Source organism: Haemaphysalis longicornis, unplaced genomic scaffold (genome assembly GCF_048455015.1).
Source record: "Haemaphysalis longicornis isolate Haplotype H1 unplaced genomic scaffold, Haemaphysalis longicornis Haplotype H1 scaffold_240, whole genome shotgun sequence".
Taxonomy (NCBI): Eukaryota; Metazoa; Arthropoda; class Arachnida; order Ixodida; family Ixodidae; genus Haemaphysalis; species Haemaphysalis longicornis.
This window is the reverse complement of record NW_027526308.1, coordinates 253,229-325,166: the sequence shown is the minus strand read 5'-3', so window position 1 is coordinate 325,166 and position 71,938 is coordinate 253,229. Positions and strand designations below refer to the sequence as shown.

The window sequence follows — 71,938 nt, the reverse complement described above, 5'->3', positions numbered from 1 at the left end:
GGGCACAAATAGGGGGTAGGACAGCTAGATATCTGTTCATCTTTTGCCGGCTTGCTTGGGTGTGACAACTGTATCTAGTTGTCAATTCCAATTTGTTGTGGTCAGTTTTTCTCAACTAAATTGTAGCTTTTTTAAAGATTATGGAAGGTTTTGTGGGCCTAAAGGGTTGCCGCATCGCATGTTTGGCCTATGTAGCGTTGAAAGCGGATATTTTGCTTCAAAGTGGAATGTTGGCCTAGCATCATGGTCCTGTGGTTGCTGCTCACTTTCATTCATGCCATTATTTTTTATATTATCACTTAAAATTAAAAGTTAACCAATCTGCTGTCATTTTAATTTTGTCACCTGCTTTATACTTTCTTTTTTTTTCAACTGTCTGTAAGGAGTGACAATTCGTCTTTTTATGATACCAAGGCATCGGACTGTGCTAGTTGGTACATGTTTGAATGGATGAAAAACCAGCGGAAAACACAGGGTAAGGAAGAGAACGACAGGATAAGCTTGTCCCGTTGTTCTCTTTTAACTGAGTCCTGTGTTTACCGCTGGTTTTTCATCCATTCAATTTTCATGAATTTGTTCAACAGTGATTAGTTTAAGTGCTCAAGCAATTTTTGGCTTGAAGTTTCCCTGTAGCATTTATATAAGTGCTCTCTGCTCTTTTTTTACCCAAGACCCCATTACCAGCCTTAATGAGATTGTCTTTTGTAGACATGAAGTTGAAATAAATATTTGTTTGCATTGCTTTGCATATTTTGAAAGAATTGCTTGCTCACTTTTTTTCAACCCTGTTTCTTAATCCTGCTTAAAGCATTTTTCCATGTTTATTTTTTTTCAGAACCAGGAAGGGTGCTCATCCTCGGTTCTTGCTGAAGCACCAGTATCTGTACTTCACACGTGAGCTTTGAACACGCAGTAATTATGGTATGAAACATTTTACCAGTATTAGCTTGCTTTGTAGATGTCAAAGCTCTCGACAGTGTAGTACATTGTCTGGTGTAGTGCACAATCTCTCTATAACAGCACCCGCTGGGTGCTGTTGTAGAGAATAATTTTGTGGCTATATAACTTGAGATTATTCTAAAATGTACATCAAATACTAGTAAGAATAGCTCTCTAAATTGGTGGCCATTTTCCTGGTGGAGGCAGAAAGTGAAAATGCCCATGTGTGGAGATTTAAGTCCACAATAAATATCCCAAAGTTGCCAAAGCTAATCCAGAGCCCTCCTCGCGGTGCACTTAATATCCCATGTGCAGCTTTGTGTAAAAACAGCCAGAAATGTATGATCAATTTAAATTGATTTTAATGTTTCTAAATGCAAGTATTCTAAGTTTAAGCTGCCTTATTTAGTAAAATATTTTCGAACAATTGCATAGCTACCAAAGGTTTACAGAAAAGCTTTCATTGGTTATGCACCTTCTCAGCGAAACAAAAATGTCATTAAGAAAAGCAGAAAAAACCTAAATATGGAAAGTAGCAACACTAAAGCTGCTAATAAAAAAGATGCTAAACGTTTTATCGATGATATTGCTGATTTTATTTCTAGTCAACTCTAAAAAGGGCTATAGACGGGTTTGATGGTTCCCATGACGCACCTCGTAATACTAGACGAAACTAATGGGCACTGGCTGTTGGCTTTTCATTTGCAACATCGAAAAATGACCCCACATCAACCAGCAGGGACATAATGCAAGGCACCATGCACAAGCTAGACTCATGATAAAGTACTGCTATAACAACAATGTCATCACATTTCAACCAGGGAACTCGTATGCTTTGTTCTGTGATGTTTACAGTTCTTGGTATTGCTTGTGGGGTCATTTTTCATGAAGCAAAAAGAATAATATAAAATAAAATAAGTGGCAGTGGCGACCCAACTTTTATGGGTAGAATAAAGCCACAGTACGTAGGGAAGTATACATATTGTATTTGGTCTGCCTTAATATTGAGCTTTTCTGCTCAGCTCAAGAATAAGGCACTAAACATTGCGAGTAGCTACCGTGATTGGAAGTTTGATGAAATGCTGAGAAGCCAAGGGTTTTAAGGTTCGAAGAACTTTTGTGCAGTTGATCTGTTGCGCGCCTACTTGTTTTCACTGCATAACACGTTTATGCTGTGCAGTGAAGCTCGAAGGATGTGCGCTGCAGTTTAGCAAAATGAACATAAAATTGAATTTTTAACACCGTTTCGAATAATCAACATCCTCTAATGGTACAACTTCTGTACTGCGATTTGGCTGTTATATTAGACTTTATAAATGGATGTTTCAAAAATCGGTGGGTAAAAAAGTTCAAGTAAATTATCAGCTGACATTGAGCTTTAATGGAATGTCTCATAGAACGGAGCTTGGAAAGCACGAATGTTTCATACCGTAATTGTGTGTCATACTGTGCCATATGTGGCTGCACACCTGCAGCGCCATTTGTGAACCGAGGATGATGCACCCTTTGTGTACCCCTTTAGGTGGGTGCTTTTGCAGGAAAAGCTCCTACCTATGATATTTTGGGCAGAAAAGGGTGCTCCTGCGGCGAAAGAATCCAAGCACCCTAAAGGGTGTGCTTGGATTCTGGCGGTACTTGTCCGTGCTAAGCGCATGATATGGTTTGGACATTCCAAGCTCTAGCCTGCCGAACGCAAAGTAATGCCTTGACTCCAACGCGAGTGCTTTTAATAACAACTTTGATGACACCACTGTTGAGAATCGGTTGAAACGGAGCAGGCGACGCACGTCGGTGTTATATTTTTCTTCGGCGTGCGGCCGCAGTGGCACGATCCGCGCGATCAGCCATGTTCGTGGCTATTTCAGTGTTGCCAAACGAAGAAATTGACAGCTAAACTTTTCAATGAATACCGGCTATAGGATGGGTCAAAGATAAATGTTCTTTATAGTTCAGACTGCTGTGTCCACCTCATTGCATTCGGAGGGAAGGAAGTTCATAATTGCTTGTATCTTAATATTTGGTATGTGCTTGGCTGTAAAGTTTTAAGGGAAGTTGCCAAAATGTTTATTAATAGACACCTCAATCATAGTTTATGGTTGTGAATTAGTTTTAGTCTCAGGATTCATGCACAGAATTTTGCAAACATTCTTGTTTCTTTTTTTGTGTTGCAACATTTACTGTCGATTGTAAAAGTTTGTTCGGAAAACGTGGTTTCATTCGGCTTGAGTCTCAAGATTTTTGACACAAAAGAAATTTTGCAATTTATGGTCAATAGAACTTATAAATGTGATTGTCTGCCTTTTAAAAACGTTGTGACGACAAATACCAATACAAGTTCTCTACGGGTGCACATCACATGGGATATTGTTTTTGGAAGCTACCACCAGAAAACATGATTGCAATTGTAGTGGGGGTCCAGTTCTGTCTAGTTGTATCACTTGAATGCTAATGTGTAGTGAGCACACTGATAACGGTTTTCAGTGGTCCCTCTAGTGCACCAATGTTGTGATCGTCACGTGCATGAAATTGTGAAGTTCTATTATTTCTTCTTTTTTGGTTCAGGCTACTACGTTTTTTTTTGTGTGTCATGTCAAGTTAACCGATATTTCAAGATATCCGAGTTTGATGCCACGAGGGATCACTGTATATATAACTTAAAATTGTGGCATTAGTCATAAATTGTTGCATTTCATTTACTTACAGAGCCTCCAGACATACACCTGTCGCCATGAATTGCATTAGGACACCTTGGTGATAGGTCGCAAGCCTCCAAGGCTATGGTGATGACATGCGCGACACCATGGTACTGCGCATGCCATCACCTTTAAATAACGGTGTGAGGATGCTCAACACCCTTTATTTAGGGTGTTGAGCGTCCTCACCACCCTTTAAGGGTGTTGAGCATCCTCAACACCTTTTTTTTGTTCTTACACCCTTTTTTCGTCCGTACACCCTTTTTTTGCGAAAACACCTTTTAAAGGTGTTAGCCATGGGGCAAGGTTTTTACACCCTTTTCGGCCAAAAAGGGTGTAAAAAGTTTAGTGTGAATCGGTTAGCTGGGTAGTGCCTACTCCGAATGCCCCGATGACGGTGAACCCAGTTGGCTCCACGGGACTCTGCTAAGAGAGTCTGTCCTGGTCGCTCGCAAAAGATGCCTCTCCCACTCCCGCGGCCATGATGACATATATCGAGGTCTGAATCCCGCGGCTTGCGAGTGAACGGAGCCACTGTCTCCCCGCAAGCAATAGTCCTGTTGCCTGCCAGGCAATAAAGCCTCACTTTGGACTGCCGGAGTCTGTCTACCGCAAGTGAGTACCCGAACGCGTGCGTGAGTCCTCGGATTCCGCAGAGGCTAGCTTATGGCGCGTAGCACTTTCTCTAGCGAAGCTAGCAGGGGTCCTCGCTATCCCGTACGTTAGCCCACAAGCCTTGAACTCTGCAAGCGTGGCCAGCAGCGACACGCCGTTGCAATATTGGTCACATCCCTTTCCAGTTCAAGATCCAGTTCATCCCTTTGTGGTCAAGATTAGATAGTGGATGGTGCTTACTGATCTGAAGAGGCAAAGTGGGTGGGGAAATTACAAAGTTGACGGTGCGTGCATTAGAAAAGCTCATAATGGCATTGACTCACGCATTACGAACAACGAATGACCAAAACGGTTTGTCGCGAACCGATCACCGTTATTTTTGTCTCATTTCAAGCGGCGTTCTGCAGCTGCCTGCTCTAATAATGACAGTTTGGGTTCGGGTTCAGTTTAGTACAGCCTCCGCGATCGGCTACCGGCGGCGCGCCGCCGGCAGCCGATCGCGGAGGCCGTGAGTTTAGCAAGGTTGAAGTCTGGGCTATTTAGTTCCACATGACTTAAGGTACGGCGCAGCAAGAACACACACAAGGACAAGAAAGGGACATACGAAGCGCTGATTTCCAACTGACGGTTTATTAATAAAGAAAACATTTATAATCATGCCGGATAAGGTAAAACAGCAGCTTCAAAGCAGATAAACAAAGATTAAAAACGCAAAGGTAACAACGCAGTACACTCATTCTATCCGCCGTTGCCGTCCAGCGCCAACACGTGCATCTTTAAGCAAGTGAGTTCATTCTCGGTTAGAAGCAAGTGTTGGCGCTTGAAACAGATAAGGAATTTGGAAAGACTTGGAAAGGAATTTCGAAAGGAATTTGGAAATTCCTTATCTCGTTCAATGACCCACCACATCCTCCGCTTTGCTTTCCGGGGTTTTTTTGACTGCTAATCCTTATTTCTGTCTTAATTCAAGGAGCCGCTCATTTACTATTACCATTCGCTACATGCATAGCGAGGGCCTCTGTTCTGCCAGTGTTGGTGCCAAAGGTTGCTTCAGGGGGTTCAACGCTGATCGACCACTTTCGACATGTCGTAGACACTCGAGGCACGGCCCGGGGGTTGAAAAGAAGGTCCCCTTCACCCCAGTTTGTCCGAGTGGCACTGCCGACCACCCCCAAGTGCAGGAAACAAAAATGCCTTAACATAAGTACCCCAGAAAGTGGAGGAGAAAATAGCCCCGCCGGTAGCGTAGTGGTCATTGCACCAGACGCGTATTCTGGGAGTCGTTGTTCGGATACCACCCGGCGGGCATTTTTTCTCCATTTTTTTCTGTCTTTCAAAATTCCTTATCTGTTTCAATGACCTACCACATCCTCCACTTTGCTTTCCTAGGTTTACGAGTGGCAATACTCACCGCGCATTCCTTGCCGTCTTCGGCATCGGATACGCACCCAGGAAAAGTGAGGTCATCGAGCATTCCCTGTAATCAGCGGAACACGTACTGTGAGATTCAGAGTGGAACGCAGCCGTGTTTTCTCATTCAACGTAGTCGCGGTGTTCCCTACCAGGCATGAGAAAAGTAGAAACACAGGCCCGCTGCCTAGCTTCATCGCAAGTCGCTCAGTTGTCTTTCTCCAGTGTCAAACTATACGGGGGTTTGCTACAATGCAGGACATGCCCAAGTACTGTAGCGAGGTTGTTTGAAATGGTTGTTTGAAATTTGCGTATTGCAAATTAAAAACAATTACGCCCACGTCCCCTCGCGGGAACCCTGGTGTGATGCGACGCTGAAGGGGGTTCAAGCGCAAGCGGAGAGCAACCGTCGACCGAAAGGCCGCCGGAGAGCGGCACACCGGTTATATGCGCAGCGCGCCCGAAGGAGAGGAGACCACGGAGAGAGAGAGAGAGTACTACACATGCGCAGCACCGCGCGCAGCGCCGCCCACTGGCGGAGTGAGAGCGCGCTGGGCCGCACACGCTCTCACCAGGGCACGCGCCGGCGCCAGTGCATCTGCCGCGGCTATGACGCAACACAATACAACACAATCCATTTTAATCCAATCCAAGTCAAGCCAATCCAAGCCAATCCTATCCAATGCCCCTAGTGAGAGAGAGTTCGCTATCAGAGAGGAGAGCGGGAGAGTGGCTGCGGACAACAACGGACGCACGCGGACAACAACGGACGCACGCAGGAAGGACAGGGCCGCCGACAAGAGATGCTCTGAGCGTCGCATCTAAAATGCATGTTCAAAGGAAAGTTTTGCCCGAAGAAACACCAAAAGCGCTCGTGGTTGAGCCTGCACCTCGTGGAGCGATTCAAAGTCGAACAGTACCGAAAGGTTCTAAAAGATGGTAAGCAAGCAGAGCAATTGGGGAAAACTGAATATACTTGCTCACTGAAATTCAGGCTGCTCGCCCAGATTGCACGATACGCCTGCTCCACGAACATATAAGGGTCAGCGCGAGCGTGAAATTTACGAAACTTACCTAATTCACAAGGCAGGCGGCGACTGTGTTAGTAAGGCTTCTGTTGAATTACGACGTAAAGAAATGCGCTATCGGTATTCATAAAAATTTGGTTGTTCCCTCTTCCATAGGAACCGGTAAAACCCTAATGTGAAATGTGCGTTCACAGGAGCACTTGAATATTTATTGTGCATCGACATGAACTTGCACGTCGCTGTTTATATTTAGTAGGTATGAAGTTTTTCTGGCGATGTCTTTTCTGTGACGGATATGTCGTCAGTTAGGTCTTGGTGGACCCCTACATAAAACACTTTCGTGTTTAAAAAAAACAAGCTGCACCGTCCAGGATTGCCTCTCCTTGCCTCGCGCCTCTGGCAACGTGTTATATCGCTGCGCTGTATCAGCATTGCTATCTTTTTGGTCAATTCACGTGTATAGATTATGTGTTTTCTGTCTATTGTTGGATGTACTTCCTTTGTATCTTCCTTCTCGGCTTCCTTCCTTCCTTTGGTATGTTTCGCCAACGCCGCCTGTATAAACATTGCCTAACGCGTGAGCGAAAAATGGCCGAGCAGCCACTCTCCTGTTGCTCTCTCCTACCCTCCCCCGCTCCGTAGCCTTCCAGCGTGCTTTCGTGTCCGCCAGCCAGCGCCGCTTCTCGGAAACTATGCAAAATTGTGGAAAGTTTGTTTAGCTTTCCGGAGGCGGCGCTCTTACGCCTTCTTGTTTTCCACCATGCCTGTCTGTCTTGGTCTGTCACCGATAAAACTTCCTTTGTCGCGAAGCAAAATCCCTTGCGCTGCCGCAGGCTGATGCCGGCTTTGCGCGCTTATCTACTCGGATCACAGGCCCTGAGATTTTCTGAGTGGGGCATCCCACCTCTATCCCCTCCGCATTTACGTATTGTTTTGACCCCGCTGTTCGCACTCCGCATCGCTACGCACTTCTAAAATTGAGGACTGTACTGTAGAAGCGCCCGGACAGCGTGGCGGGATCCCAGCTGCTTATCGTTTTGTTTCCTATAAATTTCTGAAGTTTACAAGCACGTGATATTATTGGAAAGTAATCGTAGAAGTGAGCGCCCGAACAAAAAACTTGCACGCAATTTTTTCTTCTATGTATACTCCAGAAAGAAAAATACCAGTAAAATAATGGCTGCCCCATCCGAAAATATCGTTTTTCTGTTAGCTATACATCTACCCGACAATCAGTATGTTCTTACACTATTTCAGTCCGCCTCGGTCTTTATCTTTGGAAAAATGCAGCAAGTATGAAGCGAGCGACACGTTGAACGAGATCCCCAGTGCGCTACAGAACTAGCGCCCCGTCGCGGCTAAGATGTAAGCGAAACGGCCCTTGAAGCCCAACAAGCAAGCTGACAGACACACGTCGTATAAGTGGGTGCAGCGTTCGCGACTCGCGAGCGCTGACGTAAGGCGAGATGTCCGCCGGCACGCGCCACATAGCGGATCAGTGCCTGAACTAAGCGTCCCTACCCTTCCCATTGAAAAGCGCGCGACGCGTCAGGCAATGTTAATACAGGCGGCGTTGGTTTCGCAAGCCGCGGAATAAACCAACCAGTTGCTAGTCAGCGCCGTGTGTCGTCGGTTCTTGTCCCGTCTTTTTGCGCTGTCTTCAGTTTCAGTTGGTATGCACCAACTAGCCCAAACCACCGTCCTAACGCAGTGGATATACTTGAGCGAGCATCCACCGGGTTTATCCTGCGAGGAGCGAGCCGGGAGGAGGAGGAGTAGAGCGTGAGAGGTGGGTACGGAGAGAGAAAAGAGGCACTTACGCGTGTCAGGGGCGGCAAAAGAAAGAATCGTCTTTGTACGACATCTGCAGCAAAGTGAGCAGATGCGCGGCCACGCCTGTGTTCAGGGGTTAAGCGGCAGCGGCGGTCACCGTTTACAGCAAAACAGATGGTTAAAATATGGTGGAATAAAATCACGGGACGACAACAGGGTCGGAATATGTGAGCTAGCGGCATCAAGGAATGCACTCGCAAATGAAGCAGCCTGGAGCCTGGTAAAGGCCGAGAGAGAGAGAGAGAGAATAAACTTTCTTTATTGAGGAAAAATCAAATAAAATGTAGTCTTCGGGGTGGCTTCCCTAGTCCAGGACGCCTTGAGCTCGGGCCACGTCCACAACCCTCTCGACCAGCTGACGCTGATCCTCGATGGTGGACCTGGCCAAGGCTCTCTCCCAAAGCTCATAGGTGCGATAGAGATTTCGGCGGGGAAGCGGGGCTTGGTCGCAGCCTCCTACAATATGATAGAGTGTTCCGGGGGCCAAGCAGAAGCGGTACTGCACCGAGAAACACGTAGGAGCCAAAATGTGACTTCTGGTGGATGGGGGAAAGTGTTCGATTAAAGGGCACGGAGGAGTCGCTCCAGCTTTCTGGGGAGTTGTTTGTGCGCTGGGGGGGTAATGCTGTCGCTCTAGGCGGTCGAGTTGCACTGAACCGCGTTTCCGACCACCGGACATGCCATGCTACTAAAGCAGCCGCTACCTATGCGGCTTTATTAGGTAAAAGGCTTACATGTCTCGTCGTTCAGCCGAACGTCAAATTCTTTGAGCGGAAATCGGTGGTTAACACCGACGATTGCACCCCAAATATTGTGGATTTCACCAGCGAATTAACTGCAGTTATAGCCGATAAAAGCATGACTGGATATGAAATGAGGACCGATTGTATAATGAAGGGTGACAAAGTGGATGAAAAGTGATCAATGTAAATTACAAAGAATCAAAGTGAACTAGCGGGAACCACAGTGAATTAGATCCGAAAGAATAACAAGGGATACATTTGAATGGCGATGGATCGCAGTCAATTAAGGGAAATAACGCCACTTAAAAGGAAACAGTCTGAGTGAAGACTAACGAGAGCAAATTAAAATATAATTAAGTGGAATAAAATATATCAATGTGCATTCAGAGGAAACAAATTGAATTAAACTGGATTAGGAGTATTCAAAGTGAACTCGAGTGATTATCGAAGTCGTTTAAATGAATGACGAAGCGATTGAAGTGGATGACTCAGTTAATCAGCCTAGATGACTAAGCGGCGCAAAAAGAGAATGGAAAAAAGGTAGAGGACGACAACGTAAATGATGTGCCTTCTTTTATTCCATCGCCACTCACAATTTCGCCCTAAAGTCGTCTTAGATATTGCGTAAGAGACCCTGAGAATTTTTTTTTCCATTTCTTTAACGCTATCATAGCGCTGGCCGAAACATAGCGGATTCGCCGCCGCTACAGGACTTCTGCCGAAGATTCAAGCTGCGAAACAGGTGAAAAAAGCTTCCACTCTATTCAAGCTATGTACAAACACAGGGCCGTGGGTTATGGAAGGTCCGTGTCAAAACTTGAAGGTTCATTGGTCGTCCGCATGGCGCTGTAACCGGATCGTTGATCTCGGCCTAACGGTGGGAGAAGGCAACAACGAGGCAGGGATGGTTGATAAAGCATGAACCATTATTTTCTGTGGGCTGTCAGGGTGAGTATTTTCTGGTTGAGGAAAACAAGTAGCTTTCTGTGTTTTAACTATGCCAACTTATTTTTACGAGAACGTCCTCAAAAATGCGAGTACTTAGATTGTGTCAAGGTACGAATACCTTAAAATAAGTACTGACACGAAATTTTCGTTCTACGTTTTTTTCGTTGCTATGGGTGCCCATTAGCCCAATAATCATAGAATGGCACATTAGACGGTCGATCGCAGCGTAAACAATCATTTACGGCGTCGCTTATTCGTGTCAGTTTCAGTTTCGCCAGAACGAACGCCGAGCAACCGCCAAGACAGAGGTAGCACCTGACGTCACAATTCTTGTCGCACCGCTGTCTGCCTGGACGCGCGAACGAGCGAGCGAGCGAGCGCACGCGCTCGCCCAGGCTGGCCGAGGTCTACACCATCCCCGTTTGCCCGGGCAGCGCGATGTCAGTTCCAAAACCATGACGTGTACACACGGTGTAGCAGCGCGTGCCAACCGCGGCCAGCGCGTCGGCTACGTCACGGGAACCTCGACGTCGGTAGTTTGAAGCAGTAGCAGATGATGTCATGCTGGCCAGCTCAGGGCTTTACCATGCGGGCAGAGATTAAAATGGGTTTAAAATATTGTCACGGAACAGTTGGAACAGAACGGTTATACTGAACGGCTACTGTTGGAACTAGCTGGGAGATTTTGCATAGCATTTTACATAGTTATTTACATAGCATAGTTACATAGCATTTTACATAGCATTTTATCGAGTTATCTCAACTGTGAAATTTTGTGTCGCTACTCCTTTAAGGAATGAAGTCTGCGGCTTGCACTGGAGAATGATACACGCCCTCGACACTAAAAATAAAGTTGAGGCAATGCAGTGAGTGATAGTTTTTCATTCAACATTTTAGGCACACCCGCAAGGTGGGGCACAGGTACTCAGCAGCAGTTGCAGCTTTTTGCGCAGAAACTGCTTACTTTAAAGTAGAAGGTACCGACCGGAGCCCTTGCGGCGGCCCAAGAAAGAATAGCAGCAGGGCTAGAGGTGTTCTATAATCTCAGTTGACATCTGACGTCTGACTTCCCCTTTTACTCATAATCATCATCATCAGCAGCAGCAGCAGCATCATCATAGTCGTCAACAACAGCCTATTTATGTCCCCTGCGGGACAAAGGCCTCTCCCATTGACCTCCATCCACTCCTGTCTTCCGCAGCCCGAGTCCATTCTTTGCCTCCGGATTTTCTCCATAAAGTTAACGGCCCTCCTCTCTTTCTGCTCCCGTCTCTCGGTGTCCTTTCTTTTACTCTCGTCATCCACCTGTTGCCGATTCGTCTCCCTACACGGCCACCCCAAGTCCACTTCTTTTTCTTAATTTGAGCTACGATATCTTCTACTCGAGTTTTCTTCTTGGTCCACTATGCTCGTTTCCTGCACCTAAGAGTGCTGGGCCGAGCTTACTTCACTTCCCAGTTGTTTCGTAAGACGCCATATTTCTTCTCCACGCGTCATAACCGGCAGCGCACATTGGTTATATACTATTCCTTTCAAGGAGAGAGGAGGGAATTTGTTCTTTATAATTTGCGAGTGGTTCCCGAATGCACACCAGCCCATTGCTATTCTTCGCCGGATTTCTTTCTCGTGGTTGTGATCAGCCCTGACCGTCTGGCCTTCTTCTTCTACTTGTTCTAGCGTTTCTTTATCCATGCTGAGAAAGAGCGCATTCACCCTGTTTATTTGACATTGCTTCATATTTATCTATACTTGTTTAAGCCCTACGGCGCAGCTTTCCCATTGTAGTAGGCTTCAGTCATTTTTCTAACCGTTCTGCAGATTCATTGAGCAAGACCATATCCTCTGCAATCCTTAGCGTTTCCAGGAAGGATCTGTCGACTCGGTGAGCTGCGGCGTCCTACATTTACTGTCGGTGCGTAAGGCCCGGCCGGAACTGGGGAGCTGCGGTGACATCCGCCCGACCGGGTGCACAGTCGTGTTCTTTCTTACAGCAACTCTGATTCCCCAGTCCACGCACCGCTTATGATGATGGTAGGATGCCGGTTATGATGATGATGATAGTGTGGCTGATGGCAGATTACGTTGCCGTCACTACAAGTTCAACTATCCTCCAATTATTAGTAGCCCTGCGTTTTCCCAGTCAAGTTTCTTTTTAGGTGCGGAGTATATTTTAGGACAGCACAATGTCCGTCCACGTCCGTGCGCATAGAATTCACAATCGCAAAAAATCGCACAGGCACCGGCAGGATTCGAGCCTGTGTCTAGTAGACCAGACAGAGTTAGTGTCAGCCGTCTTACCCATTGGGCTGCGGCAGTGAGTTAGTAACCGAGAGTCAAACGGCTTATTCTCTCGACTGTAACAAATGTCCGTCCGCGTCCGTCCGCGTCCATCCGTGCGCACACCACCATCAAGCGAAAACCAAGCGAAATTCGATTTCAGCCGTGCAGTTTCATTTATGGACTAATGAAGGTGCAACTCACGGCTCAAATCGAATGACGGTCGGGGTGCAACTTATATGTCATTTTGAGCCCCCGCACTCCGCACCCTCGCCATCATCCACGGAGTGGAGATGCTGCCATTTTTTCAGTTGCACTTCCAGATATGCAGCGAACAATTTCGGTGAGATGGTATATCCCTGTTGTACTCCCTTCCGGATCTGGAACATTTCGCTTTGCTTGTGACGGATAATCCTGCCCGTACATCCGTCATGTCGTCCAGGAGTCTTATACGCAGGCATCCTGTATTTCTTAGTCGTTTAACGATTTCAACACTGCTGCGGTGTCTATTGAATCAAACGGTTGTTCGTAGTTTATAAATGGCATGCGAAGTGGTTTACTGTACTCTGCGAATTTTTCCATTACTTGATTGGTGACACGGACGTGAGTCACGTGATGCCTACCAGCGCATTCCTATTCTGTGCCGGTTTCCTTCCTCGCGGTTGGGATCAGCCCTGACCTACTACCCACGAGTGTTCTATTCTTCTACTTGTTCTAGCGCTTCGTTATCAATGCTGAAGAGTGCGCATTCAGTTGTTTATTTATCATTACTTTAGATTCATTTATATTTATATTTATCCCTACGGCGAAGCTCTCTGATTGTACTTCTTCAATCATTCTTTGAGAAACTAATATATTTAACTGGTATTTTGATCAAACGACCATTCGGCGCGTATTCAAGTGCCACAAATGTAGACATTACATCCGAGAAAAGTTGCATTTTATCTCTCACTCGTAATATTTCTAAAGTGTGTCGGTACTCTAAATAACAAGTGAATATTACAAAGATTTGACATAGAGATAAATTCTGTCACTTGGCCGAGTGAACTGTCAATGACTTCGAGGAAAACGACAAATGATGCTTACAATGTCACCTAGTGGAACCGTTTCTTCCTCTTCTGTAATATTTGTCCCCTCCAGGGAACGCTCAGCAGATTTGGGCATACACTGCAAAAAAGAAATAGTTACAACTCAAGCTGCTGAATCCTTTTTGATACTGAAGTTCGGGCGACCATTCTTACCTACTCCGACTTCGTACCCGGGAAACTTTCGTAACATTAGGGCGGAGTGCGATCCCGTGATTAAGCAATGAAATCTCATATATTGGGAATTCTGAACATATTACGCTGTGGCCATATGAACAATCGGCAAGGGGTTTCCAAATTTATCCAGCACACGCACACTGTATTCGGGCTACTAAGTTCCAGGGTGGAGTCCAAATATTCTATGCAAGTGTCTTTACTTGCAACAAGAGACAGCCACCCTGCGAGGATGCCAAATTGTGTAATTTTTCTTGGTTTAAAGAGTTGTTTTCATTCCAGTTGTATTATTCTTCTTGGTCGTAATGCCTCCCGTACTCACTTCTTAAGCTAGCTATTTTAAATGAACAATTATGCCTTCGCCGGCGAGAAATTAGGACCACCTGTAGATTCTCACAACAGAAGCACAAAAAAATATGGCGTGATATAATAATAACAACGCCAGTTATCAAAAGGTTTTAACAAAACAGCTGACAAGACTGTGCGAAAGCGGAATTTTATGTTCGGTTTTTTAAACGTAGACGACAAAAGTTCCCCGGTTGTTTTAAGTGGGCGAATAAGAGCATGTTTTCGCCTGCGGTAGCAGATACACCTTTTTAAAAGCAGAGCTGTTTAAGGCCAATCTTTTTTGTCTGTCACACCAAATAACCTAGAAGCCTAAAAAATGTGGTTAATGAGGTCCCGGCCATCTAACCCGGTACCTGTACGGCGTGACCCCGGAAACCTAACCACTAGGCCACCCAAGGGCACGAGGGGTACCGGTTAACAGCGGTGGAAACGATAACATGTGCAGCATATTGGATAAAAATTATTCCCGTTGTCGGATAGAGAGAAAGAGAGAGAAAAACTGTATTTAGTAGAATCTGGTTACTAAGGTTTGGTGACCGACAACTGCAGCTTGCCGGTGATCTCGGCCGCTCGTTCCGTTAGATTTCCTGCAGGTCTGAGCTTCCGAGCGCCTCCTGCAGTGCTCGCCAGTGCGTATTATAGGAAATGGGTCCTTGGGGCAGTTCCACATGAGATGAGTGATGGTGTCTTATGCACGACATGCAGTAATTTTGGGTGAGGGTGACACAGCAGGATAAATTAAATTCAGCCTGGCGCGACATCGTAGTGCATTAGTCTGCATGAGGCGCCATAGTCGCTCCTCGGCGTTAGTCAGTTCCGTGTGAGCAGTCGGGTATCGACGGCGGGTAAGGCAGTAATGCGCAGTAAATAAGGTGGAAGCTCAATAGGCTGTCGCGAGCCGACTGGGCTACATGGAGGAGGACAAGTCTTGGTCCTGCTTGGATGGTGAGCTCTCGAGCTGCTGTGTTAAACGCTCCATTTCCCCCCACCCTGTGTGGGCAGGAGTCCAGATCAGCTCCACCTGGGAGGTTAAAGGATTTTGAAGGAAAAGTTTGAGCGCCAAAGAAGAAACAGTCCCCTTGGAAAAGTTTTTTGGTGGCCGTTTTCCAATCAGAAATTCTAATTGCCGTGGTCGGCCGATGTGATGATCTAGCCAGTTCGATGGCCGCCTCTTCCGCCGATGCCGCATGGCGCGTACGTATGGTGAGAGAATTGATGGGGGGTGCCATGGGGTCATATATGGCCCCACGCTTCGTGAAGTCTCTAACTAGCAGCGTCTACATATATGTACCGTATCTGGCCTGATGGGGTACTTTTTGGTCAATGCCCGTGCACGCTGTACTCTTCGCTTCTGATTGTGCACTGGATGCATATTGCGCGGCAGTGGGCGCCCACGTGCAAGCCATTAATTTCTTGGTGAATGGGGACACGCACGTCACTTATTATTGGGGCTTTGATGCCTAGCCTGTTCATATTGTGCCGGCCAGTAGGTGCTTCCCACAGGCGAGACAAGTGGTTATGTGGGTGAGCTTTAATTAGCTCTTCCGCGGTATTATAGACGCCGAGCTGTTCCAGTCGGGCAGTGGAAGTACTTTGAGGTATCTGGAGAGCAGTTTATAAAGTTTGCGATGAAGACAATTGATTTTAGATAATTCACATGGAGAGGGATTAAGGTATGGCGAAGAGTAAGTAATGCGGCTAATTGCAAAAGCTTGGATTAGCTGTATTCGCTCGGCTTCTTTTAGCCCCTGGTTGCGAACAGTAATTCGGCGTATGAGGCCAATCGTTTGATTGACCTGGGAGGTGAGCTGGGCTATGTGCCGAGTGTTGGCTCGGCTATTATATATAGTGAGCCCTAGGATTTTTATGCTCTGTACTGACGGTACATTTGTGTGGCTCCTATAGATTTTTACTCAGGTGGTTGACTGAGCAGTTCGTTTCGCTGGAAGTACAAGAAGTTCGGACTTTTCTGGGGAGCATTTAAGGCGTCCCTCAGTGGCTTCTGTAACGACTATGTCAGCCCCCGTTTGAAGAACATCTTCTATCTGTGCGTCGCTGCCTCCCGATGTCCAAAAGATGATGTCGTTAGCATAAATAATATGCCGAAGATGAGGAATCGGAGCAAGCTGCTGAGGAAATATAGTTCAACAACGTGTGGGTAGGAGCGAGTTGGTAACCCATTAAAACTCCGTTAAGCGCAGTAAAGGAAACACAGGACTAGGGAGACAAGGACGAGTGATACAACCGAATTTTAATAAAAAACCATGGGATATATAAACAGAAAAGAAGAACAACGCGCTCATATGACTATGAAGTTTATCACGTCACTGCACAGCCCCCCCCCCCCCACGCACTCGCAAGGTACGCACGTGTGAAATGTGCGTATCCGTGAAAGAGAGCTTTTTCGAACTCAAAGATATGGACGTCGTACTGATACAGTCACCTATCCGCTGTATTTCCGCGACCTCAACAATCTCTAGCGGGCGCTGATCCGCGTCTCGAAAAACGACGGAACACGCATCGTACATAGGCTCGCACTTGCCGCACTTTTGCCAATTAATACCCAAATTCCTATTTTTGCCTTTCTGTACCTTGTTGCAATGTTCCCGTAGGCGAGTGTTGACTCGCCGTCCAGCCTGGCCGACGTATGCTTTTTTGCAAGTAAGCGACAACAGCGCACGTACTGGTTTTGGTGATTAATGAAGCACCTGTTCTTTTTTTTCTTTCCTGACAAGGCACGTGTGGCTGCAGAGCCTAGACCGTTTATTAGTGAAAGTTGTCATGTCGGCCCCTGATAAACTGTATAGGCTCTGCAGCCAAACTTGCCATGTCAGGAAAGGAAAAAAACCGCTTCCACTGCCTCGCCACCTATCTCAAACCGCTGTGCTGTCCCGAGGTTATTGATCATTACGTTAGTTTTCCGCATATTAATTTTCCAGCCCACGGCTCTACTCTGTCCAGTGCGGTAGGCATGCTTTGAAATGTAACGATAACGGCTCGTAAACCCCATTCCCACTCATGGAGGGCGCAGTGGTCTAGCAGGGCGGGGTTACTTCTCCCGCTCGGGGAGGGAGCCCCCTGCCGCTGACATTTAGCTGCTGATTCTTTCGCGTGAAGCATAAAATTTGCGCGGCGGCGGCGCTGCCGTTCTCGGGCGAGCGCCCGTTGACGTGAGAGCCGGCGCGGGAAAACCACAGCTCCGCTGTTTCCGCCGATTTCACAATGGCAGGAGTTAGGTTTTGTTTCAATTACTCTTTACATCGGCTGCCATTTTTCTACCGCCGGACAACAGCACCCACGACCACATCAACGGCAGATTTTCGCACACTTGGGCCCCTGAGTTTTCCTCCTTAATAAGCAGCGAGATAAATAATGGCGTCCCAGACTCCTCGAGGGCGGACTTAGTTCTAAAACACTTATTCATCGTTTCAGCTTTGTGACTTACACACTGAAATGTTCGGAAGCAGTAAGTTAACGCCGTGCTTTTGCACATTTCATTCTTCTGCATTTCTTCGACGCGGTTAATTTATTTTCTCCCTGTTTAGTTATATAGGGTGGGTAATTTCTCACTAGTAACTCCAGGCACCTTTCAGAAAGAGTAGAAATAGATGGCCTTACATCAACGCCAAATGGACAGTTGTCGAAAAACAGCTGCAGCGCTGAAAAAGAAGAAAGACAGTTAGCGGTTCGAGTGGCTTGGGGACAAACGCGGCAATATTAATTTGCGTGTAGTTCTCAATAAATGCTGTTGAAGTCGAGGCGAAGCTTTCAGAAAGGGAGACGTAATTATGGCACTTGAGTCCTGAAAATGCCTCTCCGTCGTCCTATCATACAGAGACCCGTGAAAGCGGGTTATTAATACAGTGATCTTCCTAACATATCTTTGGCCAGCGCATTTAATGTGCGTCGTTGTTCTGACATACGCAAATATAAAAAATGCTTTCGCAGCATCCAACAGCCGTTACTGACGTTGAATTGCACTCTAGCAGCCCCCTTGCGAAGAAAGGTTTCTGCATGTACCTACAGAGCGATTTCACTTAATCTCAGTGTTGAGGTGACGTCGGCCACAAGGTCATGATACATTACACCTGCGAGGTGCACCTGCAAGAGCCTTCATGCAAGCTTATTTCATTCACGTTTCACGCAAAATAACCCAATGCTCTAGATTTCGCATCGCATAACAATCACTAAAATGAAAATTTGGAGTCAGTGTTGATTCTTTTACATTTTTCGAGACCATCGGTGTAAGAAAAAACGAGAGGCTAGGTTGGTTTTTACGCTGTCACCTGTGTTGTATGTTTCTTCCGAAATATGGCAATATTACTGATAACCTTTCATCATTTAACAACATGGTTCCCGAAATACCTAGGAGGCACGGAATCACTCGAGCAGCTCTACTTGACTGCAGGAAACTCAAATCCTCTCAGTTGAAACTCCTCGATATTGAGTACTATGCTTCGAGCCATTGTTGTACGAGCAGCATAATGACCACTGACCTATTACAAAAGTTATGATTTTCAGCATCCTGATAAATTAAACAACTGCGCAAAATTTCACTTGCCCCTTACTTTACTCAGTTGAGGAATACGGAAAGCCCTCGCGGTACTGAGGGGCACTACTTTTTATCGCGCAAAACAGGTGCCACGTTTTATTTAGCTATATTGTCATGTTCCCGAAAAAGATTTATGGTCCCGAAGAAAGAAATTTTGTTTATTCCTTTCCGGGATATATCGCCATCTGCCCTTCTCGCATTCGAACTGCTTATCCGGTATCTGTGTCCTGCTTAGTGAGTTTTCCGTACGCCTGTGACATTGTTGTTTTTAGATAGATTCAGCCCTTCCTTTTTGTTACGTTCTTAAAGACAGGGCAATATCTTACTGTCCCGCAATTTATGTTGTAGCCTCCATCTTACTTTATTGCGCTTCAAACCATTCATTCTTTTCACTCTCGTTTTAAGTCTTTTCCAGCAATAACAGCCTGTTTTACCGGCAAGCACGTACTTTGCGCAGCTCTTTCGAGCTATTGTTAGTCAGAAACAGCTGTTCTGCTTAGTGCTAAGCCGTGCCATTTCGAGAACTCGTCGAACTTTTCTGGGGATGAACACGAGCCTGCCATAAATTTTGAGCGGGGAAGCGGTACTGAGCCGTTAGATAACATGCATACCTGTCTCGGAGAAGCATCGCACTTACGTGCACTCGAGTAATATTCCGCGCGTTCCAGAGTATCTAGTGTTTTGAAGCTAAACATTTAAATTTGGGGGTTATACATATACGTGTCGAAGCTACAGCTGGTGCGGTATTCTCGTGTTTTGTCCGTTTTGTGTCCGTTTAAAAAGTGTCCGTTTTGAGCAAGTCCTCATCGGCTAAAACCGAACACCCGGATGTGACGTCATGCAAGCACAGCGGAGCTATAGCAGCGGCTTCTCGGAGCCATTCGGTGCAGACATTTTGGAGCAGACGATTTGTCGTCGCATTGTTGCTGGTTCGCAGGCGGAACAATTAACACATAAAAGATAATTTAAAATAGGTTTAGTCCTGTAAAATGTGTTTACAAGAACAGTTGCGCAAAAGTTAACCCAAAGCCCGCCTACAACTGGAACTACGTCACAACAAAATGGGCGCAGAACGGACGTTTTAAAATACGGACAATTACGAGAATACCGCCACTGGGCTATGAGCGCCGTAGTGTAGGACTCCGTTTTAATTTTGAACACCTGGGCATCTTTACCGTGTGCCAAAATCTCGCCTCAAAGGCGTTTTTGCTTTTCCCCTACATCTGAAAAGCACCCACCGAGGCCGAGATCTTGTTTCAGCAGCTTTTAAAGATGAATCGGGCTGTATACTTACAACGAAGTCAAGCCAGCTCCCATCTCTATGTTTGAGCATGAGTTTTTGTGACACGTTGTCATGTTTGTAAACGTCCTGTTCGCCGCGAATATGTTCGTCGTTGCGCGGGCTCTCTTCCAAAAAAAACTTTTAATTGACAATGTTGTAAATGTGGATTCTGTTGTCGTCATCGGCGTTCGTGACTGCATGTCTGAGTTTATAGGAATGCAACTCCATCCTCCTACTCCGGGCGTTTGCTTGTCGCACCTCTCTCGGCGGAGCTCTTGGCGTTACACACCGAGCCGAACTTGGATGGTCACAATAATGATGATGATGATGGTTGATGGTTCATGGCGCAAGGCCAGCGAGGGCAAAGAGCGCCAGAAAAGAAGTTATATAATGAAGCGAAGTGATTACCATAAAAAGGTAGGTATAAAAACATGTAAATCGGACATTGTAAAATCAATTAAAGGTAATGGTGATGGCTGGTGTATAGGGCCAGATTTGATTATGCGTGATATGAGATAAGGTTTAAAAACTTAACATCTGACAAATAATCAAACACACGTTTCATAGAAACACTGGCATCGTCACCTAGAAACAGCGATGGGTGTAGTGGGATATGTTGTCTGTAGAGTTCTCTGAAGTGTTTGTGTCGCGTTGTGTGAAGTGCCTTGCATGTTATTAGTATGTGGACTACGGATAGGCCCTCCCCGCACCTGCTACACAGGGGTCTTGGAGATCCCGTGAGCAGGTGGGAGTGTGTTGCATGCGTGTGGCCTATCCGTAATCGAGCCAGGGTAACTTCGTTGTGTCTGTTGTGAGTATCAGTGGTGTATGCTCCCAAGAGTGGCTTTATAATGTGTAGTTTGTTGTCAGTCTGTTGATTCCAGTGCGCTTGCCATGTTGTGCGAAGGTGTTGTCTGATGTGTGATTTGAGGTCGGTGTAGGGTATTGTTGTTACGTCAACTGTTGTTGTGAGGGCAGCAGCGGCCGCCATTCCGTCTGCGGTCTCATTACCTGGAATTCCAGAGTGCCCTGGCACCCAGCACACGGTCACCTCAAGGTTTAACGCATGCACAGGCATAATAGTACTAATGAGAGCACTGACCACATGGTTTTTAGACTTCTGTGAGGATAATGCACGCACAACACTTAAAGAATCAGTATAAATTACAGATTTCGGAATTCGACTTAGAACAATATGTTTAACTACAAGAAGTATGCCATAGGCCTCTGCCGTAAAGATACTTGTATTTCTATTCATAGTTCTACAGACATTAAAGGTACCACCACCATGCGCAGCACAGGAAACAGTTGTGGCAGTTTTAGAAGCATCTGTGTAAAATTCAGCACACTTGTATTTGTGCTGAAGGGACAAGAAATGTTGCACGATCGCGCTTCTAGGCACTCTGTTTTTCTCGACACTTGTAAAAGATACATCGCATGATATCGGGCGAAGCTGCCACGGTACTAGAAGTTCAGTAGCAGAGGTTTTGATGGTGTCTGAGAACATGACATCAAGTTGTGACGCTTCTTCTCTTACTCTGAAAGCGAAGGGAGCAGAGACTGATGGGCGATTTGCAAGAAGTTGAGATATTGATGTATCATAAAAAACTGACGTAAAAGGATGGTGAGGCATTGATGAGATTTTAAAAGCATAAAGCAGGTCTGTGTAGGCTCGCTGACGTTCTAGGCTCCATTTGTTGCACTCTACATACAGACTTTCGACTGGACTAGTCCGAAAGGCACCACACGACAAGCGGAGCCCTAGATGAAGCACAGGGTCCAGCATTCTGAGATATGTTTTAGTGGCTGACCCATAGACAACGCTACCATAGTCCAGTCGTGAGCCTATCAAGCTGGTAAAAACACGTAAAAGAAGTTGTTTGTCAGCACCAAAAGAAATGTGCGACAGAACCTTCAGAATATTCATTGTTTTTAAGCATTTATGTTTTAGTTGTTTTATATGTGGGATAAACGTGAGCTTTTCGTCAAAGATTATACCTAAAAACTTGTGTTCTTTCTTGACAGGAATCGAGACACCATTGAGATGAATGTCTGGATCCGGCCGGATGCCACGCCTCTTGGAAAACAAGACACAAGTGCCCTTCCCTGGATTAAATTTAAAACCGTTGCTGTCTGCCCAACCAGCTAGCTTGTTAACACCAAGCTGGATTTGGCGCTCGCAGACAGACAGGTTACAAGACTTAAAGGATAATTGTACGTCGTCTACATAAACGGAGCAGGAAATCGACGTTGGCAACGCCTTCCTGAGGGAATTCATTTTTACAATAAAAAGGGTGCAACTTAAAACTCCACCTTGCGGCACGCCGTTTTCCTGCACATGAACCCTAGAAAGTGCCGTTCCAACTCGCACGCGAAATGTTCTTTCAGACAGGTAACTTGCAAGCGTGTTCATCATGTTACCCGACATGCCAAAGGACTTCAAGTCGCTAAGGATACCGTACCGCCAAGCAGTGTCGTACGCCTTTTCAAGATCAAAGAAGACCGTCATGCAGTACTGCTTGTGGAGGTAAGCATCTTTGATATATGACTCTAACGCAACGAGTTGATCGTTCGTAGATCGCCCCGCCCTGAAGCCCGCCTGGCAGCTCTCGAGAAGACCGTTGTACTCTAAGAAGTACACAAGTCTCCTGTTTATCATCTTCTCGAGGAGCTTGCACAGGCAGCTTGTCAGGGCAATGGGGCGATAACTGGCAGGAGAGGAAGGGTCCTTCCCTTCCTTCAGGACAGCCACTACTATGGCCTCCCTCCAAGAGCGAGGAATGTGCCCCGAAAGCCATATTTTATTGTATAGGTGTAAGAGTGTTTCAAGAGTGTCTGGGTGTAGGTGTTGTATCATGGTGTATGTGATTTTGTCTGCACCTGGAGCTGAAGGCTTACATGTGCTCAGAGCAACCTTCAGCTCATGAATTGAAAAAGGAGAATTGTAAGAAGTGTGCGACTTGTTGTTATCACGCAGGGACTTCTTTTCTACAGATGTTTTGTGTTTCATGAAAGTGTTTGTGTAGTGTGCTGAACTGGACACGTGTTCGAAGTGTTATGCAAGTGTGTTAGCCTGGTCTTCCAGTGTGTCCCCTGTTGTACTAACCAGGGGCAGGCTGTGTGTCTGTTGTCCTTTTAGTTTTCGTATTCGTGTCCAGACTTTATGTGTGTCAGTGTACGAGTTGATGGAAGTGAGGAAGGTGCGCCAACTCTCCCTTTTCGCCTCACGACGCACTCGCTTTCCAAAAGCCTTTGCCCGTTTAAAAGAAATGATGTTATCTGACGTGGGGTACCGGCGAAGGACACCCCACGCCTTGTTCTGGGCCTCTCGCGCCCGCCTGCAGTCCTCGTTCCACCAGGGCCTCCTTGGGCTGCGGGACCCACTGGAGGCCTGGGGAATGGACTTTTCGGCGGCGTCGAGGATGTGCGCCGTGACGAGTTGGGCGGCTTCCTCCACGTGTAGGTGTTTTATGGTTGTGTGGTGTAGTTTAGATGTTTCTGTGAATGTACTCCAGTTTGCTTTGGATTCATTAAACCTGTTATGGGAAGATGGACTGCTCGGGCCTATACCTATATACGTTAATGAAGTGGGGAAATGGTCACTACCATATGGGTCCGTGCCCACACCCCACTCAAGACATGGAAAGAGAACTGCGGAACCAATAGCCAAGTCAAGATGAGAGTATGTATTGTGTCCTAAGTTACGATATGTAGGCTGTTTTTTGTTGAAAAGGCATGCTCCGGAGGATGTAAGAAACTTCTCCAACAGGCGACCTCGGGCATCCGTTCTGGAGGAGCCCCAAAGAGAGTTGTGTGCATTAAGGTCGCCTGTTAGGATGTACGGTTCGGGTAGCTGGTCGACCAGCGCCTCGAAGTCAGAGCTCAAAAGTGTGACATCAGGAGGAATGTATATGGAGCATACCGTTATCAACCTATTAAAAATTATTGTGCGTATTGCTACAGCCTCAAGGACGGTGTTGAGAGCGACAGGGTGGCATGCTAGGGATTTCCGGGCTATTATGGCTACACCGCCCGAAGAGTGTGTGCAGCCATCCCTGTCCTTTCTGAAGACCATGTACCTATTTAAGAAATTTGTGTGCTTGGAATTCAAATGCGTCTCCTGAAGACACATCACACTTGGCTGATTAGCATGCAGTATTTCGTATACATCGTCAAGATTTTTAAGAAGGCCTCTACAGTTCCATTGAATTATGTTTTCTCTTCCCATTATTTAGTGTGAGAGCTACTGGAGTGTGTGTGTTTGTTTATGTGTCGTCTTTCGGGGCTGTGACTCTCGCCTTTTTTGGCTTGTCGGGAGGCTTTGGCGTCGGGACGCGTTCCTTGCGCTGCGTTGCAGGCAGGAACGGCCCGACATCCATCTCGTCGTCGGATGTCCGAGGGGTGCCCGACGGACCGGGCCCCCTGGACTTGGCCCCCCCTCGGGAGCCCTTCGTTTGAGCCGCCACCGCCGAGGGCGTCCGGGGCGCCAGAGGTGGCACAGGCGGTGCGGTGGCGGTGGGAACCGGTGCGGGGCCCGTGGTGTCCATCACCTCTGTACCCTCCAACGCACTGGAGGGCGGGGAGACAGAGGCGGGAGCGGCACCGGTCCCGACGGAAGAGGTTGCCACCACAACCGCTGCTGCCTCAGCAAGCGGCGTGGTGGCGGGTTGGGCTGCCAGAGGCAACCCAGGGGGGGGCGGGCGAGGGACCAGGTCAGACTCGCTGAACTGGGTCCCTGTGGAAACGAGACGCCACTCCGCCCCCCGGCGAGCCGCGTCGGCGTACCTCCCCAGGGGGAAAGAGGCGAACCTCTTTCGCGCCTCTGGGAAGGTGATGTTTTCAGTGACCTTGATGTTGATGATTTTCTTTTCTAGTTGAAATTTTTCGCACTTGCGGGAGTATGCCGCATGCGGCCCCCCGCAGTTTACACAAGTGAGAGTTTCGGCTGAGCAGTTCTCGCTCGGATGATCGTGCGCCGCGCACTTTGCACACGTCGTTCGGCCACGGCAAGAGTTCGTACCATGCCCGAACCGCTGGCACTTAAAACAGCGCCGCGGGTTCGGGATGTACGGACGAATGGAGCAACGGATAAAACCTGCATTTATGTATTGTGGAAGAATTGCGCGGTCGAAAGTCAAGATAATGTGTTTGGTGGGAATCTCCTTGTCGTCTCTGCGGATGGTGATGCGTCTCACAGCAGTGACGCCCTGATCCTTCAAGCCGGCAAGGAGATCCGCATCGGTTTCGTTCAGGAGGTCTGTCTCGGATATCACACCCTGCGAGCTGTTGAGGCTCCGATGGGGTGTGACCCGGATGTCAAGATCAGCCAGTCTAGTCTGAGCTAGAAGCTTTGCAGACTGCTGCTTGTCATTTATTTCAATTAAGAGTTCACCAGACCTTTGTTTTTTGCATTTATACGATTTTCCTACTATGGCTTCAAGATACTTGGCGATCAAGAAGACTGACTGAGATGCAAGAGGGTGGGTTGGATTGAGGGATTCCATCACAAGAAATCGAGAAAAATGGTCCGGTTCAGGAAAGGTTAACGACGGCAACGGAGGAAAGGATACTTCGGTGCGGCCCCTTTTCAGGGACCGATCACGGTTGGGGGGGGTTTTAGACAATACCACAAAGCATAGTATAAAAGCAGGGAGACGGGGGTACTTTCTTCCACAACCTTACCCTGATAGCTGAGGAGGTCCCGGAGCTCCCTGCCTGGTAAACAGACAGGGAGCCCATCCGCCGGAGCTTGACCTGGGCTCCGACGGCCACCGTTAGAGGTTTCTACCCTTCACCTTAAAAACACATCACCACGGTTGGATCCAGCTTATGTTTGGGGGCTCGGGGTCCGCGGTATCGCCAGTACCGTCACCAAGATTGCTCAAGGTGCCCCGTGCGGGGATGGTCACAATAAAGACGTGACATGCCCGGCAATTCAGTCCTAATGCTTTCGCAATAACTACTTTATAGGGAGTTCTCAGGTGACACATATTACTTCATTTCGTTGAGCTAGAAAACTTTTGAAAGTCTTGAGTGTTTTCCTTCATGTTCATGAGTAATTTATTTAGACGGAAACCAGTGTGATAACTTGACACGACTTCCTTTTATTCAGCCAAGAATTTCCAAAAGAACGTTTCGACATTTTGTTCTGGTTATAAACAAATTTCAAAAAATCGTAGATTTTATTTTATTGCCAAAACCAATCGGTAACCTTAAGGCACAACAGTCAGTCACAGCAAAGCACGTTCTCACAGAAGGTCTTCGTTATATGGCGATGCGAACGCGGGAATGTGCCACGTCGTAATAATCGAGTACAAGTAATTGGTCACGCGTAGTAAGCGTGAAATGCTGCTTGGTGTCGCCAACTTCTTTTTGAGCACCACGTGACTCAAAATACGCGTCGTTCTCTACCTTCTAAGCGTGACGCGGGTCGGGAAAACCCACACTCGCTTTTTTTTACGCGTGATGCAGGATTGTATGCGTTTGAACCGGAAAAATCGTGCTTAAAAAATCCCCGCGCCGCCGATCGCGTCTCTCTTCATCCCGCATATACATACCGGGATGCAATCCCGAATGGTGCCGTGCGACGGGTTGCTGCATGCGGGTGTGACTCACGCTTCCTCTGTTTCTGTTTTTCTTTTTTTAACGCGAATGCATTGAAAGGTGACGCTCGCTTCAGTGGTTTTGTCGGGAAAACGCAGTTACAGCCGTTGGAGGCATCGGTTGGAGGCGCTTTGTGCGTCGTGTCTGCTTGCCATTCATGTGTGTGCTGTGCGGAGTGCTCGCTTTCTTGCGGAAAAGAGTGGCGAAGAAGGAACAGCGTGATAAGCAACTTCACATCGACTGGCCCGTGTGGTGTGCCGCGTGGTAGGTGCGAGAACACCGAGTGTCGACTGCCGGGAATTATCGGGCGACACGGCGAACTTCACTTTTTTTTTCAGGTGGCGTTGTTGCAATGGGCAGTCAGCTGTCATCCGCGGTCACATGGAACATCCAGGTACGCAAATTATAAACTGACATCTTCGCTCATTGTGTATTTTAGAACTATTTTCGGAATAACGACGTTTTTAGTGTATTGTGTAAGTCTTCCTATTGACGTCGGAACATCGCATTAGTTCCAAGCCAAGTTCTCTTTGAAGCTTCTGTTTGACCCGGGCCATGCGGTCGAACGGGAAATATGGCCATAAAGAAGGAAGGAATGCGTTTCTTGTTGTCGTGGCGGTGAGCCGTTTCTTTCTTTCGCCATCCGGTTTCCGACGGTCTCGGCGCCTCCCGCTAGGCATCTTTGGCTCACGGGAGGTAAATTTCGCGGCCGCGCTCGCGGTTCTCGACGGTGGCCGTTCTTGGGCGAGGAGGCGCGACTCCTCCGGTGAAAGAGCCGCCTGCTCTCTCCGTCCTCCGCAGAGCGCCCAGAAAACAACGATAAATATTCTGTACCGCAATTCACACAGTCGACGTGCACATTACGAAGCGTTGAAAATCGTGTCCCATTCTACGGAGATGTGCGCATTTATGCTGCACATCGCCGCAGCAGTTTGTGTGTTGTATGACAGTTCGAACGCATCAGTCTACAGGGTGTTCCAGCTACCATGCACCAAGATATTTAAAAAGAGCAACGGTGTAACGCGAAGAAACCCTTGTGCGTAATGTTTCCAATACACTGGAGTAGCGGCCAGTAATTCCTTTGTGATGATATCTAATTAGCTAATTGTAAGTATTTTTTATAACTTCAGAAGTACTGTCCTAATCAGTATAGTGTCAATTAGGCACTTGTGGTACCCAGGAGAGACATCTGACAGCGGTATTTTAACCTACCGGCCCATTGCGTACTACTATATTCTGACTGGTAAGGAAAGCCCACGAAATATGAAAAATAACACGTGACTCCGCTTTACCCCGCTTCATAAATCAGTGCCCTCGAACAGGCTGCCTCTGAGTTAGCCGGAATGCAATAAACAAGAGAAAGAAAGAACAAATCGCGACCGAGTTTGTGCCTTCTGCCACATGCGCCCCGCGAAACTTGCTGTTGCTGCTCCTTTCATGTATACCATCATCACGGTGATGCGCTGTCTCTTTGGGCGCGTGACAGGCAAAGCAGGTGTTTCAATCAGCTTATTTTAAAGCGCTGGTTTACGACGCGGGCGGGCCGCACCTCCACTGTAGTGGGATCATTATGCACCAAGTTTTCTTCGAGTTAGGCCATAGCTGTTTTTAAAAATCCCGGTGCATGATAGCTGGGACCCAGTGTATAACAATTATATTGAAACACCTTTTATCTTTTCCAGGTTTCACCCGTGGACATCGTTTGCCGGGGCACTGTATGAGGCGACCACAAGCAGAACCCAGAGAAATCGTGAAGTTGCAACTGGACACGTCACTGGAAAAAGCTTTGGTGCTGTGTTTGTGTGTGTATTACACTGAGGACGTTAGGTATTAGTCTGCTTTTGGAAAGTTGCAAGGATTCCTTCAGGTAGCAATTAGGCATGATGACATCGACGAAATTCCATGGGCGCTCAGAATAGTACGTGATTTTCTGATGTAATTACACTTCGTCTAAGTTAAGGTCATAGCAACGCTCACGCGCTGCTTCAAAGAGGCATTAAGAGTTCATCTGAAGCCTATTTTATATATAGTTCCTGTCTTTATTTCTCGGATTTCTCTGTATGGAAGCATTCTTGTAAGTTATTGTGAATAAAGAAGTTTCAGTCAAATTTAAAATTTGTTTAAATTTCTTGTTTGTGTTGTCCCTCAGCTTTGATTCGAAATCTCGACCTTCGCAGCAATCCTCACACGCTTTTTTACTTCATTTATTCCCTTACGTGTAGATAATGACGCTGAAACAATGCACATCACAAGCTTAACTGTATGGGATTAGCTTGTTACACTTGTTCAGCATGTTTTACGGACGTTTGTCTTCCACAGCCTTCAATGGCGCTAGGTTTATGAACCGAAATTCAGAGGCAATCCTTAACCCCCTTATTCTGCTAACACTACTAAGTTTGGGGTCGTCTATGACGAAGAATTAACGCCGCAATCGCAATGCGAGTCTCGTCGATCCGTGACTGACGACCTTTTTATCGCTTAGTGAAGGTGAAAATAGGATTTGTACTTTCCCGAGGCGTCATTCTCCAGCTGTGTATTATACGCCCGTCTGACCATCAGGAATCTTTTAAAAAGAAAGCTAAAAGAAGATAAGGTTTCCCCTGCCGTATTTATGGGTTTGGTGGGTGCTCCGAGCTACACAGAGCATAAATACGGCACAGAAACTATTATCTGCAACACGAATTGTAGGCGGCCCAGTTGTTACATATATGTGAAATTATTAGCGCGAAAGAACGGGACAACAGAGGAGTAGACTAACACAGCGCTGCGTTAGTCTACTCCTCTCTTGTCCCGTTCTGTCGCGCTGTTATTTTCAGAAACTATTATCTTCTTTCAGCTTTTATTTAAACTATTCCTGGCGGTCAGAGAGGCGTATTATACACAGCTGGAGAATGCCACATCGGGTAAGTACAAATCATATATTTTCCCCTTCACTAAGCGGTAAGAAGGTCGCCACGGACAGACTGCAAGCGTGAGCGCTCAGCGTAATAGTTCACCACGCCTAAAACAAGTGTGCAAAAAATACATTTTACTCACGCTTCGTAAGCGTTACAAATCCCGCGAGTCACGCTTAGGAAGGGTGGTTTTTCAGCGTGAATCGTCGATCGCCGACACTCAAATCACCGACACTCACGCTTGATAAGCGTTAAAAAATTTAGAGTGTAGTTGCAGTAGTAGTAGTTAAGCCTTTATTTGGGAAGGGAGAGCAAAAGCCAAGTAGCGGTGGAAAAGGGTTATGAGGGAAGGGATGACACGGGTTGCTTCGATTTCAAGCACAACATTTTCTTTCATTTAGTGGCGGTTTGCAGTGCTTGAAAATACACGCCGAGAGAAAACGGTCGAGTAGGTGTAGTAATGCGTTGTGGTCTCTAAGGAAGGTTTGTTAAAGACAAGTACTCAGGCTTACATATTAACATGGTGATCACGTGATGCAGCACATTAGGGATTAGCAAAGTACATTCTGGCTAACTGAGCTCTTTGCTGGGCGATGCGAACGCGGGTATGTTCCAGGTCATAGCAACCAAGCAACGCAGAAACAGCGCGAAAGGGGCACAATGATGACAGTATTGAGAGGACATGTTCGGCAATTCGACGGTAATGTTCTCGCACTAACCAGTTCGTAAGGAGTTATGAGGTGCCCTATAGTTGTCTTTTTTATTTTGCTGAATTAGAAATCGTTAAGAAGAGCTGAAAGTTTTCAGTTATGTGTATGAGTAATGTTTGAGATGAAAACGAGCTTAACAACTTTGCGTGTCTAAGGAATATCGAGCGAGGAATTTCTGAAAGAACTTCAGAACTTTTTATGCTGGCTAGAAGCAAACTTTAGGGAATCGCATATTTCCAAAGGGTAACGTCACGGGCCAAATGTATATTCATGCGTTCGAGAAAACGAACGTCATCTATTCAGTACCGTTAACAGGAAAACGCCTGCAAATCCTGCAGTACATGTTTATTAGATATTTATATTTTACCTTTGTACAGCATACTAGTCTCAGCGATTGCGCTATAGCGGAGACACAACTGGCAGCGTATCTCGCACACTTTCAGTGCACGCTGAAGAATCGGCGCTATCACAGAGATATGCGGAGACAATTTTTTTTTTCAAGTATTTTTAGGTGTGTCTGCTATCACCGCAATCGCCTAGACCAGTATGCTGCGAAAAATGCTAGAAACCAGGTTTAAGAAGTGGTTTGAGAAAAGCATACATGGGTTATCACTGTCGGGAGGCGCGCATGCGCGTTGTGGTACTTTCGATTACCGCCTGTAAATCTACACGGTACTCTAATGCCGTTCGTCCACAGCTCCCGTGTTCCAATTACTCCTGACGGCACCTGTACATCGAAGCCTTATGTGGTTGTAGCGTAGCTTATCTACACAAAAACAATCATCGGTAGTCATTGTTTGTTGACAAGCAAAGTTATTGTTATCCTCCCGCCCCTTCTCTCCGTCCTTCCCCCCCCCACCCCAAAATAAAAAAAAATGTCCCCGCATTTCCCCGAGGGGAAGAATGTGAAAGTGCGAATGCAGGAGTTGAATTTGCGCGGTTCGGTAATGTTCGCGAAAGAGAGATCACACACACACACACAACTACAAAGAAAGAAAGATGCATTTATTCACAGACACCTATTTGTGTTGTCGTTGTACTTGATTGCTAGAGCGGATCTCAGCTTTGAAATTTCGTGTCAGTACTCCTTTAAGCGGGTGCATTAGCCCTTCTCACGCCCGATTCCTGGCCAATCCCCCACGTGGGTATGTGCCATGCACAGACACCTATTTGTGTTGTCGTTGTACTTGATTGCTAGAGCGGATCTCAGCTTTGAAATTTCGTGTCAGTACTCCTTTAAGCGGGTGCATTAGCCCTTCTCACGCCCGATTCTTGGCCAATCGCCCTAAGTGGGTATGTGCTAAAGAAATTAGGAACTCTTCTTGGCCAATCGCCCTAAGTGGGTATGTGGTGCGGACGGACGGACGGCGGTGGACGCGTGATTCAGATTACTTGGCCAATCGCCCTAAGTGGGTATGTGCTAAAGAAATTAGGAACTCTTCTTGGCCAATCGCCCTTAGTGGGTATGTGGTTCGGACGGACGGACGGCGGTGGACGCGTGATTCAGGGTCGCTTAAGAAGTGCATTCGCACCTAAAACTTTGAGAGAGAACAACGAACCTCTTGTCCAACCCCACCACCCTGTGTACACAACACTATTATCATCATGAAATCATACAGAACTCTGTAATGCTGCCGAAACGGCGCCTACTGCTATATCGACCGCGTACTGCGCTACAGGCTCTGTCCTCCAAAATCTGTCACCCAGAAGCAGAAAACAGCTGGATGCGGCAAGAAACAATTGCCTTCGTATCTGCCTCGGACTTCCCAGAGGGTCATCGTGCTTGGGTACTGTCGCTGAAGCTGGCTGTTTTCCCTTGGACGTGATTAGGCTGCACGAAACTGCGCGGATACACCTGCGACATCGGATGCACGCCAAAATCATACAACAACGCGCATGATAGAAAATGGCAACTCAAGCTTTGGTCGAACGTTGAAGACATTGCATCTTTCCATTCTCTCCCACGCACCGAATTCAATGCCGTCTTATTTCCCACCCTGGACCCTTTCACCATTGTTAATTAGATGCACCATCCCGGGAAATGGCTCTAAAAAGAATATGCCTCAAAGCGGCTTGTTAAAGATGACACTCAGCCACATTAGCCGGCTATACAAAGGCACAAACCAATTTTTTACAGACGGCCCTTGTGCGCTTGATCGCAGTTCCTCTGGGATCTTTATCTCGTCCACTGGACAGATGTTCTCTCATCGCCTTGAGCAGGCAACGTCATCAATGTCAGCCGAGCTTCACGCCATCAAAGAAACCAACCGGTACATTATCCCCCAACAACGGGGGAAATGGACCATCTTCCCCGATTCGAAGGCGGCCCTCTAAAGTCTACTGCGCAACTACTGTTTCAGCATTCACGAACACGCCTCTCGTGAAATAACTTACTTCCACCACCTAGCTAAAGACATTGGCCACCACGTGACTTTCCAGTGGCTTCCAGGCCACTGTGGTGTTCCAGGGAACGAGAAGCAGATGAAGCAGCTCGCAGGGGCCTTCAAATGCATATTAGGAGGAAGGTCTTCTTCACCAAGCATGATGCCTCAGCTATGACGAAGGCACTTGTTTTAATGGAGCGGAACCGTCTCTGGTCTCGTCCAGAGCACCATTATGCCTTCTTGCACTACGTAGACCCCAAGCTCAGGATTCGGCTGCCACAGCGTCTTCCGAACCGACTAGAAACTTTATACCACCGATTACGCCTTGATGCAGCGCTCACGAAAACATACCTGTTTTTACTCGGTGCAACGTCGAGTCCGTACTGTGATAACTGCGGATCTCCGGAAACTGTGGAACACCTACTGTTAGAGTGTCTCGCTTACATAGCCGCAAGGTGTCGTTTGGAGCAGGAGGTCGAGCACCTACGCCCAGTACAAACCAGCTTAAAAGTACTCATCGGTCCATGGCCCTCCCCTTCAGCTCAACGCAAAGCACTAGTGGCGTTATTCGAACACCTGGACGAGATCGGTGTCAGTGAACTGATTTCAGATACTGCAGAGACCGTGATGTTCATCGAACTGTTCCCCCAAACTCCACGATGTGCGCTTTCTTTCTTACTTCTTTTCTCCTCGTTTTTCCGCCCTGTTATCTATAGGGCCTTTTCTACCCTCCCCTACCCATTCCCCCGCCGAGTAGCATGTCAGTGTAGAGATTCTGGCAAACCTCTCGGCTTTCGTCTTTAATAAAGAGCTTTCTCCTCTCTCCTCTCTTTCCATATTGAGGCCTTGGCGACGACACGGGCTGTTTACGCGACAGTAAGTGTTTATTCATTGGTCACGCTCGCAGAGCAGAGACGCACGCTAGAAACCTTTCAATTACGTATCTCCCTTCTGTGAAGAATGTAGCGGCATATTGAGAAATTTAGGTTAACCGCACAATGCTTCGTCAACCAAAAAACTCTGTTGCTGCAGGCAGCCAGCACCTCCGATTGAGCACGTCATAACAAGGTCGCCTTTGCGTCGAGTGCTGCACGCGTCAATCACGCGCGTGATGTAAGAAGAGCGCGCGTGGCAACCCATCGGCGCCTCCACGCAACTATGAGAGTGCAATCAGACACACGACGAGTGCACGTCCAAATGCGGACAACACAGAAGCCAACCAAGCATGCAAGTTGGCGAAACAACAAGATTCTTAAGCGGCTCACGCGATGCACAGCCGTCTAGAAAATGCCGACTCACGCCAGGATGTGCGTCGGCGGCGTCACCTGCTGCTGCTGCAGCGACGGCGCGTATGTGCGGCGTGAATCGTGGTGTTTCCGAAAACAGCTAGATCCGCATGCCACGACGTTTCCCGCCAGACTAACAGCCCACACACACACACATACACATGGCCACGTCGTCAACGGCGACCTTCACGCACGGACGCGCAAGCTGAAAGGCCCAGGGTCCCCGTCGCGCGCTATGGGGGCGCCGCGCAGGACAGTGAGCTGGAAAGTTCACTCACTGTAAAGCTTCCTGCCGCCGCGTGGCAGCGACACGTAACCCTTATGAATCCGCGACGCAGAAAAGCCGCGGCCGCGGCTGCTTTCGCTGTCAGATGAACGCATGTACTATGTGTCTGTCTGGTTCACGCAGCACCACTTCGGACGGAAGACCTCCTTAGAGAACATCTTGAGAACATCGTCATACGAAAGCCATCTCTGCATCCTGCTGTCTGGGAAGTTTAACTGTGGCAAAGTTTCCCTTTTTACGCTAACGAGAGGTGTACGCCTGTTTTGAGGAATTTCGGCGCGGTTGGAACAGGAAAGATGAATGCTGCCGTTGTCTTGGCGATGCTGCTGAGCGGCGTGGCGGGTGGTATGACGCAAGAAACGAAAAGTAAGTTTCTTATTTTTGATTTCTTAAGGTTGGCCACGTCATGGAGAAGTTACTTCCTAATTTCCATTCATTGTGTTCGTTCCGCTAATACGAACGTTGCGAGCGCCGAGATAATTTGCAGAGGAATGGCTCTTATGTGATAGCCTCGTTGTGATAGCCTCGCAAGTCTATCAATGCACCGATCTATGCAATGGTTGTTCCACAATTATACAGGGTGTCCCAGCTATCTTGCACCAAGATTTTAAAAAAGAGTAAAGGCGTAACTCGAAGGAGACTTGCCCAGGCAGCACAGAAAACGTGGCCAGCCTTTGGCTTATCTTTGGCCGATGCTTGGCCTGTTTGGCCATTGGAAATGTTTGGGCTGCCAGAGAACTTAGGTTCTTCGGCATGCATTTGGTCGCGGAATACTTGTTGTTTGTTTGGCCAGCCGAGGTCTGAAGACGAACGACAAAAATCTGGCCATGGAATACTTGTTGTTTGTTTGGCCAGCCGAGGTCCGAAGACGAACGGCAGAACTCTGGCCGCGGAATACTTGTTGTTTGTTTGGCCAGCCGAGGTCCGAAGACGAACGGCACAAATCTGGCCGCGGAATACTTGTTGTTTGTTTGGCCAGCCGAGGTCCGAAGACGAACGACACAAATCTGGCCGCGGAATACTTGTTGTTTGTATGGCCAGCCGAGGTCCGAAGACGAACGACAAAAATCTAGCCGCGGAATACTTGTTGTTTGTTTGGCCAGCCGAGGTCCGAAGACGAACGACAAAAATCTGGCCACGGAATACTCGTTTTCTCTGCGGCCACCCATCTAGAAAAGATCTCCGGCCAGAGAATTGCGCGTGTGTACGTGACGACCTCTAGAAGGAGGGGTCGCGGTGGCCGGGAAATACAATGGTGCGGGGGAACGAGCCGCTTGTCCACGGGGACTATGTGGCATGCAGTCGCATGGTATGTAGCTTCGCGAGTGCCAGGCGGTGGCAGTGACCTCTTCAGCGAATACCCCTTTCTTTGAGACAGCTAATGATGGCCAAAGATCTCTCCTTTAGTTAACAAGCTCTGATAAAGCAGGTACGGCTACTGACATCAGACTTGCTTTAACTGAAATATTAGTGTGTAGGATGCTAACTTAAATTTCAAATATTTTTCGCGCTGAAGCTGGCTTAAACAAAAAGGTATACCTAAATGCTACATTTACATCACACGAGGGCATTAAGTTTGCGCCGCAAAGGCGACGTCAGGGCATTCTTTTAAACTAAACGAAAAAAAAATGGCAGCTGTTGCAATTGATCTAACTAGCATTCGTGTGGTGTTTGGAAGCACCGTGCCACTCTGGTTACATTAGGGGTGTTACCCGTGAATAAAACCAAAAACAGGCAATGAGTATGTAGAGAAGTCATTAATTTTCTTTTTCCCAGCCTACCAAGCACATGCATATGCTCCTAGCATACAGCTAAGTGCCCGTGATACACGTGGCGCTACTGATTCACATCAGCCTTTCATTTGAGACATGTGCTGTGTTAATAATTATTATTAAATTTGCGTCGTAATAACAACATACCCCTTAGCTCTGCTATCCATGACTACATACTTCCCTGTGCCATAATGTCTTGTGACCCAGCTACTTCGCCGAAAACACGATGTTTCGTCATTGGTGAGTGGAACATACTTGACGCTTCATTTCGGTTATATTTCCTATTGAGTTCAGTACCTGGACAAAAAAAGAACCCTTCGAGGATTCGAAATATGTATTTTACGATAGCTACAGGCTATGCTGAGATTTTACGCTCTAACGTATATTTATATGAAACGCGAATGCTCTGAAACGACGTGAGTTATTCATCAAAAGTTGTGGGAACCACGGAAGTTGCGAAGCCCTATATTTCTGGCACTCAGGGCATAAGAACTCTCCTGACATGCACAGAGAATAATACAAGCGTTACGAGGTTGCGCGCAGGTTGTTGAATCCAAGCTATGCATACGACGATTGTGAATACCTTAATAGTACGAAATCACGTGCTGGGCGCGTCCTGAATTTGGAAATAATGTATTCCGTGGGTGTGATGAAACGCGTATGCGTGTTATAACATGGAGGTTTAAAGGAACGTTACCCGCTGTTTCCCTACAACGTCATAGCATGCTTTCAATTATCGCTTTAATAATCCTGTCCATGTCGTTACCACAAACATATTCTCACACAGGCAACGTATGTATCACAGCTTTTTTTTTTCAAAGTAGCGAATCTAGCGCATTTGAAAGCTTTCTTCACGATTTTGAGTGCCGCCACTTTTACGCAGCCGAGGTGATCAGTCTGTCTCCAAAATGAATTATTACGAGAGCATTACGAAGAATTACTTCCGTACAATTTCCTTGTGAGGCTAACAGTTGGCCAAGTACTTCAATAGTATATTCAATATCGTCAGCGACAAGCCATCTATAAACTGAACAACACACCAGTGGAGGTTACTGGGGACACTGCTGAAGGAAGTTCCGGCATGAGGTCACGTCTTGACTAAACACAAAAATGTTTGCCCCTACCCTTCCGTCACCCCCATCAGGTTTCTCCCACATGCGCTCTACTCTTGCACCGGTCGCTTGCTATTTTTTCACGAATATTTCCGGCCTAGCGGAACTTCGTGGTTACTAAAACGCTTTTGAGCTACTTCTATGGATTTTTCCTTACTCGAAAGATAGAAAAAAGAAGCGCAGGTTCTGTGCGGGACTATATGCTTGTTTAAAAACTTAGGCAGGAAGTGAAAGTCTACTGTCACCCGCCGCGATGGCTCAGTGGCTAAGGCGTTGCGCTGCTGAGCACGAGGTCATGGGTTCGATTCCTGGCCACGGCGGCCGCTTTTCTGATGGGGCGAAAAGCAAAAATGCCCGTGTGTACGAGATTTCGGCACACGTTAAAGATCCCCAGGTGATCAAATTTAATCCGGAGCCCTCCACTACGGCGCGCCTTACCGCCTGCGTTGCGTCGGCGCGTTAAACCCTACAAGCAATCAATTGAAAGTCTACTGTCGGCTCAAACGTCAGGCTGAGTGTAACTCAGTAAAGAGGAGGGGTAGGAGAGGGAGGATAAGGGCTCTTAGTGAAAAGTAATACGTTTGAAATACCTACGAGTATGCTTGAAGTGCACTTCAAATATGACTTGTATTTGTACATGTATTTCAAGTGCATTAAAAATTGCATTTTCTTAATTTTTAGTAAATATTGAAAATACATTATTAAAAAAGCGGAAAAAATACAGTGCTTTTAAGTACCCTACAAATAGATTAGGTATGTACTGAACCTCATGACTGCGCGCTTAAGGCATTCAGAATATATTGAAAATGTATTTCTTCCCGCCAAACGATCTTGGTCCAAATGCACTGTAAATATTTAAAAAATGCGCTTACCTAACTACATTTAGAGCAGCACTCTGAATATACTTTAAAAGTGTGCTGAAGCATAGAAATATACTCCGAATATATTCGAAATATATTTCAAATGCATTGTACGTTTGTGGAACGAACATGGTAGAGATACACTCTCAATGCAGGAAAAATATTCATTGAAAGTACATTTTAAATGTATTATAAAAGCTTTGCCGAAATACATTTCGAGTACACTAGAGGTGCTGCTTCAGTTGCTGAAGCGTAAGATTCACGTAAAGCATATCTTAAGTGCCGGATAAAATACATCTCAAATGAATAAACGTACTGAGAATTTCTCCTCGATGTTTACATATAATAAAAGAAACTGAGGGAGATACTTTCACTTACTGCGCTGTCTAAGGCAGGCATACATATAAGCTCTCTGTATTAGAGAGAAACTCGGCGTACAAATATGTAAGCGGCGGTGTTCCAACGTAATCGGCAAAGCAAAAACATCAAATTTAACGAGTATATATATATGTATGAAAACACTTGCACTTTGCCAGCGTTGTTACGACAGTATCTCTGTGGAGGATTTGAAAATTTTCTTTTTCAGAAAAATATCGGCCTTAGATGGACAACGCGGGCTATGCTTGCGAGGGCGAGCAGCTCGGCGCCTCTCACTGCCGCTCACTACCTCCTCCTTTGTGCCCGGTACCTGCGGGGAGCGGCGCACCCCTCTTTCACGTTTTGTCTGCCCTCGCTGCGTTTCTTTTGCCTGTCTTGTGGTGTTACAAGTTTTCGGACTCCTCAACGCGCGGTCGTCGTGCGGACGAAGCCTCTGCTTGGACGGCGCGTTGCAGCGGAGTTTTTATCAGGATTGCCGTCTAGCCAAGGTAAGCACGATTTACCAGCTATTTGCGCGTACGGTGTCGCACAACAATTAATCGATGTATGTTTGCCTTGCAATCAAAGTGTGTTAACGCCTTTTTTGAAATCCGCACGTGGTTGTTAAGCTTACCTTTACCTGCGAGCAAGATTTCCCACCGTAACTACTCCGTGCAAGGAAATGTACTCACAAATCGACGACAACAAGAAGACGTAAAAAAAGGATGTTAATGCTACCCTTTTTGCGCCTAATTTTTAGCTTGGGTCTTGCTGAGTGGCCGGGGGACTGTTGCTACGAGTTTTTCTGTAGATAGAGTTATTCCTTTGTGAGCTTATTTAGGAATAACACTTGCAGTAAACACATAACAGCCAGGAACGTTTTAAACACAGCCGGTTCACAGAAAGTCCGCCGTCCATGTTTACGTGTTTGAGAAATTTGCGAAGTGTATTCATGCTGAGCACGAGGTCACGGGTTCGATTCCCGGCCGCAGCGGCCGCTTTTCTGATGGAGACGAAAAGCAAAAACGCCCGTGTGTACGAGATTTCGACGCACGTTGAAGACCCCCAGGTGGTCGAAATTAATCCGGAGCCTTCCGTCGGCGCGTTAAACCCTACTAACAGAGTGTGAAAGGGGAAGAGGTTCTCCGCCTGCACTACATAAGTATCGCACCCTACAAACATTCAAATCAGATATTCAGGGACGCAGCTTTTTTTTTTTCTGTTCGCAGCAGCCGCTCACAGCTGCGCATGTTGACAGCAGCCGCCGTACGGGGAAGGAACCCGGTTTGTGGCACCATGCATTCGATTAATGCGCATGCCCGGGACACACGGCGAGAAGCCGGGTAGCCTTCGCGATTTTTGTCCGTCGCATGTCGCCATTCTGTCAACTAAAGCCATGGAAGAGTTTGTGCCGTCTGTTTGGAAGTGACCATAAGTGTTAAAGCCACACTCGTAATCTTCGGTGCAAGTGGCTGTAGCGACACTAAGTGCTTCATGCCCAGGGACGTAAAATGATTTGTCCATCTAAGACACTGTATGAGTCGCCGCTAAGTTACAATCAGTTTCCGTTCCCAGAACCAAGAACCAGCCAAGGAAGGATGGAGAAGGAAGGGGGGATGAGAGGGGGGCAACCAGTTCCCCGCACGAGACCCCTCGGTTCCCAGAACGGGTCCCCCCGCCGGGTTCGTCTCTTTTTGTTCCTTTGATCGCTCCCCCAAAACTTCGTGAAACTTCAGGACGTTCCACCCTTCCTCTTTTGTGTTTCGTAGCAACTTTTCCCCTCCTTGCTGTATTCATTTTGTTGGGCATTCACGAACACGTGTGCGCGTTTCGAGGAGCCCCTGGCCGCTCGTGGTCAAGTGAGAATTTCAAACATGTGCCATAGGCACCGCAAAACAGCAAGTCTAGAGCGGATGCGCGTGGGCTGCTTGGCAGTTGTGTGTGTTTAGCAGCCGCAATTGCTCATTTGCGTCAAAAGGGTGTACTTAAAAGAGTTCCTTTCAGGTGTCTCGAGTATTTATGAAGCCACTACTTTTTACTTGATAGTCCCTGACGCTAACAGGTGTTTATCTGTTTTTCGTATGTAGACGACGCGAGAATTTACAATTATTTTCCGCGTCGCTCCCTATAAAATTACCGGTTATGTGCGACGGAGAGCAAGAAAATTACATATGTGTGTAGGCAAAAATACACTTTTTCTTGCTTTGCTTGTTTTAATCGCTTTGGTTAGGTGCCTACCATATCAGAGCTTGTAATTTTAAGGACGGCTTGAAAGTTTTCTTTCTTTTTCGAAATAAACTTACTTTGCCGTTCCTTTGAAGGCATTGTTGAGTGCTTACGCCAATCTAATGACTTTTATGTAAGCTTTCTACTTCAATCCTGCTCATGCATTTTTAAACTGTTTCGTTGCGCACTATTTTTTAGCACGTAATCTCCGAAGAAGTTGACGCCGAAATACGGAACACATAACAATAATTACAGTTAATAAGATTACTATTTATCTTATTTTATTAGCGTCTTGTGAGGTCACAGACATGTTTTGTCCAAGTTAATTAAAAACTACAATGGCCACCATTTCAAGTTAACTCAAGCGCCTAAGAAAGAGAAGCAGCGTAACGCTAAGAACTCTGTTGCATGTTTGGGAACGTTGTTAGCTGTGTCTTTTTTTGTACTAATTTTTGCTAATTTTCATCCCTAGACAATCTCCATACATAAGCCCCCCCCCAACAACCATCCTTTTTTTTATAATGGTATTGAAGATCCAATGTCGCTGCCGCGTGACGATATAAACTATGCTTAACATTACGTAAATTGCCTTACGTCCTTCAAATGGGCATTGTTTTCATGACGGTTTTTTTTCTTTGAAGGGGAAACTAAAAAATCCTTTCTCACGAGGAGCGTTGGTACGGCTAGGGAAAAGGCCTGATTGATTTGACATTTATTTGCCTCTAAAAAAGAAGTGTTTCCCTAATATTTTCCCCTGTTTTCTTTTCCTTTCACTACAGGTGCTGCTGAAATTTCCCGCGTGGAGAATCTGAAGTACGAGGACTCTGATGCACAACGCTGCATCTGCGCTGGCTGCATAGGTGGCTGAAAGGCATTCATTCCTGCTGCTTAGTAATGGCGAAATTGGCCACTTTGCTGAGGTGTACAATAAACAACTTTCAAACTGCCGATCTTGCTCATACATGCTGTTCTTTTCAGTAATTTGCTGGCCCGCAATCAGAGCATGGCCGGTTTACATTGTCACAATGGAGCATATCTTGAGGCTACACCTATTAAACTTTTCGAAACCACAACATGAACTTTTCTAGTTGAACGTTAACAATTCCCCCAAAGACACATTGCAAGGCATCTCTCAATCTATTCATGATTTTATTTTCTATACACTAGTAACACATTTTGAGTATATTTGAAGCAGTATTTTCTGTGCATTTAAAATGCATTACTAATGCATTTTGGACGTATTTAAAATTACATTTTCTGAGCATTTTTGATGCAATTAAAATTCATTAAATATATATTTTCGATGTTAATCCAAGGTTAATGGCCTGCTGTAGGGCATGCATGGCAGCAGCCTTGGGCGGGCTTCCTCTGGCCTGCAGAGAATAATCTGAATCAGGCCAATGGTAGGCCATACATCATTGGCCAATGGTAGGCCATACATGCTCGGCCAATGGTAGGCCATACATGCTCGGCCAATGGTAGGCCATACATGCTCGGCCAATGGTAGGCCATACATGCTTGGCCAATAGTAGGCCATACTTCTTCGGCCAATGGTCGGTCAGCCAATGGTATTAGCGGCCATAGTAGATTGGACAATGAATGACAGCCAAGGTCGGGCCTTACACGGCCAAGGACCATTTTGGACTAAGGGCCGAACACTTTGGCCGAAGATTGGCCGGAAGGAAAAGGGCTGGCCAATGTTCTTTGGGCAAAGATTGGCCGCACATGCTCGTGCTGCCTGGGTGGTGCATTTTGTTTGCAGTACTGTGAAGAAGCGGACAGTATTTTTTCTTTAATGAGACCTAATTTACTAAATGTAATTAATTATCTAACTCGAGAAATACTGTCCCAATCACTAAAGTGTCAATGAGGCACTTGTAGATAACTACGAGGGGCATCTAACTGCGGAATTCTGCGATGAACTAATAGCGTACACATTTACTCTGACTGATAAAGGAAACCCGCGAAATATGAAAAATACCACGTGACGGGGTCCTGGGTGCGCTAATGCGTTTACGCCTCACGCTGGAGAGCTCGTGTTCAAAGACATGAGACTTTTACAGGAAAGCTGTATACCGCTACCCGTCAATGGTTCCATCTGCGTTGGCAAAAACGCCAAGCCGCCAAGAATACACTTATACACTGCATGCTTCGCCCTCCCCAGGTTTCACTTTAGTTGAGATGGCCCGGGATTCGTTTTTATGGACGCAGCCACCTAAATCGCACAACCTGTACGTCCCCAATTGGGAGATGTCGCGTGTTTAAGTTTTTTTCTCTCTCTAATACTTCTTAATATCTGTGATATTGTAGACTTAAGCCATACTGCCGCAAGGGATGGGGGGAGTCAGACGATATTGTGCGTCTCTGGGGGCCTGGCCCTCCCAGCCTCAGATCAATCCTGGGTGCTCCAAGCAGGGAGAACGTGGAGGTGCCGTCCGGAGTCACTAAGATCGCGGACGAGAAGCACCAGGGCCTTCGATACCCCAGGGCGACCGCATGTTTCGGGTCCGGAGCGGCGTCCATTAGGACCTGAAGGGTCACTGCATGATAACGGCGCCTACATCAAGCCTATCAGAGCAAGGCGATCTTCAACAGTCACGAGACCGACAGGACGGAACCGTAGTATCCAACAAGGCATTTTAAGTTTCTTCTTTTTCAAGCGTGTTTGCACTAAGTGCAGCGAAGCGAACATCCGTTCTCTCCATCCCCTCCGGGGCTTTACTTCTATTTCTTTTTTCCTGTCCTTCGCTCTTGACAAACAAAAACGTGAACTACAGATCAACCCCCTTCTCGTGCGGGTCCATGCCTTGTACCCCCTTCGAAAGAACAAATTTGTCTCTCATGCGCCGACAGAAACATTGGCGTAAAACTAAACTCTTAATGATCAACCACAAACTCAACAAACTCGAACGCACCCGCTCGAAACCGCCGTTTCAATGAAATACGTTCAGTCGAAATCTCGCGTTACCTGCCGTGGGGGTTCAGTGGTTAAGGCGTTGTGCTGCTGAGCCCATGGACGCGGGTTGGATTCCCTGCCGTAGTGACCGCTTTTCAGATGGAGGCAAAACGGAAAAATGCCCGTGTGTCGGCATTTCGGCCAACGTTCACGATTTCTAGGTGGTTAGATCGAATTAGTCCGGAGCCCTCCACTACGGAGCGCCTCATAGTCCGGGTATAGTTTCGGCGCGTTAAACACATACAATTGAAGATTTGTAGAACCATCGGTCTAATGAATTAGCCTAATATAAACAAATTGTGTGACTACTTTTGCTTGGTATACAAATTTATTGATTTTTTTTTTGTGCTTTACTGCTCCACTGCTGTTCGAACGCGGCGTTTTTGTCCTCTCTGATTTAATTTGTAGGTACTGCTGTTTTCAGGGTGATTGTATTTCGACGTATTCGTAACATGCTATAAATAGCATCCTGTTCGTGCGTTGCTCTTACTTTGCGCGTTGTGCATTACCTTTCCTGCAAGAGCCATCATCTTGGCCTGCAGTATAAAAAAATTGGCCGCGTATCTGCTCCTTTCGTTGCAAATGTCGTCAAAAGACGATAGTCTTTGTAGACATTTGCCAAGGAAATGCCCCCCTTTGATTTGCAGCTCACCCCTCATGCTGTTCCTTCTCCGTCGCACTCATGCCAAGCGAAACACACTTTAGGTTTGCACAAGGCGATTTGAATTTACATGTTCCTCGATGCCAGCGCTACAGTACGGCGGAGACGCGTGTGAATCCAGGCGGCCGACTTCAAGGCTTATGGAACCGCGTTGCCGTGCTCCATGTGCGTTCCGAGCAGAACGTGGAACCTAGCTAGTGGAACCTTTCGTTGCTGTTGCCGAGTGATTTCTCATATCCCGCCAGGAGGTGGCGCGGGCAACAGCAGGCGGCGGTTTTCTGCATATCGTTTGCTATCGAAAAACCATGCATCCATGAATTTTTTATTAAAGGAACACTGTAAATATCCCTCATGTAATAATCTTCGGTCTTATATTTGCGTAATGTTCATGTTAAACAAAGTTGATTGATTATGGGGTTTAACGCGCCGACGCAACGCAGGCGATGAGGCGCGCCGTAGTGGAGGGCTCCGGGTTAATTTTGACCACCTGGGGATCTTTATCGTGCGCCGAAATCTCGTACACACGGGCGTTTTTGCTTTTCGCCTCCATCAGAAAAGCGGCCGCCGCGGCCGGGAATCGAACCCGCGACCTCGTGCTCAGCAGCGCAACGCCTTAGCCACTGAGCCACCGCGGCGGGCTGTTAAACAAAGTTGACAAGTATGAACATATAAACCAGGCTTAGACGCTCACATTTGGCTGTGAGTATATAAGACTATTGCGCAGTAATATTTTACTCTGGCCGGGTCACTGAGTCGAGTCACAGACAGACCGAAATTTCTGGGTTTAAGTAGCCCAAGAAAGACTATCGTCTTAATAAATTAAATGAAGAAATGGCCGACCATTGCTGCACTCCCTAACGCGAAATTTGTGCGCCGCGCGAACTGCAGTCTTCTCGGTCACGGCGAACATCTGCTGCGTCTGAGGATGTGATCGCGTGATCAGCGGGCTCACGGTGGCGCGCGTTACTCTGCCGCTATCTCGCAGCGCGCCGCCGCACATGTCGTTGTAAATCGTGTTTGACCTCCCGCGCAAATGTCAGCGATGGTATCCCTTTGCGTCGGCGGCGCGAACTCCGTCTCAGGAAGTGAACGCGTCATCGTCGAGCTACAGTGAACTGGAATATATTCTAGTTCACTGTAGTCGAGCGCACGACGGCACGCGTTGCTATGGCGGCATCTCGCAGAGCGTCGCCACCGCCCAGCATGCCTCACTGCCTCCCCTTCACGCTTTTAGATGCGACTGCATCTCATTCGCTCGCCTTGTCCCTCCATACGGCGTTGTCCATCCACACCCCTCCCCCTACACTATAAAAAAAATAATAATTAGCGGCGCCCGGTTGCGATCCCACGACCCTGTGGGCGGAACGCGAGGTACATAGTGCTCTTCCCACTGCGCCACAAAACCGAGACAGAATCAAATGCTACGAACGCGCCTTATATCCTTGACTCATTCAAACTACGTCAAGATGCTACTGATAAAACGCATGATGGGGCAATGATTAACACTTGCAATAAAAGAAAAGAAGCTCCCACTTACTGCAACAATGATGGAGTAAGGGTCGTTGCGACAGCGAAGCCCCAAGCATCCCACTCAGAGAGATTGACCAAGATTGATCAATAAGACATAATAATAATCATAAAACCTAATAATCATCACGTCTTACGCGATTTCAGAATCAATCCAACGGAAATACCAAGTGAACCCCACGATGCGTCGCATCTACACAGGGTTCCCCTCGCGGGGAGGTGGGCGCAATTTTTCCATGCGTCCCAGGGGAGAGAAACTTCCTATACCTTGCATGGGACGCGATATTCCCTCGCAGCGCCGGACCAACTCCTGGTGTTTGGGGGCGCTACTAAAAACATGGCGGTTCGTTGCAGACATGCATTAGGAGACGCCATCTTGATGAGGACTGAAAAGCCGAGCGGGGGGGGGGACTTAGCGCGAATTCAAAGGGTATTCAGATGGCCAGCGCACGACCTTGTTCCACTTGCGCAACCCACCACATTATCAAAAGGGCAATTGTTTCGTTCTGATTGATAGAGTTTTGTGCGTCCACTTCTTTTTGCACCTCTTGGTATAAGTACGATGTTGTTTTGGTTTATTAGTAAACACAATCAACACAAGAAGAGCGCAGTTTTTTTATATTTATTGCCTAAATGTACCATTCGTACAGTAAAAAGACAACTTCGATTTTTTGCGCTTTTAGTCACATACAAAAGTGTATGGCCCATGGCCGCATCCTAATGACTATGTATCCAGCCAGTCCATATCTGTCCAAGGTCCGCGTAGTTGCTGGTGAAATGGGCAGGACACAGCCGGTAGCTGCTGTAGATCTGACGAGGTGGTAAATGAGCCAGGTCCTGCCTTCTCGCAGACTGGAGCCAAATGCGAGATCTGGAACATCAAGAAGAACGTGTGCATATTTGAGTTAGAATGAATACTAGCTTTATTGCTGCTTTCAAGCGCTCCCACGATAGTTTTGAGTTAAATCTCTGTGGCATCTGTATTCGAAATAAACGTTATCTGATATATTAGGAATCTTTCTTTCCTAAATTGATTTTGGTTACAAAGACGACTGGTGACAACGCCAATCGTAAAGGCAAATTTTAAATTAAAATCAGCCTCTATTATTAAAAAACGCGGATACGTTTTTCTATCTGTGCGATTATAGTGTTCGGTGGAAATGACCCACCCTTGCTCCTAATCCAAAATATATTTCTCCAGATGAAAGCAGCCGCCCCACACCAGGATTTCTAAACTATTATTAAGACATATATACTTTCGCGCGCTATGTATTCCTCAGGTTTTTCTCTGGCCCAGAAGTAAACCGGTTATTAACACCTTATTTAAAAACCTCTAAAAAATTACTCGGACAGGTTAAACCAGCATTCTCTATTTATCGGCTTATAGCTGTAACTCCGTTCTTGTAAATGTATCGTTCCTGTACTGAAAGGTGAAACTCGAAGCACGGAACTGAATCGTAAATTATTAATTATAAGTGGAGGAATCATAGTTATGATTGTATTATAAACATATACAGTAATTGCTTAGTTTGTATATAGATTGCCCCAAATTCATTCTGCTATATGCCGTGAATTCACGTGAAGACAAAATGCAGAACACACAATTGCAACGCAATAAAATAATTAATGTAGTCACTACTTAGTTAACATTGTGCTAACAATCCGATTTGAATCTATGGACCTTTTGAGCCAAAAGTGTATGGGAGATGCCTTCCTCCAGCTGTGGACATAAATAGGCTGATAACGACAACAATATTACTGATAATAATTATAATAATCACAATAATATTAATAATAATAACAACTACAACGCATGCTAAAAAACATACTAAACGCAGTCAATCAGAACATAAAAAATCACGCCATATCCACGGAATGAATGATGATAAGTGGGGCGAAGCTAGAGAGGGGGAGATCATCGGTAACCGTAACTCTCCCGTGAAAGTTCGCCCATTACATCATTAAGAAAGACGTAAGACTGTGTGCGTACATTGACATTGTACAAATCAACTTTTATTTTCGGAGTCAATGCTCCCAGGCCCAGACCTGGTGAAAGACCCCGCGCCATTGAGGACTACCCCGCACCTCCACCAGAATTTGTCACGTAGGATGGGACACCACGGTAAAGAAAGAACTTTTATTTAGGGCGGACTTGTGCCCGAACAACACGAGAGGAAACGAGCAAAGGTCCTTGCGTCTCGTTCGATCTCCGAGAACGACTGCCTGCGTTCGTGGCGTGATCTCTTGCGTGATCTCCCCCTCGCAGTGCACGTGCGCTCGCGCCTCCGTTGGCGAACACAGACAAGCTCGCGCTCCCGGTGCCGAGTTTGCGCTGCCGGTTGCAAATGCGCCCCGCCATCTCACGTCGACTCCGGTAACTAGGTCCGCCATTTTGGTACGGTCGTTTGAAACCGAAACCAATTACCAAAACATAGAAGGCGGGCATTGACCGCTCTTGGTGATGGACTACAATGCCGGAGCATTGCTTCGTGCCGCAGAGCACGCAATGCAGAATTACCGGTTCAAATGGAGAAAAGGTACGTGAAGTTCTACGCTTTTGGACTAACTTTGTGACGCGAACTGTGCCGGCGCGAGCAACCTTTGTGACACGATGGGCGCGGTGCGCTTGGAGCGAATATTTGTCGTTGGTTCGCTAAGCGCGGGGTTCGACCCGTATGAAAAATACAGCTGCGTTGGAGTTCTCTTGTCCAGCCTTTGTATTCTAAATGAAGCCTGAGCGTGCGCCGCCTATTCATGCGACTGACAGCGGCGCTCGACCGGGAAAACAGTACCACACGTTGCCAAAATTAGGCTGTTTCTTTACTCGTCCCTGTGGCTCTGCGCCCGCTTCATTTCATTGTTAAATGGTACCGCTTAGCCCCTACACGAGCCTTTATCTTACCTAGGGCTGTAAACTAACTTTTATTGCCGCACTACGCCGTCGAAAATTTCCTCAGTGGCGGGCGCGCACGGTATGGGAGTGTGTTGTTGGTTTCTTTACGTTGCATTTAGCCGCGTGTCGTTGCAGAAGTGGCGAACGCTGTTTTATGATGATCTAACGGTGGAAAATTCGAGCTTTTGCACTTGGTTCCCGATTTTCCGGGCTGAAAGGTTTGTTGTTACGTCAAGTTAACTTGGTGCCCATTGTCATTCCAGCAACGATGTATTTACTGTCGAATATTTTGCGACTAAAATACACACTCACTCCTCTAGTTTGTCACACGCTGCATGCATGCCTCCGACGTAATGATAGTGGCCATTGATGTAGGTAGCTGAGACAATTTTCAAGTTTTATTCAAAAAGAAAACGGTCACAGTTGCATCAGGATGCCGCGCATCAGCTTGAGAGCTTTTGCGTTTTTTGTATCCACAGTGAAAATCCCAGTAAATTAAACGACTTCGCTGATTTATAGCGCGTGCAGTATAGCAAACTGTGGATATAAATGGAACAAAAAGAAGCATTCGCGCACCCCTGCATGTCGCGGTCTAGTAAACACGACGTTGCCCAGCCTCTGCGTGCTCCTGAATGCTTGCTGGTAGCTCATAGGTGACCCTTCAGGTGCCATGCCAGTCCTTGTTTCTGTCACTGGCGGGGGGGGGGGGGGGTGAGGAGAGGAGGAGGAGGAGCGGGAGGCCAGCACAACTGGGGCAAAAAACTCATTCCCAAGGCTACCAAGTTTTCTTCCAAATGCCTGCACGGCACTTTGTTGCTGCTCGCATTGCTCTTGTACTCGACGTGCATCGAACAGACGCATTGGCGAGGGAAGGGAGGGGCCATTTTATTGCGGGCTTCTCCAGTCAATGTTTTGGACACTCGCTGGCTTGATGCCCTGCTGTCTCGGACGTCCCCACTGTTGTGGCAGCTCAGTGCACGCAAGCTTTGGTGGCGCCTCTTAAAACCTTCGGCTTGGAAGAGCGCGAGTAGGTGCACAGCAGCCAGGATGTGACTCCACGCTCCACTGCAACCCGCCGGGCACTCGCACGATGCCTCCCCAATCGCCCCACTGTCCGTCTCAAAGGTGAGGCACACAACTTAGGGCCGGCCACTTTTCTTCTGGGAGCGAAAGCAGCTGCTGAGCACATGGATGAGGCCCAACCTGCCAGAACAGAGAGAGTATCAGTAAATAACACTCAGTGAAGAACAGGACTAGTCCGCTACAGTTTATGGTAAAGGGACAGAGCAGAAAGAAGTGGCCGCAAGGAACAGACTCAAAATGACCAGATTTTGTGTCTTCCTTAACACTGTTGCAAGGGCAATAATCTACACCTCAAACAGCAATGTCGTCAAAATTGTTTGTCAAGTTCGAGCGTGCAAGTATCTCTGCATGCTTTGTTAATGCATTTTTCAAGAGAAGGAAGTTTAACATTTAAAAACCTCAGCGTGGGTAATGATACCAGTACCCGCATAATCGTGTCCGTCATAACTTAAGCAAGTAATAATATGATTATCTGGAACTCACTTCCAGAATCTTTCGAGATAAACAGGTAAACATTCGGGCTATACCGATGACCCATCGAATTAAAAAAAATCTTCTATAATAGTTCAGTGAGTTCGAGCTAACGAGGTTTTACTGTATTATCTATTCGTGCACACCAAAAACATATGCGCTTTAGAAACAAACACAACCACCCCACCGCCAAAAAAGGAGAAGAAAGACACACAAACAGATTTTTGCGCAGAACATGCGCAATAAATAATGAAAACACACAAAAAAAGAAAATTCAAGGCGTATGTGCGCTTTCGTAGTTGACTTCGCCGCAAAGCACGATTGCTTTGCGGCAAACGCGCGGGCGGACGACCGTCACGGAAAACGGCCGCACCTTTCCGTAAACATCTTCGCCAAAAATCATCCCGTAAATTCGATGTACAGCATTTGAAAATACCTAATCCACCCACTAGCGATATGGTCTGGCGATTGTCGCTTTCCTCTTTCAGAGTTACTGCAACAGGGTCGCCGCTGCGCATTTGCACGGTAAACAACGGTGAAAAAAGTGCCATACAAATGCTCATACCGGTTAACTCGCGTCAAGTAAAAAAACAAAGAAGGATTTACTTACTGCGAGTCACACGTGTTTGTCCGCACCGATGAAGGCGAGCAATGCGCCTCGGTGGCTAGGCGGCATGCCCTGCTCCGCTGCCGCTCGGATGGGTCTTTGGCGCGGCACCCCGAGTGGTATGAGTCTTCGGACACAGTCGGCAGCGCAGACAAGTCCTTCGTTCACAATCCGCGGTCGGGAGCCGGAAAACGCCGTCCAGTTTGAGCCATACCGCGTTACCGTCACCTGCTCTTCCACAGTAAACAATACGAGACTTCCCGATAGGCGCCCGTACCAATATGGCCGACGGTCTCGTTTACATCAGTGTTGCTAGATCACCAAGCAATTTCGCATAGGGTCTATTCGCCATAAGATGCAAACACACAATTGAAACGCATTAAATCAATAACGCACGTATAAACAAACGTGTGTAGCTAATGTAGTCATTGGATTAATTGCCAGATCCTCTGCCACGCATTTCATGCGTAATTCAAGAGGAAAAGAAGGCAATCAGATGTGATAAATACACAGTGCACGCGTATGCTCACTTAAATGTTATATCTACTGCTGTAACCGCATCCTGCTATGTCGTGCAAGCGTAGAAAAGCAAAACGAGCAGCATGCAGATCGTACCTTTCGTCTGCCGGGATCCAAAAGAATTTTATGCGGTCTGGCGTGAAGAATTTTGACACCACTCAGTATAGCACGATCTGTGATGACGGTGCGAATCCATTCAGGCGTCTGTTTGATGAAACAAACTTGACGGTGGTAAAAACGGCCCTCGGAATACCGTGGATCGCAGCCTGCCTCTGGGCGCGACAAGAAACGCCCTTTTTCTGCAGTGCTAAGCAGACAGGCGCGGTTCCGGTTTTCCACTCCGGGTGGCGCTCGTATTTTAGCAGTCTAAAACCGCAACTTTTAAGTTCACTTGCATAATAAAAACTCCGCAACTGATAAGTAAGCTGGTAACAATATAAAATGCAGCAACAACGTTCATTTACGCTCGTATGTAGTACAGCCCCCAAACGTTAGGATCGCTGCAATCACGGGACAGAAAAACAGCGGTTTCATCCCCCTGGCGTCGCCGGCGAGGAGCCTCTCGCGCCGCTTCGGCATATACTGCCCTCCCCCTCAGACTTCCGCCCCTTTTCTTCGCCTCTGTTTTTTTCTGTATTTCGTGCTTGGAGCGAGTTGAATGGAACAGCGGAGGTGCGCCTGCGCACTGCACCGGCAGCGCAGAAAACTTCTGCACCGACGCCGTGAACCGCATGCGAATACAATCTGATTTTGACTTTCGTTGTGAGGCCCCGGCCAAACGGCAAGGGCCATCCAAAAATTGGCTGTTAAAGCTCATAAGAAGCCCCTCCCCACGGTGATCTTTAGTAAAAGGCGAAAGATCAATCCGCATTGCCTTGAGAGGAGGCTTGAGCGTATAAATAAAGGTACGTTTCGCCGACGGGGCCCATCGCGACGAACCGACAACATTCTCCCCCGGCCAAATGTATTTGTAACAAATTTAACAGCCACTGGCCAAGGCAGTCACACTTATGTCTTCTCTTTGTCGTTTTCCAGGTCAAGAGGAACATCTTTATTATAGTGATAATTTAGATTTAGCCTTGGTAACTGATTTAAAGGATATAGTTTTTGATCAAACACTGGCTTTGGTTGATGTCAGAGTTCAGAGCTAAAATCGAAGCATGCTTGCCTCACAAGTTGGGCTCTGTTGCCCACGGAACATGTACTGCGGGAGCTCATGAAGGCACGGGCCGCAATGACTATGGCATCTGGCGCTAGAAGTTGAAAAACTTCATGGCCTCTCGGAAACAGCTTGTGCCAAACTCGCTAAAAAATATATCATCGTCATTATCGTCATCATCGTCATCATCAAGGAGTCCTTGGCCGAAGAGTTGCGCGAGTGACGTCCCGAGCATCTGCCTGGTGATCGGGTTACAAAAAAGAAGATGCCGGACTATCTCCACTAACGTAAAACCTGGGGAGGGGCGAATATCAGTGTATTCTTGTGGCCTTGGCGTTTTTACCAACGGAAATGAAACGATTGGGATTTAGAGGTATATTGCTTTGCTGTAAAAGTCTTTGCCATTGAAGAACGAAGCTCTCTCGCGCGAGGCGTAAACGAGTGTACCGGTTTTTTTTTTCATTGCGCGTTTCGTTCTAGCGCGAGGCGTAAACGAGTTCCCCGGTGTTTTAGTACCGTTACTACATGACACAACGATTCCGATGACTATGGCGACAGGAGACGCCAACAGCCCCAGCCAAGGCTTCGCCCGTAAAATTGTCGCAGCTTGCACTGGCCACACAAAGCTGGAGCAGCAGCCTAGCAGCCGGCCCCTCTCCCTTCGTCGGAGACCCGGCTGTTGCACCTGACACGGATTTCTGAACTTGCCGCTGATGTCCTCCATGGCTGGCAAGTCCGGATCGTTTTGTGCGCAAGCTTTCACATCTCTACCGAAGAGGAGCGCGTCAGCACGCGCTGGAACCCGTTGCAACCGTCTTGGTGAAGTCGGCGTCTCAAGCGCGAACTAAGCGTCTGTACTCACCATACTAAGAAACTGCATGCTCCCCAATTCAGGCGTAAACGCATGTGAACAGCGCGCGAGATCACGCCACGAGCTCTGGGCAGAGTGTTTTCGAAGGTCGAGCTGGCCGACACCGTGCGCTCCTCGGAGCGCACGTGAGCGTGCGCTCGGCATTTTCTCTTGGTATTTTTTTGCGAGCTCCTTATGTGGCGCGAGCGCACGCGCAAGCCCGGGCGACGCCGGGCGCTAGCGCCTACGCGCCATATCATAGGGAACCAACCAACCAACCAACCAATCCTCACGAGGCACACGCTCAGATGCACTCGACTGAAATGAGTGTTCTGGCAACGCTCTACGGCAGAAGGAAAAGCTTAATCAGCTCTGCTCTTAATAACAAATCCCGAAGCGAAGGCGTCGAGGCGAGACTCGCGGTTTCACGACGGCCGCAGGTGAGCGCCGCCATGAAGGCGGCGCAGCGTTCACAAGACGAACTTCGGAAGCCTGTGTGACCATATACTCCAGTATTTTTTCAATGCCAAACGCATCAGCCCCTAGCGGCCAACCAAGACCTTTCCATCTACTCCGGCCTCTCTCCTCCAATTGCTAGCCTCCACAGTGCTCTAGTCACGTGACCAGTTAATCTAGGGGCGAGGAGTAGCCTCGGGGCGACCAGTAGTGGAAAGCGGCAACGATGGCAAAACCTGCTCCACCGCGATTCCTGGTTTTTTAACGCTGGCCAGAGCGCCCCTACTTCGGCAATATCGAGCATCGGCTGCCTTGGCAACCAGGCACAAACCGCTCTCGAATTCAGTTATGGTAGGGTGATCCCGGTTAAGCTCGGAGACCCACCTTTCGACATGTGGGCAATACAGGCGTCTCACTCAGTCTCATTGTGAAGCGGGCGATGCGTTTGGCATCCAAAGAATACGCGAGGCGATACACGAGCCAAAAATACGGTAACCTGGCCGCCTGGACGCACCCCCACTGCCTCCACCATGTAATATTTCTTTTAAAACACTCGTTTTATTCTTTGAGCATCAGGTAACGCGGCAACGCTGATCGGTCTTGCTGGCTTACGGGTAGAGCACTAGCTTATCACGCGGATGGCAGGGGTTCGAGACCCCCCCGTGCTAATTTTATCTGCGAAATATTCTTTGCGACTTCTATCTGACGCATGTTCTTTTGCTGCGTGTTTTGGGGGTAAATAAGGATGGTTTGGTATCTTTTAGCCTATCAACAAGTTCAACAATGTATCCGATTCCTCTACCACGCGCTTGGGAAGTGTTTTGAAGTTCGGGGCCTGAAGACAATGGTTGGTCATAATGGTGGTAGGGATGGTTGTGATTATTCAAAGCCTAAGGGCACAATTTGCTTGATTTCCATTCTCGGTTACTCAGATGCTACGCGTGCCAACATTTCGTTTTTTAAGTGCGAATGCACTTTATAGCGGACCCTGAATCACTCGTCCGCCGTCCGCGCTCCCCCTCTCCCCTAGCAACGGCGCGGAGGAGGAGAGAGAGCGTGCGTAGCAACGGTCTCCTGCTCGGCGTAGCTGTCTCTCGGCGCGCCAGCCAGGCCACTACACTATATAAAAAAATAACAGCATCCGACGCCCGGTTTTGATCCGAGGACGTTGCGGCCGCAGCGCGACGCTCTACCGACTAAGCCACGGAAGCCACGCTGATTTCAGAGTTAGGAACGCTCCTTATATCTTTAATGCATTCAAACTACGTCGTCAGCGGCGTTGCGTTGGCGACTCAGCGGCGTTATAGCGGCTTGATAACTGCGTGGTGTACACGTGATACTACAAACCCGATGGAAGAGATGGAAGAGAAGGCGGCGAGGCGGTGGGCTGCGGGTGCCGAGCGCAAACGCCGCAAGCGGGCCGACAACCGTGCATTCGCACTTTCACATTCTCCCCCTCGGGGAAATGCGGGGGACTTTTTTCTTTTTTGCGTATTGCCGGCTGAGTGCGGTTACCGTCGGCTGAATAGTTTTTCACAGAAGCCGGTAACTTCTTGTATCAGAGAGTCGGAAGAACTCGAATTTCACCACGGAATCCTTTAATCAAACACCTCGTATTTTAGGTAACAACTTTTTGTCCGCTCCGAACATATTCATAGTATGTGTAATAAATGAGGCTAGTATTTGTTTGGTTGCGTAAGGAAAAATCGTACACTGTTCGTAGCACTCTAAATGCGCCAGCAACCGCTCTCACAGTTGACACCATTCATACAAATGTTGGAAGGAAGTCATTCACTCACAGAATAGGGGTGCGACCACGAATTTGTAATGCAAATATAGAACGCTTTCTTCAGCACCACCATCATCATCGCACTTACAGGAGCAATAAAAACTTTAGTGATGGTAATGTGTCAGTGTGAAGTTCCAAAAAGAAAAGAAACAAGTCGAATGGGGAGTTAGCGATTGGACTCTGCAGACGGGACACATCCCTGCCAAGTGTATCGACTTGAGCAATCCCCTCTCTTCGTCTTCTCCCCCAGTGGATCGAATTTTCCTTTATACGTACCTACGAATTTCACCAACCTTCAGCAGTTTTCTCCCTTCATCCCCGTTCTTCAGCTGTCCTCAATTTTATCTGCTTACTTGCCCCTTGCTCTCATCTACTACTCATTTTTCATTCTCCACCACTCCAGCCGCCCCTTCGTCACATAGTTGGGCAAGTGTGCTACTCTAGGGGATATAAATATATAGGTACATGTCGGCCTAGAGTGTCCGGAAGAATTTCTAAACTTTCCACAATGCGGAAAAAGGTAAAGATGATCCGATGACCATAATGCAGTATTAGTCGATTGGCTCGTGCCTGGGCTGGTCAAGCTGGTGGTTGGCCCGAAGAACGTGCGCAGCAAAACCTCGCCGAGCGGGCGGGGCTCGAAGCCTGTCGGAGGCGCGTTACAACTGGTACAAGTACAGATTTGGGAACGCGTCGCAGGGTGGCTCGCTCTATCGATCGCTTATTGCGACGAGTTGTGCCGTTCTGACGGTGCGAAGACAAGAATTAAGGCCAAATTTAAGGAGCCAAGACTCCTGTAAGCGACGTTAAAGGGGCCGTGCAGACAAAATACCAGTTTGCTTTATTCGAAAGATTTCGTGTTTTATGGTGCCCCCAGCACTTGTCCGGCTGAAAATGGCGCCATATTCAGTAAGAAATTAATTAATTTAGGTTGAAATTTCGATTCTCCCGCCAAATCGTGTGCTTTCGGGACGTCAGAAATAAAGTCATAAGTGCATATTCAAACGAACTTCGACTGCGTCATTCAGCTGTGCAGCCTTGCTTGCCGTCAGTCCTCCCAGATGGCGCTACCGCACTCATCCACGGTCCGTTGTCCGCCGTTGCTTTGTTTTGAGCGTATTCGCACCTGGCTTGTTTTTGTTACTGTAGAAAGTAATCGTTTCGTGAAACATGGGGTATCCTCGACAAACAGGATCGCTAAGACAACGTCGCTCACGCCAATCGGCCAGTGTCTTGTAAGACAACTTCAAAGCGGCAGACTGCTCTAGAGCTAAAACCAGTATAGTGCGCTTAGTACCAACAGAAGTCCGCATCGGTACGTGTATTTTCGTAACTTTCATTGTTTACAGCACCATTTTTACTGCTGTAAAATGAATATGCATTACATTAAGGCGCAAATAGCTCGTCGGCCAAGCTTAAGCCGTGCCTAATTGCTAACCTCAGCCAATCGCACAGCTGGGCACACATGACATCATAATTTCTGGTGCGGGAAATGAGCTAGTTGGTCACATGTCCATTTCCTTTCTTCCTAATTATATAGCTAATTTGTGTCAGTGTGATTCTAACGAGGCAATCTTTCGAATGAACCAAACTTGTGTGTTGTCTGCATGGCCTCTCTAAAAGCAACTCCTTATTAGGGGCCCTTATGTAATGCCCCCCAGTGGGGTCCTTAAGGAAATAAAAATGAATGAATGAATGAAAAAAAAGAAAAAGAAAAAAAAGAAACCCCTTAGGGACTCGGGCTGTCGGCGTCTCCCGTCGTCATCAACTCATATAGTCGCTGTACTAGTAAAATTTTGGGACACCCGTTTTCAAACGCCTCGCGCCACAACGTCACGCGTACTAAGAAAAGTGTATAATGAATAAAACCTGTTCAAAATAAACTAACATGATTGAAAGATTTGTAGAACGCTCTCTTTCCGCGTCACAATCGCCCAGCACAAGCAGAAGAAGCAGTTATAATTGTGTTACTCTCAAGTACTGACCAGCTCACGACGCTAGGCCTGATCAGGTCGGGTGGTCGATCGAAGCAACACAAGGCATTCTTCCCTGGTACCGGGCCTCATTAATCCCCATTTTCTTTGCTCTGCAGCGCATTGCGTATATACTATGTCCTGTCGACCCATGTAGTAGCTAACTACAGCGGGTCCAAGCTGTAGCAAGATTTAATAAATTATCTGTGATGACGAGCCCCCAGGGTGATGCACGGGCATTGCACTGCGCTCGCGTTGAACCCTCCCACTTAAACTGGAGCAGATGGGGCATTCAAATAGCTGAAATTGGCCCTAGATAGGCTTCTGAAGGTCGCCATTTCAAAAGCACAACCACTGGAGTACACCTTCACGACAACGTATACCAAATATTACACATCTGCGTAAAGCACGGGCCTCGTAAACACGCAACAAAGGTCCTTTCTTCTTTTCCTGGCTCGCCTACCGCTTCCTCGCCGCCACACCTCCGCCGTCTGACGTGTGGCAGATTGCTTGTGACGCAGCCTCTGTGATCCCCCTCCTCCTCCTCCCCCCCCCCCTTCCCCGCACTGGGTTGTATTCAGGTGAGCCCCCTGCTGGGCTCAATAATATCCCGAGTGTATTTCCTTTCCTTTTCACCTGAACCACTTAGTAGTAGAAGCAGCCTCTGTGACGCACGAAGCACTGAATAGTGCGGCGTCGCTATTGGTGGGCCCCTTTAAATGCTGCAGCCAATCAGCGTTCCCGGCTCTGGGGGAAAGGCGGGTGCGCGCGGCGCTCTTGCGCCGGCGGCACGGCGTATTTGAGTAGGGGAGAGTGTCGATCGTCGCCGTCCGTCCCTCGAGCTTAACTGAGTTTGTAGATATAGCGCGTCGTTTACAAGGTATGAATAACGCTGAAAAATACGGAGCGGAGCGTCTCTGCAGACAAAAACGCCCGCAACATGCGCGACCGCGGCAAGCATCTGCCTGCACGGTCGGCAAGGAGCCCTCTGTGCGGTCTATGCACGATACGACATACATGGCAGCAATTAAAACTTGTCACTGCGCGCCATAGTTAGACTATTGCTGAAAATTCGTTCATAAATGCGTGAAAGGGGTGATAGTGCAGTGAAAGATTGCGCTGGGGATGGTCGTCGGCGCGTCTTGCAAAGCGGTGTCCGAATAACTGCGGCGATGCTAAGCCTTTTCTCCGACCTCGGTGGACCAGCCGCCGCATGCAGAAACGCTAGCGGGCCGCTATTGTCGTCGGTGGCAGTCTTCAATTATTGTCGTGAGCGAGCATGTTGCGTTTGGAGCCCTTCTATCTGGCCTTCAAGCGCTTGTTTCCGATATTATGAAACTGGTGTGCCGACGCGGGCGCACGAGCAACAGTTGCAGTTCAATACGGGCCGTGCGGGCCGACCACCGACCGGCCCCGCTGAGCGGTAGCGGCTGTAGTAGGCGGAGCTTGGCCGTCGTCTGCTTAAAAAAAAGCGTGACGTACCGCCCAGCGGAGCCAATGGCTGCGCGCATCTCGAACCAGCCCTGTTTCTCTAGGTGGTCTTGCGCCTGGCCGGTGACGTCCCACCTTCCACAGTGCTTTGTAGGCGCGGTACAAGCATGGTAAACGGGTGAATGCGCCAGGCCTCCTTATTGCGGGCCCTTTTTTATGAACGATAACTCGGCTAATACTGAACGCTTTTAAACCATTTTAGATGCGACTGCATCTCATTCACTCGCCTTGTCCCTCCATACGGCGTTGTCCGTCCACACCCCTCCCCCTACACTATAAAAAAATATTAGTTAGCGGCGCCCGGTTTCGATCCCACGATCCTGCGGGCGGAAGGCGAGGTACATGGTGCTCTTCCCACTGCGCCACGAAACCGAGACAGAATCAAATGCTACGAACGCGCCTTATATCCTTGACTCATTCAAACTACGTCAAGAAGCTACTGATACAACGCATGATGGGGCAATGATTAACACTTGCAATGAAAGAAAAGAAGCTCCCACTTACAGCAACAATGATGGAGTAAAGGTCGTTGCGACAGCGAAGCCCCAAGCATAGCACTTAGAGAGATTGACCAAGATTGGCCAATAAAACATAATAATAATAATAAAACATAATAATCATACGCGTTCCCGACACGTTTCACGCGATTTCAGAATCAATCCAACAGAAACGCCAAGTGAACCCCACGATGTGTCGGATCTACACAGGGTTCCCCTCTCGGGGAGGTGGGCGCAATTTTTTGCGTAGTACATTCTTTGAATAGTACTCCAACGATTGCGCACGTAAAATCGCAACCTTTGGAACCCTGCCTAGGGCCCGTTAAAATTCGGTTCAACGCTGGAGAGGGCAACGCCGCCTCAGCAAGCGCGTGATTGGTCCTCCCACCGGCGCTTCACCGGCACCCAATCAGCGCGCGCCGTGTGGCAAGAGAGAGGCTTACGATCTTTGAACACTGCATGCTTCTCCCCTCCCCAGGTTCCATGGTAGTGGAGATGGCCCAGGATTTTTTTGGCGTCTTATACGCCGAACTACACCAGCCGAACAGTGGCCCCGAAGGAGTTCAAAAATTTGGAACAAACGCTCGTCCCGCTGCGCCCTCTGTAACTCTCGGAGCTTCACTGGAAAGATGGCGGGTACGCGTACATTGTACAAACTTTCATGACCGAATGTTCATTGCTCTTTAGGGGGAGGGGGTGGACTAACGACGACACCTTGCCGAAGACTTGGCGAAGGCTACAGTCATAACCGCGCGCAAACTAGCCGAATCCAGAATGAGCTAAGTGGGACCGCCAGCTTCGCTGTTTGCCCTGCAGTGTTCAGGCCATTAGTGCAAAGCTGCCCCAATTTCCTTATTTCCTGAGAAAAAAAAGACATGATGATTTCTCTACTCCCTAAAGCGAAATTTGTGCGCAGCGCGAACTGCAGTCTTCTCAGTTACGGCGCATATCTGCTGCGGCTCGGAAAGTGATTGCGTGATCAGTGAACGAACGGTGGCGCGCGCAACTCTGCCGTCATCTCGCAGAGTTTCGCTGCCGCCCAGCGTGTTGTTGCAAATCGTGTTTGAACTTCCCGCACAAACATCACGTGGTTTAGATGAGCCACAAACGGAGGAGGAGACTAGCGAAAGTGTGAGGGGGAGGCAGGGATCGAGATACTGATCCGTGGTGACGCGCTGGGAGATTACGCCTTCCCAGTGAGCGCCGTCCTCCTCCTCTCTTTCGCCAGACGCTGCTCCTCCGTTTTCTTCCTGCTTGGGTGTCTGGTTCGCTCGCTCGGTTACGCAAACACCGCCGCCTTCGCCGGCGCCAAGCCCCTGTACCGGGCGCCAAAGTGCTGCGTGGCACTAAAAAGTAATTCACAAAGGGTTAGATTTCTTTTAGTAATAATGACCAAGTGACCTATTTCGCGGTGCCTCACACTGGCCTGGAGGTAAGCGTTTGTAAAAAAGGCCAGATTTGCAGCCAGTGATTTAAGTTACCGCGGAGCTGTTTAAGCCTGTGTTTCAACCGCCCCTGGCTTCGCCCGCAATAGCCGTAGCCAAGCGGAGAGCAGAAAAATGCTCGGCCAAGAAGTGCTAGGGCAAGAGGCGAGGAGGCAAGGAGCCGACGAGCAGGTGTGGGGAGCGCGCGTCGCGGCGCAGATGCTCGGGTGTGGAGGCGCGCTTGGGGCGTGGGGGACAGGCTGCACCCAGTGATGACGTCAGTTCTGACGTGCGGGCGTTCTCCTATCGGCGTGCGCTCGGCGGCATCAGTTTCCCATCTACCGAAAAATGGCAGACCTAAGAAAAGCAAAGTTAAAGCAAGTGAATACCACCAGCTCTGCTGCTTCCGTCTTCGCATCGCATGCTTGCGAAGACGGCCGTATTTTTAAATAACTAAAGAGGCCTATTTATTGGTCAAGGCAACACGCACTTAGTTTTTCACGTATGTACTATTTCTATTTTTTTATTTTTTCAGCCACCACCTGCCCGACACCCGAGAGAAGCTGCAAGTGCGAGTTGACGAATGACGAGAACGGCTGCCCAGCCTGCCTGTGCCACGAAGAGGTTCCGTCCACCGCCTGCCACAAGGTAATATACGCACAACTGCCTTTCCTCGTTCAAGAATGGAATTTGTGACAAAATGACAAAAAAGAGAAATGCACTCTTATTGTAGAAGTTTTTAACATAGAGGAAAACGTCTTAAAAAGGGTTAAGTAGGTTTTTTTTTAACGAAAACGCTATGAGAAATATTGTTTTCTAAAAAAACTGGTGTTAGCCGTTTCTTAAAGTGGCTTCAGCAGCTGCCGTCACGTGCCAGCAGTAGCCAAATCCGAAAAATTCAAAACGACGAGTACCACGATGTTTTTCCTTTTGCGCTGTTTTAGTGAACTTCGTCTTCTTCTGAACTTCGCAACCAAGAGTGCACAAAAAAACTCCCCCCACCTCCCCGAAGGGGATCGTGCGGAAATGCGAATGCATTGGGTGCACCGATGAGTGCGCTGCGGCAAGCAGTCACGAAGAGAGGCGCGCGCTCCACTGCATTTATATATATTTTTCCGAGCACAGCGAGCGGAGAGAGGGTACGCGGAGAGGAGAGATAGACCCGCGCAACACGCCCGCCCCGCGAGCGAGCTCTCTCCGCCGAGCTGCGCGATGCGAGCGCCCTCACACGCCCGAGCGCGCTCCTCCTCTCCACTCACTCTCCGCTACTCCGCCCGAGCTCCGCGATGCGAGCGCCCTCACACGCCGAGCGCGCTCCTCCTCTCCCCTTGCCCTCCGCTACTCCCGCCCGAGGCGCGCCACAGCTGTTGCTAGGCGCACGCCGGCCAAAGCACGACAACCACCGACTAAGAAATGCATTCGCATTTAAGCAACACCCCCGCCCCGCGCGCGAGCTCTCCGCTGAGCTCCGCGATGCGAGCGCCCTCACACGCCCGAGCGCGCTCCTCCTCTCCACTCACTCTCCGCTACTCCGCCCGAGCTCCGCGATGCGAGCGCCCTCTAGCTTCTAGCTTACCTTACATTCATCAGACCCATGCTCGAATACGCTTCTTCCATTTGGAACCCTTCACAAGCAAACCTTACAAACAAATTAGAAGCTGTCCAGAACCGAGCTGCCTGCTTTATATGTAATCAATATTCTAACAACGTTAGCGTGAGTGCCCTTAAACACTTATTCCCTCCCTTTGCCAGCTTCGCGTCGAACCATCTCCCGTCTTTGCTTACTCCATTGTTTCTTTTACCACACACGACTGAGGCACCCTTTGCTAAAACCTCCTCCGAGCACGGCATCCCGCCTAAACCACAGTCACCCAATAGAGCGCATCGCTGGTCGCACTTCAGCTATGAATAACTCCTTTTTTCCACATTCTATCATACTTTCGAACAAGTTGCCTAACGAAATCGCTACCTATTCAAACCGCACAACCTTTCGCAATAAGCTTAATCACTACATACAGTAATTCCCTTCTCATTTTATCGCTCGCCAATCACCCCCACTCCACCCTCCAAAATTTTGTACTCCGTAAATTTTTCTTCTGTTGCTCCATCTTGTAAACGAATGCATATGTGTATGCCCTGCTGCCCAGCTCCTCTTTTATTGTATATGCTCGCCTTTGTTTAAGCTTACTCTGTCTTTCAGCTTGCCTCAGTGTACCGTGTACATTGATTTTTTTTATTATTTTTTTCTTTTGAAATTTTGTAACGATTTTTGCTGTGCCTTGAATTCTTCGGTGTTCACTGTGTACTTTATTCAACCTGTTATTATTGCCCCCCCCCCTTATGTAATGCCTTCGGGCTTCTAAGGTGACAATAAATGAAATGAATCTAAAATCGTTCTTTCGTTCTTCACGCGTGAATCGCAACCATTCAAGAGCGCACTGGCGTAGCTTTGAGCGACGCGAAACGAACGCTGGAGAGTACCAAAGTCAAGAAAAGAAAGAGCCAATTTGACCAATTAGGCGGTGTTTAGCTAATAAACCTATCTCGCAGATGGTGGTGGGGTGAATTGTGCTGTGCAACACTTTTTCGCGTCGCCGCCAGGAGACGCCGACGGAAGTCAGACGGTAGAGTTCCTCTATCAGACGCGAGCAGCAAAACGCTCCGAGGATGGCATTGGCGTATCCTCTATGACGCAGTTGGCGCTGAAGACTACGGTGCCGCTGTTGTCGGGTTCCTTAAAATGCTGCAGGCAGCCAATCAGCTTTCACGGCTTTGGCGGAAGCCGCCGGTGCACGTTTCGGCGATACGGGCAGAGGATGCGAGCTACACTCCGGCACGGCGGATGTATGTAGGGACGAATGCCGATCGTCGCCATCCGTCACACGAGCGCTGATAGGTACAGCACGTCGATTACACGAAATGCATAAGGACGAAAAAAATTACCCCATCTTCCCGTAGGGGAACCCTGAGTAGTATGTTCCCATTAGTAGTAGTATGTTCCGATAAGTTCCCATTAGTTTTCAGTTCGTCGTTTCCGTTGAAGTTCAGCTTCGTGTGCCTTCGTTGTATCAGTACCTTCTTGACGTAGTTTGAATAAGTGAAGGACATAAGGCGCGTTCGTAGCAACAGCTCCCGTCTTCGTTTGCAGTGGGAAGAGCGCCACGTACCTACCATTGCGGCCAGAGAGTCGTGGGATCGAAACCGGGCGCCGCGTAACTATATCTTTTTAGTATAGTGAACTGCGCTGACGTCAGCCCAAACGCTGACGGGGCTGAAGAGACGCGCATGCGCAGTAGAGTGCGGACGGCGGACAACGACAACGAGGGAGGGAGGGACACAGCCCCAAGCATGAGATGCTTCGCATCTAAAACACGACGCGTCTCTGCAGGCAGAAACGCCGCTACACGCACCACCGCGGCAAGCAGCTACCTGCACAGTGGTCTACACCGCCCAAGTGGCTCCCCCCCCACCCCTCCCGCCAAGGCAGGACAATTCTTGAAAATTAGTTTACCAATGCGTGAAAGGGAGTGATATGGCGGGAGAAAATTTGCGCTGGGGATCGTCGTCAGCGCGCCTTCGTAAAGCGGTCACTGAATAACTGGGGGCCTGCATGCAAGAAGCACCAGCACTGGTCATCTATCTCGAGAAAGTGGAAGCAAACTGGTTTTTTTGCAATATCTTCAAATAGTGTAGCTTGGCTGAAGATTGGGCCGTACTACAAACATGAGAAACGGCGGTGATTGATAGTGGGGGTTTAACGCGCTCACGTAACGCAGGCGATGAGGTGCGCTGTAGTGGAGGGCTCCGGATTAATTTTGACCACCTCTTGGTGTTTAACGTGCGCGGACAGATCGTAAAAATTATTTTTGCTTTTCGCCTGCATCTAAACAGTGGCCGCCGCGGCCGAGAATCGAGTCTTCGTGCTCTGCAGCACAACGCTTTTCCGGGGCGCTGACGTCACAGCTTCCACAATGCTTTGGAGGCGTGAAGAGAGGGTGAAAGCTCCAGGCATTATTTCTGGCCCTTTTATCTAAGGGACAACACTGCTAGTACTCAACTATTTTAAACAATTTTTTTGGGAGGACGTTCCTTAGATAGTACTCCAGCAATTGCGCACGTAAAATCGCAACCTTTGGAACCCTGGCCTTGCAAGCAGGCTTTCCCAAACTCTGTGTCACGCAGCAACGCATCGCTGTCTATGGAGAGAGTACGGTTACAGACCCACTTCATGCTCCCCTCCATGCCTTTCCTCTCCCCTCACGAGCTGTCTATCTCCCCCTGGCCATTTTTATACGTGCATTTAAAAGGGGAGGGGGGGCAGGCAGGCATCACCCTCTCACCACTGCTATGCCCGTTCGGCTGTGGGGAGGAGGAGAGACCTCTGTTGCAACCGGGCGGGGGCACCTGATCCGATCTCCGTGGCCTCCGACATACGAGGGGTAGCGTGTATGATGCAAGCGGCCAGCCGCTGTTGCAGCCGTGAAGAAGTCCAGAGCAGTAGGATAACGTAACTGTTTACTTCATAGCGAGAGGTGAGCCGAAGCCAAAAAACCATACAATACCCCGACGGGCGAGGTTACAATACAGGACTCGAGCAGAGCGACCGCATGGATTCGCTGTTCAGACAGGAATGATTTTCATCGTTTGGGCTGCTTCTATTTATACCCAAAAGCAACAATGGTCAAACGCGAACAAGTAGCCACACACCACGAACATCACAGACACACACAACGCTCTTTCCATAGTTCGTGAGTCATGCATAGCCTCGGAGCACGTGGAGTCTGAGAGAGGGGAGAGAGAGTCCTTGAAAGGTGCCGGGGCCGCGCTATCGAATGTTGATCGCGCCGATAGCGAAACGTCTGAGCCGGGCATGTCAAGGCGTGACTCACCGACGCGCTGGCACCTTACGTCTGTGGGGCGCACGTCCGTGAAGAATCTGGGCGTGCCACTGGCAACCGCCGGAGGCGCGTTGCAAAGCGAGGTGTCTGACCCGGCATGGCGAGACACGAAAGTACGATTCACCGACACGCGGGCGCACGTGGTGGCTGATGCGGGAAAATACGGCGGCGTTGGCCGATTCGTAACACCTCACTGTGGACGACTCACGGCCCGTTGCGACCCGACTGTTGCCCATTGGGCTCAAGCTCAAATAGTGTAGCTTGCTGAAGATTGGACCGTACTACAAACACGAGAACTTGAATTGGCTGCCAAACTAACAGTAAACTAGAAATATATACCCGTAACACTGATTGAAGGCGGGCCAGTTGGTACATAACTAACTTATAAAACAGCGCTAGAAACAGGACTACAGAAAGGGCACACAGACAGGGCGCTGACAGGGTGCACTACGCAGCGCCCTGTCTGTGTGCCCTTTCTGTAGTCCTGTTTCTAGCGCTGTTTTATAAGTTAGATATATACCCGTACTTGCGTGCACAAAATTCTTCGAACAGCTGTGCATCATATAAAACGCTATCATGTTGGTGTAAAAGTGATCTGCATAAATAAGTTTGCTTCAGTCCTACCTTCATGTTTAAGCTGCAGTTGTCAGCCGGTAACGCTTCTAGTGGACACATTTGCTGCCCTTATAAAAAAATAAGGAAATGATGACATTCTTGTTGTGGCGCTTTACAATGCATTCAATAAATTCTTTCTAGGAAGCAGTCAAGACACATAGCAGTTCACAATCACGATTAAAAAGCCACGAAAGCATATATTCAACACCTTTATTGGTGGATTGTATCTTCTGAATGGAAATACACCATTTGAAGCAGCAAGACAAGCTCATTAATGCAAAGAATGCCAAAAATACTAAAACAGGTATCGATGCCTCATACACTTTCTCGCACTGCAATTTGTGACATCCCGAATCTTCAATGGTGAAGCGCAGGATTGGTGGAGCTTGGTTCAGCCTTTACTGAAATAAAGACCAATGGGGCAGGGACACGTAAACATAAGATAAATCTAGTGGCAACTTTTGCTGCCGATGCACTTTTCCAAGGACATTGAACCTCAGCTAGAAAACATAAAATTATATGCCTCAGCACCTCACTCAGGGGGAGGATCGTCTCAGTTTTCATTCCACTGAAAAGTGAGAAGTGGCAGCAGTAATAACTTATTTCTCAACAAACGGCGTATTGTTGACTGTCAAATATAAGCAGGGAGAGCTGCTTAAAACGTCATCTTTGAACAAAACAGTTATTCAGCCATTAGTGTCCCTTTATTAGACACTTTGACATAGGTGACTGATTTTACTGCAGTGGTTGTTTTACAGTGCCTAACAGCTTTAGCTCCACTGCGTAGTGCACCTCATTTATGAAAGGTACAGAGCTAGCATTAGTGTACTTGGCCCTTGATCAAGGACCCAGAGCTGCTTATCACCAAAGGTGCTCATCCATCCCTCACACCTTCCAGGTCAGGTGCAAAGTCGACCCGCAGGACGAATGCTCAGTGGTGGAGGAGAATGGCTGCAAAATCTGCAAGTGCACCCCACATATTAGCTCAGATACCGGGCTCTTGAGTACGTCCTTCAAGCATGCTACAAGAACACCCATTTCAACTTGAACGTTGGAGAACCAACTATATGAGCAAAGAACTGAGAACACACAGGCTTTCAAAAAAAGAATGTGGGCCCCTTTCGCAACATGCCAAGGAAACTTGTCACTCCCACCACCTAGAACCACTTAGTCATTTTGCCTGCCAGCACATGAGCAATAAAGAGCGATCAATGTGAACTGAGGCCGATCAATGTGAACTGAGGCGTGGTGTTTTCTTTTTTTTTCTCTCTTTCATGGATGCCTATGTATGTTCAGTTTGTGGCCATCATGGAGGAAATAGTGAAATACATAATATATAGAAACATACAAATTGGCCTCTTGTTTGTGATATTTACTAAAAATGATACAAACATTCAAAGTTCTTTATTTCGAAATCCCTTGACCTCCCTGTTAAACGAAATAGCACCTCAGCTCAGCCACATTTAAAGCAAATGCCTTATTTGCCCCGTACTACGAGAAGCATAACGTGAAAACGTTGCACCCACAGGACGATGCTTTTGCACTACCACATGTAAGAAGGCTTACTGTCCCTGCTCAATTGTACTGACTGCCGTTTTACCTAACGTCGCATTATTAAACGCCCCCTCAGCCACAGGCGTTTCCTTGAAGCCATTTTAACACATTCCTTCAATGGTGCATCTACACGTTTATTTATGGGTCTTTAGAGGGGCCACGACTGCAAAATAAAAGACAGGTTCACTTCACTTTCTGGCGTTTTTCTACGGTTTCAGAATCCTGTATGTGCCACAGGTGGTTGCAAACCTATATATTACTCGAATGCTAAAGTGCAGTGAACAGACTCCAGTAACCAACTATTTACCATAACACACCACTGTGGCATGGAATTTGAAAGATTTCTTGCATCCCTTGCGTTCATTTCGGTTAACAAGATGTCTTCCGTGGCTGAAATGTAGCTGCGAGAGTTACAAAAAGCTAGTTCTTTGAAATTGAAAGAAGCTGTTTTGTGTCTTCAAGGCCCCTCTAGGGAAGTCATTTCAACAATTTGTAGCTGTACTTTCTTTTTTAACTGTTGAAGCATCTTTGCTTCAATCCCACATTCAGAAGAAAATAGTCACCCAGAGCCAGGATTTTAATAAACTACTCGAGCAGTGTATCACGTGGCCACGGCGCTACTGCTACGCCACGCAGCAAAGTAGCTGCTGTTGCTGTAAGCAGCGCAGCAAACACACATGCACTGCTCACACCCATTCCCCCAGCCCGAATAATCCTTCGTCTTTACCCTCCCTCAAAGCTGCCTCTATTGCCATATTATATCAGTGTACTTACCGCACTCCACCATTTCCTTCGCACTTGTCCTGCTTCTGCCTTTTATGAAAATTTCACATTCCTTTCAACAACTGTGGAAATCTTCCTGTCATAGGCCCCATCAACGCATCAACAAGGTCCAGACAGACTTCATGAAGCAGCCAATTATTCACTTAAAAACAGCATACTTTCAGCACTGTGGGTATCACTCAATAATACCACTTCCAAGACTGACAAAAAGCAATAAAGAAACACACTTCATCACAGTGCGTATGACAAACTATACTTTTAAAGCTCATGCTTTCGTCACTGCATTTAAAGTCATCCCTACTTTCCTAATTCACTCCTCATCCAAGGCTTTTCATTATTAACAGAATGAGACTACTACTGGTGATTGCTGGTTACTTTCTTTACTGTGCGATCATTACAGCCTTCTGCTGGACCATACATGCTTTGCACTGCACTGCACTTACAAACGCAATCCAACAAGGCCCTGCACTATGCACTAAAGGAGGTGGTGGCATATGCAGGATTTCATTTCCAGAGGTAGGGTTATACTTTTCCCCAAATGGAAAAGAAAGAAGGGAGACGGTTAACGAGAGAAAAGAAGAAACTCAGGAAAAATCTTCAACAACAAACTCAAACACAAAATCCTTCAGGCACTGAACTGCGCATACATGAACAAAAACAAATAATGAAAACAAAATAACAAGAATCAACCGACTGAAGATTAATACATATTCCACTAAAATTACGTTGCATACATGATTTGAAACAAAAAGCCAGCTTTACAAGGCAAATCCCACACGAACACTGTTTAATTCATTTCCATGGCTGCAGCCACTTCGGTACCGTTCACGTTGATGCTGCCAGCAGCGGGGACAATGACTGCGACTACGTGCACTTATTGTGTTTGATGAGACGCCCAAGGCTTCCACTTTCAAAGTGAATGAACTTTGGGGAATAAGTGTACAGTTACATCTGAATGCAATGAAGTTGATAAAAGTTCGCAATTTTTCGTTACATGCAGGTTTCGCGTTAAGGCTCACGTGAATGAAGCACAAACGAAACGAAAATGACAGGCATCAGTGAAAGTGAACTCGCCCTTCAAACAATTATTTCACAGTGAAAAACTGCGCGAGTTGCACCTGCTGCGTTCACAGGACCTTAGAGGCACTAGTAGGCGCTCCAAAGAGGCCAGATGATTTACCCTGTATTCGCAAACAAAACTTAGGTATCACTTTCGCCGTATGCTGAAAGGGCGCCATTTTGCGAATTTGATGCTCTTTCCCGCACTCAAAATTGTTGAGAGGGTGTCAGTTCGGATACTGTACCGGGCAGCGACATTCTTTTTTCTCGCAGGCTGAGATGGCATTTAAAATTGCGAGTTTATCTTCAAAAGGCAAAAGCTTTTGTGTAGTGGCAACAGAACTCAGTGCCGATGGACTAATACCACAGATAGCCATGAAGATGCGCGATTACACACTGATAGGCGAATCTAAACATAATTATCGAACAGGATGCACTCAAACATAAAAATACAGTTCGGGTGAAAAAAAAGTCAAGTGTAGTTACTTTCCCCAACTGCTGTGGCGTCACGCTAAACAAACAAAACCAGAAGTGGCTGCTACATTGCTACATTAACCACGGGATGGCACTAGCGTTCCGTTCATCATCATCATCGTGACAAATTTTGTTTTGAGGAGATTCTAGATGTTTTCATAGCTGCTGCCTTCATACAGTAGCGGTGGAATTCGCTAAATTAGTGCATTTCTCCAGCTGATTTTTCAGTAAAAGTGATAAAAGCAAAGAGTGATCAGCTTAGTGACTCCGTTATATCGAGGTTAACCCTACACGACGTCTTTACATACAGGGTGGAAAAACATGGGCTTCAATGGCGTTGGCAATGGGGAATGGAAAAACTTTGTTAAATACACGAATCCGTTAGATAGAGTTTGGTTACATCCAGGTTTAACTGTACTCTACAGCACTTTTGGATTGCTTCATTCATGTTTGGTTTTTTTCTCATAAATATTGCACAATGGCTGGCGGTGAGAGTCGACATAGAAGCCACACAATGCTGCTGTGTATAGCCGACAACATACGACACCCTGGATCAGAAGTGTCGGCGGGTGTCATGAGCAACCCCTTGAAGAGCCGGTATCAGTTCCAAAAAAATGAACAAGATAGGAGACGCCCGCACCCAAACAATAGGGGCCAGTCCTGAGGATGGTCAATTGTGAACAGGAGATGTCAAGAGACAAGACCCGAGGGGGTGCCCACCACAGAGCATGCAAAGGAAGATTCTGACGGTCGGAGACTGAAATGTGAGCGTTCTGGCCGAGAACTAAGGGCGGACACTGCCTCTTGGACGGCCTCTGGGTTTATATATGGAAGAAAAGCAACGATGGCAGATGCTGTACACTGTGCCACTGGATACGAGGAAAAGGCCCCGTCTACCCAGAGACAGTACACCCTGCATGCGCCAGTATCCATCACATCCTAAAAGGCAACTGTGAGGGAATAACGGATATCCTCTCGCTGGAATGGTCTGGGCAGTGTGGACAGCTCACTGGCTGCTCCATTCCGGAGATAACCAGTAGAGGTGTTGAGGTGTGCACTGCAATTGTGCTTGCCCACGTGAGGCTGAAAATGTGGTGCCACAGGACCAGAAGCAAGGCAGGGCCACCTGTCGGGTAAGGCAAAGATGGCCTCCATTACAACGAGGACAGCACACGTCTCATCAGCCGAGTCACTGGACAGACTATGGTGCGTTTTAAATGCAGAGCATTTTAGTAACTCAACTCACGATGTCACCCGCGTTGGCGTCCGTAGTCCGCATCACTACGTAGTCCGCACCCTACACTATATAAAGAAATAATACCTTCCGGCGCCAGGTTTCGATCCCACGACTCTGCGGGCGGAACGCAAGGTACACGGCACTTTACCGACTGCTCCACGGAGCCGACACAGAATGGAAGGTTACGCACGCGCCTTATATCCTTGACTCATTCAAGCGTCGGCCACAGGTGTGCCCTCTCCCCCGCGTCCTCCTCGCCTTCTCTCCGCTCGCAACACCCTCTCTCGCCGCGTTCGGTTCGCGTTCATGTGGTGGAGCGATTTCGGCGCTATAACACTCTCTCGCGAAGGGCATTGGATTGGATTCGATTGGATTGGATTGGATTGGCTTGGATTGGATTTGGATTGGGTTGGATTAAAGTGGATTGTGTTGGATTGTGTTGCGTCATAGCCGCGCCACGTTGCGTCGTAGCCTGTCCACGTTGCGTAATAGCCGCGGCAGGGGGTTCACGGCATGTTTCACGTTTCACCATCTACTTCATCGAC

The 71,938-nt window shown here is 47.7% G+C and overlaps 1 protein-coding gene, 1 long non-coding RNA gene and 1 other non-coding gene across 3 annotated transcripts; 1 reads left to right on the top strand and 2 right to left on the bottom strand.

Moving 5' to 3' along the window:
• Positions 1-5,658: 5,658 nt before the first annotated feature.
• LOC144172573 (uncharacterized) lies at positions 5,659-17,754 on the bottom strand. The gene is made up of 3 exons (XR_013323047.1): positions 17,712-17,754; positions 13,573-13,653; positions 5,659-5,724 (listed from the first exon to the last, which is right to left on the bottom strand). It is a non-coding gene; the product is annotated as an uncharacterized LOC144172573 (long non-coding RNA).
• A 16,359-nt stretch (positions 17,755-34,113) lies between these two features.
• Positions 34,114-67,513, top strand: LOC144172572 (uncharacterized). Its single transcript, XM_077701240.1, has 3 exons — positions 34,114-34,456; positions 61,309-61,421; positions 67,185-67,513. Exons 1-3 carry the CDS (start codon positions 34,387-34,389, stop codon positions 67,332-67,334), a joined length of 333 nt encoding a protein of 110 aa, XP_077557366.1. The 5' UTR covers positions 34,114-34,386; the 3' UTR covers positions 67,335-67,513.
• On the bottom strand, positions 51,906-52,029 carry LOC144172581 (U5 spliceosomal RNA). The gene has a single exon (XR_013323049.1). It is a non-coding gene; the product is annotated as a U5 spliceosomal RNA (small nuclear RNA).
• Positions 67,514-71,938: the final 4,425 nt, after the last annotated feature.

Coding starts and splice junctions, on each gene's coding strand:
- LOC144172572 (XM_077701240.1), top strand. CDS start 34,387: ATGAATGCTGCCGTTGTCTTGGCGATGCTGCTGAGCGGCGTGGCGGGT. Junction 34,457..61,308: donor TATGACGCAAGAAACGAAAA/GTAAGTTTCTTA, acceptor TTATTTTTTCAG/CCACCACCTGCCCGACACCC. Junction 61,422..67,184: donor CGTCCACCGCCTGCCACAAG/GTAATATACGCA, acceptor CACACCTTCCAG/GTCAGGTGCAAAGTCGACCC.